The 72089-nt window shown below is 44.1% G+C and overlaps 1 pseudogene across 1 annotated transcript; it reads right to left on the bottom strand.

The window, feature by feature from the left end:
- Positions 1 to 30777: 30777 nt before the first annotated feature.
- LOC146005645 (leukotriene B4 receptor 1-like) lies at positions 30778 to 51902 on the bottom strand (annotated as a pseudogene). The gene is made up of 2 exons (XR_014444042.1): positions 51809 to 51902; positions 30778 to 35751 (listed from the first exon to the last, which is right to left on the bottom strand). The product of XR_014444042.1 is annotated as a leukotriene B4 receptor 1-like (transcript).
- Positions 51903 to 72089: the final 20187 nt, after the last annotated feature.

Below are 72089 nucleotides of genomic sequence, written 5' to 3'. Positions count from 1 at the left end.
TGATTACCAGCCCAGGACAGAACACCCTTTGTAAGCCGGAGCTTACCACACAGATTGAAACAGCCTGCAGTCTATATGCCATAAGACAGGATTCTAGGGGAAAGGTACCTGCCGTCTATGACTTTCCCTGCCACTGTCTTACAATATATATAAAAAATAAACACAACAGCCATCTATGGTGGAGGCACTAATGAGATTTGACAGAATAACCCACCAATAAAAGTACATTCCTGCTGATTAGCATCACTTGTGGTGGGGATTGATTGTGGTGCAGTAAGGATCAGTATAGGGGCTGCAGCTAACAATCCACACTTGTGTTCCCTTTCTTCCCTTTACCAAAAATTATGCCAACTGTCAATAAACTGTCAATAGGCTACAGTGGATACATTGTTGAAATATTAACAACATACAGTGATAAAGATACATTAGTATCTAGCGGTCTCCTTACAACAGAGGAGAACACTGATTAAGGAACCAGAGAGAGTATTTTGTGGTACATATCCGTAATATTGAATCTATAAGCACAAACTATCCCTAATATTAAAACTAGAATTACAAAAACGGATGTCCAGTAATATCATACACACAGCGGACTTGTTTTAAAATAATTTTTATTATCAGTCTATTGCACTTTGTAATGTTTCACTGATATCACCGTCACTTGTGTTTTTCATATTTCGCTCATTTTAAATGTGTAATTAAAAGTTATATTTTATGTCTACTTAATTTTCTTGGGAAACTCATCAATGTAGAAGTTCATATAAGCTAACACAATTGATTAAAATAATCTGGAGTGCCCCAAGCAGGAATACTGTACCTTTTTCTTCTTCCCTTTTTTGAACTGAATACATATTCCTGGGTGCACCCCCCTCGCTAAAAACAAAGAGATTCATATCGGTAAGATATACAAGAATACAGACACATAGAGGGAGTGGACAACTATACAAAATCCAGAAGCTGTGCGGAATCACTATCTTCGTGTGAAATCTGGTGGAACTGCCATGCTATGGAATCCTATCCTTATGTATCCCTCCTATTATCCCTATAGATTGTAAGCTTGCAAGTAGGGCCCTCTTACCTCAATGTCGGTTTGTTACTACCCAGTTTGTTTTATCACTGATTCCAATTGTAAATATAATTCAATGAAATTGTAATTTCGAGGCTGAAAACGATCCCCCATGGATCGAAATGCGTTGGCAGGAGCAGGTGGACGTGGTAACTTATAATATTCCATCTATTTTATTACTTGAACCCAGTCGCACGAAGGTCCAGGACTGTATATCCCACACAGGTGTGTCCGTAGAAAGTGCACAGACTTGTCCCCCACCTGACTGAAAGCCAGGACCACGGCTGCAGCGGCTAGCGGTGAGTCAGACTGCGTTCATTCATTCTACCGCTGGCTACGTCAAGAGCAGTGTGTAAGATGGGAGTGGAGATGTGGATTAAACTTTCCCACCCCGCTAAAACTACAAGGGACTGATTGTCTAACAATTACTCGACTTTTGTTAGTCGCTACCCATTTTTTTACTTATTTTTTAAGTAAAGGACTCTTTGGTTTTGTCAATTTGAGAAGGAATTTGCCTTTGCGAGTGAATGAGAATAAGGACCTAAATGTTTACAGGTTCCCCGTGTTTAAGAAACTAGCACCAGGCTCTTGGAGTGTTCCTGGTTCCAAAAATACAGGGGACATAAAAACTGGGGGCCCCCTGTAATTTGGGACCAGCACCAGGCTCCAACAGCTAGCGGTTTCATGACACAGCTGGGGGACACTTTTTACGTAAAGGTCCCCTGGCCATCACATGTGCACACATGGGGCCTTATTCTGGTTGGTGCGGCCGGCCCGTACGCGTACGTTCCGGGGTTTTTAATGACCTGCGCATGCGTACCATCTCCAATGCGCAGGCGCGAACACGCCACAACGCTTACGGACGGGTCTCTCCATGCGAAAAAACCTGTACGCGAGAGTACGGGCATTGGGGGCGGCATAGGGGCGTGATGAGGGGAGCGGCCGAAATAATGAGGGAAAATGGGCGTAAATATGGGCGTACACGGGGGTGTGCACCAAAAATGAACGGTGCTACTACCGCACGATCGGCTAAAGCACCGTTCAATTCAGACACAAAATAGGCGGCCGCCAACCGCCACCTCAGACCACCCCTACAGATACCGCATGCCAGCGTGCGCCTGGGTTTGCTAATTTACGCTGATTACTACTCAAACACATACACCTGAATGTAATAAGCAATGCTGCAGTCTATTAAGTCCAAACCATGATTTCACTACCTGCAAGCCACACACAGCACTCAAACACATTGGAAGCTTATCTTTCTATACTTCTCGACATTTAAAGGTTTGTTTAATTTAAGGTAAGAATCTTTTTAAGACCTGCTTATATATGCTAAGGTAGGTATTTGTTAAACAGTTATACACATTCACTACGTGCTTTCATAGACTTTACACAGTAGCACACTCAATCTACACAAGTCGACATGTGTCAACGTGTTCACTCTAATACAAACATAGGTTTTGTATTTATGATACAATAACATAAACCACATCTAACACCTACAAAGGATGTTTCAGCAATGTTTTAAGCCCATGCCCACTATTTTGCACACAATCTTTGTATAGTACCCAAAATACAGACATGTACCACTATCTGATCTGCTATGAATTGGATTTTACTACACTCTGGATGTAAGATGCCACCAATCACATTATTGCACTCACATCTCTCTAACAAAGGATTCCTACATCTGCTTATGACACTGTAAAATCATATATATGTACAAAGTTAAACATGTTTGTCCACAAGCAATTTTATCATGTTTGGCCGATTCACACATCTTTTTTTAGGGAGGACACATATGCATTCCTACACAAATGTACCTTTTGACCCTTGTTTGTCTACCTCACCCACTCCATGAGGAAAGCATTGTTCTGGACCTGCTTTTACCTACTAATGTAGGAGCTACCTCACCTGCACACAAACTGCTTTCTCACCTATTAAGTTGCTCTGCACATGTGCTGACACAAACTAATTAGCAGGGAAAAGTTGGATAGGAACATGTGAATGGCCATGGAGAGGGTTACACATGGGAAACTTCTACCACACTTCAACAAATGCTCAAAAATACCCTGGTCAGTAAGTACACATAAATGTAGTATTTTTTTCACACAAGAAATTACACATACAACAATTGGGTTTTAATTGGTAAAATAAATTTATTTGCTGTTCAGCATCACAGCTTATTTGACACTTTAATGTCATAAATCAAATAAACAAATAAAATATACACAAAAATAAAAAAACAGCCAGAACAAGAGGTTGCATATCTCCAAACATGTGTTCCCCTGCAAATGCAATGGTGAAATAAATGGGGACACCAGAATACATACTGCAACAACCAGGGTGAATACTAAGCAAGATACACACCACCAAAAATTTATCCTGCATTTGTAGAGGTCAAAATAAGAACTTTAATGCCCATGGCACGAAAATGGATCGATGGCCAACTCAGGAAGTGGATGTCCAGTGCAATTTAAACATTTGGGGTCCAACCACAGAGGAAGTGAACCAGGTCTCATTATTTGGGCCCTTTTTTCCCCTTTTTAGATGGGGCCTTGGGGACAGGGACCTTTGGCTCAGATGGCTTGCGGCGTCTTCCCCTAGTGGACACAGGAGGGTCAGCAGAGGTGGAAGGTTGGGGAGCAGCTTGGGGTGGGCCAGCAGATGGGGGATTGTCCCTTAGGGACCTGGCGGTGGTCAGCAGCTTCGCAAGAATTTCATTCTGGCGTCTGAGGTGTTGGCCAATGCATTGCATGCCAGCCGCCAGAGTGTCATTCATGCGGTTGAAGGCCTCACACTGCTGCCTGTTTGTGGCCTTCCAATCTGCCAGAATTTCCACAACCTGCTGCTGACGGACCGCAGCATCCACCCCTTGCTTCTCGATCCTCTCCAGCATCACCATCAAGCTGGCATCCCATGTGTCCTGTGCCTGGGGGTGTCGTCTTGGTGGAGGCTGGACCACTTGCTCCACCTGTGGCTCTGCAGAGGTAGATGCTGCCGGTTCATCCTGGGTTTCTGCTTCTTCTAGGATAATAATTGAAAACAATGTCACCATCACATACGCACTAAAAAATATCTTTCAAAATACAATGCATTACTGTGACTTACCATCAAAAGCAGCAGCAAAGACCAGGGGCGGATTGGGATGGAAAACCAGCCCGGGAAATTTCTGGAACCAGCCCTAATGGGGGCGGGGTCTGTTGAGGGGCGGAGTCTGATATGTGCAGTGGTGGAAGTGGAAATAATGAAGTGGGGCTATGTAAAAGTGAAGGCCGTAACTATGCACACGCCAAAGGCGCATGCACTCTGGAAAAGGGGGTGTAGCTACACAAAAGGGTGTGTGTCCTAAAGTGTAGTGTACAACCCGATATACCCCTTATAACACAAAAGTAGGATCCCTTAGAGCAGGCATGTCCAAACTGTGGCCCTCCAGCTGTTATGAAACTACACATCCCAGCATGCCTTGCCATGGTTTTAGCATTCCATAATAGCAAAACTGTGGCAAGGAATGGTGGGACTTGTAGTTTCACAACAGCTGGAGGGCCATAGTTTGGACATGCCTGCCTTAGACTATCTAGTAGTGGGAGAGCACTCAGAGTGAGAGGGGGGTGCAGGGTGGGAGAAGGGCCTTAACTTTCTGTCTGGCGCAGTCCATTTTCTTTCCATTCCCTGGCTGCAATGGCCATGTGCAACAATGCCATAACTAGACATTCTGGTGCTTCGTGCCAGAAGGGGAATTGGAACCCCCTCCACCCACACATACACAAATAGGCATAGTGCACGTCCTAGGTGCACAAAAAGTTAAGGTGCATGGCTTCATAGGAAGGGGCATGGCAACATAATAGTACCAATTCACATTACACCACATAGTAATATCCGTAATTCACATTACACCACACAGCAGTGCCACTTATACACACTGCGCCAGGTAGACCGTAACACCCCAAACATTATGCCACACACTGTAATGTCCATTATACATGTTGTACACCGTAGGGCCCATTACAAATTATGCTGCAGACCATAATGCCCCTCACTGTAATGTCCATCACATTAAACCACACACCATAATGCATATTACACATTATGCCACATAACCTAATGTCCATTACACATTATTTTGTACACTGTAGTGCCCATTACACATTATGCCGCAGACCATAATGCCCCTTACACATTATGCCACTCACTTTAATGCCCATCACATTATGCCACACATCATAATGCATATTATACATTATGTCACACACTGTAATGCTTATAACGCATTATGCCACACAGCATAATGCCCATAAATAGAATTGTACCAGTCCATTGCCACAGTATTAGGCTAGGGGGAGGACAGACTGCATTCATAGGCGTGTGCAGTGCATTACATTAGGGTGTGCACTGCTTGAAAAATATTTCTGCTATTTTAAATATTGAATTATGATCACATATATTTCCCCTAACCCCCTCGCTTTTTGGGTCAGTGTTCCGCCTGCCAGTGTTGAACATGTCCTTCTAAGAGGAAGGCTATATGCTATATAATCCTCTGCCTTCTCACCAATGACATGGAACAGGAGAGAGAGGGCACGTGTGTGCACAGCGTGATGTCATAGAGTCACATTGTGCGGTTACATTCAGGGGCGGGCTGGCTGGCAAACTTTAGCCTGGGGACATTCATACAACACTGGCCCATGAATCTCAGCCCATCCTCAGGAGCCAGGAGGAGACTAAAGGTGGGTTAAAAGAAAGAGGCAGGATGCTGGGTTTTAAAATGTAAGGGAGCCGGGGACAGGAAGAAGTGTGAGCTGTACCTTAGGGAGAGTGAGGGGTGACTCCTAGGGTCAGGGCAGGTGTACTGCAGTGCTGACAGATCCCCACTGACAGCAGGGAAGGCAGACAACGGAGTAGAGCAGCACAGAGGGCAGAGCCATGCGTATGCGTACATCATTGTGCAGGGGCTGGAATGGCTGACGGAGATGCGGGCACATCCAAAGCTGTCTATAAGCCTGTCAGTGTTATTAAAATATCTGAGATAAGGTGTGTACACACGGGTGCGATATGGCTTCCGATGTTGCCGATATAGTGCACATCGGAAGCCATATCGCATACCGATTGTGTACTTTTCAGGGCTTGCGAGCCCGATGCGCTGCCGATGCGTGCTCCCGAGTGAGCACAAATCGGCAGCGACATAGTGAGAGCAGGCAAGACTATATAGTGCAGATCTGCACTATATAGTCTTTATGCTTAATACTCACTATAGCTCCGGCGGCCAGAGGGAGAAGGGCTTCTCCTGGGGCTGCAGGGCTGATGACCCGGAAGTCCGCCTAAAGAGGAGGGCGGGGGGTGTGGCCTGATGTCTGCATGGTGGGGGGGAAGCTGTTTGATGTGCCGCAGCCCCGGGTGTCACAGCACGCTGACATCTGTGCCCCTGACAGGTACTGTCCTCTGCTCTCCTTCATGCTCCCACACGGTCGACATGCTGCCGTGCGATGCGAGTCCCGATGCCATCAGATCGCATCGGGACTCGCATCGCACGGCAGCATGTCGACCGTGTGTACATCCCCCCCCCCCCCCCCGTGCGAATGCATATGGCTACATTAGATATTCATTTTATTCACCTCAGCAGGCTTGTCCCCGGTCCCAGGTCCAGAGCTAGGGTGTTCGGCGCCACCCTGTAAACTATAAATTTGCGCCTTTCCATACTTTACAAAGGGACAGTGCATGCCAGAGGCATGTGCTGAAAAATGCCTGTGGCGTAATTACAAATTGTCCGCAGTGGCAGCACTGATTACACACACACACACGTTGCCCCCAGAAGCATCACCGTGTAGTGCCGCTTACACACAAAATGCCTGCAGTAGCAGCGCTGTTTAAACACAAAATGCCCCCAGTAGTAGCTCCACTTAGTAGAAGCGCTGCTTACATGCATAAAGTGCCCATTAGCAGCGCCCCTTACACACATAGGCCCTAATTCAGATCTGATCGCAGTACAAATTTGTTCTCAAAATGGACAAAACCATGTGCACTGCAGGTGGGGCAGATGTAACAGGTGTAGAGAGAGTTAGATTTGGGTAGGGTGTGTTGAAACTGAAATCTAAATTGCAGTGTAAAAATAAAGCAGCCAATATTTACCATGCACAGAAACAAAATAACTCACACAAATTTAACTCTCTCTGCACCTGTTACATCTGCCCCACCTGCAGTGCACATGGTTTTGCCCATTTTGAGAACAATTTTGTACTGCAATCAGATCTGAATTAGGGCCATAATGCCCAGAGTAGCAGCACTGCTTACATGCATAGTGCCCCCAGTAGAAGCACCAGGCAGCACCTCTTAAACAGATAATACCCCCAGCAGCAGCATCAGTTACAAGCATAACGTCCCCAGTAGGGATACGGTCATTGGGTCAACAGCATGAGGGTCGACATGCAGGAAGGTCGACATGGGTTAGGTCGACAGGGTTATTAGGTCGACAGGGTCATTAGGCCGACATGGGTTAGGTTGACAGTCAAAAAGTCAACATTGGGTTTTTCCACATTTTTTTTTGAGCTGACATGTGCCGACAGGTAGTATTTCATGCCCTACCGTTCACTAGGGCGTGGTGGGAGAATAAAATAGCACGATGAGTGCAGCGAGGCATGCGAGGGGATGTGGTGCTACATTTCAGTGTCCATGTCGACTGTGTTGACATTCGGGACAAAAAAATGTGAAAAACCCCATGTTGACCTTTTGACTGTCGACCTTCCCCATGTCGACATAATGACCCTGTCGACCTAACCCATGTCCACCTAGGCTCATGTCGACCTAATGGTGTCGACCTAATGACTGTCGACCAACATTGTTGTGACCTAATGATCCATGCCCCCCCCAGTAGTAGCGCCGCTTAAATGCATGATAATGCCCACTGTAGCAGCTCCGGTTACATGCATAATGCCCCCAGTGCCACTTACACATATAATGCCCCCAGTAGTGCACCCCCTAGTAGAAGAGCTGCTTACATAGGTCTCCTGTAGAGACGCCACTTACATGCATAATGGGGGATATTCTGGTTGATTCACAAGGCTGCGAATTCGCAGCCTTGCAAATCCACCAAACCCCACCCGGCGAATGAACGCCCACCTGCCCCCCTTCGCAACGCGGGTTTGCCCGCACAGGCTGTGCATGGATGTTTAGCATAAACATCCATTCGTATGCCGCGGGTAACCTCCCACATCTTTCGACAGTCACTGACCATCGAAAGACGTGGAAGGTACACGCATATAAAAGTGACTTTCAAGTCACTTACATATGCGTGCACGCTGGGTCAGATATGGGCGGGCAGCTGACATTCGGTAATGTCAGCTGCCAGCTCCCCGCACCTGCATCACCGCCTCGTTACTATGACAACGCCCAGCATTCTCATGGGAACGCCCATGGAATGCTGGGCGTTCCCATATGGTAATGGGGCAGCCCGGCGCCCTCCTGCCCTTCTCTGCCCCCCACACGCCATTTATGGTGCGTGCACCCAGCGAACCGAAAGTTTGCCGTGGGAACATTTAGCATGTAAGCGGTCCTGCTACTGAGAACATTGGGGGTTATTCTTATTCCTTCGGTCCGACCAATGTTGCGCATCTGCGCAGGCGCGTTTCTGCGCATGTGCAGACGTAGGGTGCCTACGTCTGCACATGCGCATATGCGCAACATTGGTCGGACCGAAGGAATAAGAATAACCCCCAATGTTCTCAGTAGCAGGACCGCTTACATGCTGATTGTTCCCATTACGCGCGATAGTAGTGCCCCTTAAAAGCATAAGCATGCCTGCAGTAGCAGTGCCATTTACATGCATAATGCCCCCCAGTAGCAGCCCCCACCCCACCCCACACACACAGACTGACATTACACACATTGATTGTCTCACCGCTTGCTTGGTTGTCACTCCACTTACTTAAGAGTGCTTGGCAGCCATTGTGATATCCACAGTGTAGCTCCGCCCATTGGTGTCACTTAGCCACGCCCATCCACACGCATAGCTCCACCCCTTTTTGGGACACGCTGCCTGTTGCTTAATGGGACTTGTTCCCGAGGATTTTCAAGTTGCTGTCTCCACTGGCTGGTGCCTCCCATTGCTTTGCATCCTTCACCCTGCTTTGGTCCTTCTCTGCCGCTGCCCATGTCGTTCTGTTGATGATGATCCCCAGCCGATCAGATTCTGAGGTGAAGCTGTGACTGAGCTGTAGCTCTGCCTCTGCTAAGCACCATGGGAGGAGCTGCGGCGGGCGCACATGCGCAGCAGCCCTCCAGCGACCATTTTGCTTTCTGGCAAAATGCCACTCAGGTCGTTTTGAGGTCCGCAGCAGCCCTGTAAGTGAGGGAGAGCGTCAGAGTTCTGGTGGCTTATGGGCCGGCCCGCCGGGAAATGGCCCGGTTTCCCGGCTAGCCAATCCGCCTCTGGCAAAGACCTCCACCAGGAGCTCACTATCCATATTGGATATCCCCCTGACCTCGGCCACATCAATTACATCCAAGGTATCCTGCTCCAGGGGGGTATATTCCAAGGTGTCTGGCATAGGCCCCCTCCCGGTGGACATGCTGTGGTTGTACCGGTCAGTCATCTTCCTCTTCAGTGTCGTTTTGAAGTCTGTCCACCTACAAGTTTAAAAATACAAATATCACCATGAGATATGTGCACCACTGTGCTAGTGAACATCATGACTACGTTACATTTCCTAGTGTGGGTGATCTTATGTTTTTTAGCCATATGTGTCCCACACACACATTAATGTCTCCATTAGGAGGCATTTCAGTGTCTCATCTCATTCATTAGGCCACTAAATGCACATACATAGATCACTATGCAGAAATGACATCATCCATGGCCAAATTATGCACCTCCATCTGTTGTGAAACTACACATTCCATCATAGCTTGACAGTGTGGTTATTATGGAGTAATTTAACTATGGGATGGCATACTGGGATGTGTAGTTTCTCACCAGCTACATGTGCACAGTTTGGTCATTCTTGTTTCAGTAGCATCATATGGAACATGTTACAACAACTCTTTCAAAAACACACTTTCTCTTGTCCCATCACATACTTCACATACTTCACATGAGCAGAACTGTGCCCATAACCTCACATCACACCAATGGTGCATGTTTCATATATAAATGTGGGTTATTAGACATGGTTGTGTTCACATGTGACATTGAAGTGTAGCACTATCTACAAACACACCTTTCTATTATTCTCAAAACATACATGTAACATATGTACACACCTATGACATTATCAGGGGGACAAACACACTTGCCTTTTCTTCACCGCTAGCCAAACACCTGTTTGGAGAGATGCAACCTCTTGTTCTGGCTGGTTGCTTGGCCCTTGTGGAGCTGGTGGAGTTTGAACAGGGCCTGTTAGTGAGGGGCCCGCTTGGTCTTGCAGGCTACTTCTCTCTTGGGCCCTCCTTCTCCGCTCCTGTTCCCTCTTCTGCAAAGCTTCAAGCAGGGATTCTGCTGTAGCTCTCTGTAGAGCGTCCTCAGCTGCGGAATCATCTGAGCTAGACATGTTTGCAGCAATTCTGGCCTGCATCTGACTGAATATTTATATGGTAATCTCCCGCCATGAACAAGGGGGCGTATATTTTTCCCCGCAATGTAGTAGCTAATTTACGCCGATATTTCCCGGCGATAATTCCCGCTTAAATTACGCAGGTCTCAACGCACCTGATCATTCACCTGTATATGCACATACACAGGTTGTGGAGCATTGTGTGCTACATGGTGAAATGTGTGCACCTGTCATTCCAATGAAGAGTGTTGTCAGCTGGTATCTGTTGGAGTTCGTGTATGCTTTCTGAGTCACATTTCAAAACATCACGTTATAATGCTTTCCTTACATATGTAATGAGTATGAAATTGTCATACACCAACATGTTGCATTGTGCCTTTTTTAGCAGCGTATTTATTAGTAGACGGTTGCGTGTTTTATTTTCAGCACACTGTATATACAGTTCGTCTCTCTATACATTGAAAGCATGCTGTTGGTTATGGTGTGTGTATATCGGAACGGTCCGCGTAAGTTTCTATTCGCATCCAGTTTGTTAATGTAAGAAGGATTAATAAAGTTAATACTAAACAAACAATTTTTTAGACCAATCAGCAAGCAGCAAAAGTGATATATGTACCTGCAATTAATAACTGCGCCATTGCCAATATGACTTCAACCAGGGCTAGCGCGTTTTCTACCCAGGAGCTGGTGGCCTTGGTTGAGGTCATGGACCGGCGCCTGGGGCCCAGGGGCCCATATGTGTCCAACATGGACAAGCAGCGGGCATATAATGCTGCCCGCCGCCTAATATACACCCGGACCGGCGTACAGAGAAGCCTGGCCCAAGTCGAGCGGCGCTGGTCTGACCTGCGCCGGCGCCAGCCAGTGATGCTGAGTTCCATTCGCCGCCATATTGCCCGATGTAAGTTTTTATTAACTAGTATGTCTGCGTTTTTTTTCCAATGATTTCTGTAATTTTTATAAATATGTTCATGAGTATGTGGGTGTATAGGGGGTGTATAGGGGGTGTATATGGGGTGTATATGGGGTGTATATGGGGTGTATAGGGGGTGTATAGGGGGTGTATAGGGGGTGTATAGGGGGTGTATATGGGTGTATAGGGGGTGTATAGGGGGTGTATATGGGTGTATAGGGGGTGTATATGGGTGTATAGGGGGGGTATATGGGTGTGTAAGGGGTGTATATGGGGTGTATAGGGGGTGTATATGGGTGTATAGGGGGTGTATAGGGGGTGTATAGGGGGTGTATAGGGGGTGTATAGGGGGTGTATATGGGTGTATAGGGGGTGTATAGGGGGGGTATAAGTAGTCGCTCTGTTTTTGGGTGTAGCATAGCAATTAGTTTGCATGATAAATGTCTGAAATATAACAGCAATGATAATTTGTAAGGTTATGAGCATGACTAATGTGAATTTTTCTTTCCCCCATTTTTATGAAACCCAACCTTCGATTTCTATGCCATCAACATGAAAATTTCAGCACAGGCAAGGGCACGCATGGAAGCCCGGGAGGAGGCAGCCTGGGAGCAGGCAGCCCGGGAGCAGGCAGCCCGGGAGCAGGCAGCCCAGGAGGAGGAAGAGGAGGAGGAAGAGGAGGAGGAAGAGGAGGAGGAAGAGGAGGAGGAGACTATGGGTCCTGCTGGTGACCACCAAATTTCTACATCCCCTTCCACCAGCCACTCCCCTACCCCCACCCCCTCCCCCGCCGCATTTTGCAGGAAATATTTTTAACCCTGCTTTATTTACACATTCTTTTTTTGCGCCTGGAGGGCCTCCTTTAATTTTTTGATTATGTTTGTTTTTATGTTTGTAAAAAATACAAGTTTATATTCAGTTAGAAGTTGCCTGTGTTTTTAATCATAAATATGTGAGAGGGTTTGTAAGGGCAGGTACATACAGATGTGTCATGTAAGTTATATTGGTAATTTGAGGTGAGGGGTAATGAATGATGTGTGAATGTGTGTGTTTTGGGGTGAAATAACACATAGTGAAAAGGCATGATTTTTTATTGTTGTTAGATGAAAACATCACACATACTGTAACATCAGGGTAGGTATACATGTTAAAAAAATCAGATCAAACTAATTAGGGACATAATTTAGTACATACACACAAACACCAACATAAATTTATTTACAAGTAAAAGCAATGTGGGGACACATAGATAGTGATTAAAATGCCACATTAGAACATAACAAATATACATGTAATGAGGGTTAAAATGTTGTGTTATTAGGGTCTTTATTAAGGTAGACAATTGAGTTAATAGAAAACAATAATTGAATAACAATTAGAATAATTAATTAATTGTCTGAATTCTAGTTGAAAGGCAAGATTTGCAGGTCCATATATGTGAAGGGTATGCCAGCGTGCACGGACGTACGCTCACTCTCACGAGCGGTGACATAAGCTGAGTTTTCTATTCAAAACAATAGGGACCCGTCCGTGCAAGCTGGCGTACGCTGAGATAGCCGCAAGAAGTCGGCGGGAAGACGGACGAGAGACGTCCGTAAACGGTGGCGTACGCTCTGTTGTACGCCAGTTGTCGGAGTCTAAGGGGTGAGCCGTCCGTGTACGTTAGCGTACGCTCAATTGTACGCCACTCCCCTTAGACGTTGTTTCTGGCCATACGTATGCGGCTGATTTGTGGGTGGACTTAACCTCAACGCGTACGTTAATATGGAACGTACGCACGTTTGGCCGCACCGATCAGAATAACCTCCGTGGTGTTTATGCTCAGGAAGGAAGACCCCACGCTGTTTTTTTTAAACTAACTAAATTCCACACACTTCCATGTCTATAAAAATCTCATATTATCATTACTAAAAAACGCTCATGTCTAAAAATCACACATTTTCATTAACAAAAACCGCACGTTTTCCTTACTAAAAATCGCATTAAATCACATGCAAATTCTAACTTTCACTAAATATTCGCACCCTATTACATTTGCGATTTTTGGATGAAAATCGCAAATGTGATGTGCCTTTTGGTGCGATTTTTTTAGACACCTAAAAAATTGCAGCCTATTACATCTCGCCCCGTGTGTACTCAACATAAGAAAGATAAAAGCTTACAAATCTTACTAGTTATTTAATTATTTCAGAAATAAGCTAATTTATGGCATGAATGTTGCACATGTCAACATTATTGTGTGGCAAGTTCAAACGGCTGGAGAACCATGTACAACATAGAATTACACTGCGCTTGAGTCAGCTGCATTCCCGCTCATTTGCCTATGTCGTAGGTGGCCGTGTAGGCTTTAATGGCCTTTTGCTGCTCCTCCATCCTCTGTAGCATATAGAGGATGGAGTTCCATGGTGTCACAACCTCTTGTTTGAGGTAAAGGCAGGAGGTTTTGATGGCACTCTAGTTTTCGGCAGGCAATGGCAGAATGGCCACCTCAAGCATCTCCTGCATTCTCCTGTCACTTTTAAGGAAATGCTGCATCACCAAATTTATTGTGTGGGCAAAACATGGCAAATTTTGGAATTTGCCCATATGTAATGCCCACACAATGTTACTGGCATTGTCCGATACCACAAATCCCCTGGAGAGTCTACGCCATTGCGCAATGTTTTCCTCCAGTTTCTCTAAGAAGTTGTTGGTGTTGTGCCTCTTACTGAAACCGGTGATACACAGCATAGCCTGCTTTGAAAGGAGCTGGCGTTTCAGAGATGATGCTGCTGCTGTTGCTGCGGAAGGCAATGCATCTACCCAGTGGGCTGTCACATATAGTCCTTAGTTTACCCTGTACAACTTGTCCAGATGTTCAGGGTTAAGGTACAGTAGTTGCAACCACATTATTCAGGACACTGAGGACACTTTTTTAGACGTCTCTGTACATCCTGGGTATCGCCTACCTAGTGAAGTGGAATCTAGATGGGATTTGGTACAGGGGACACAATACCTCCATCAATTGTCTTAATTCCACTCCACCAATGGCAGACACCGGATGCATGTTTAACACCAACATAGCTGTCAAGGCCAGAGTTATCCGGCTTGCCATAGGATGACTGCTGTTGTACTTTTTCCTCATCGCAAACAACTGTTGGACGGTCAGTTGCTTAGTGAAAGAAGTAGTGGTGTTCCGACTTCCCTTCTGGGATGATGAATGACTCCCAACAGCAACAGCAGCAGTGGCATCAGTAGGTGTAGCACTTTAGGATCCTCCAGAGGAATACTAGATAGAAGAGGAGTCAGTCATGCAGGTGACATGGCCTGCAGGGCTACCTCCGTTCCAGATCGGGGATGACTTGCTCGTGTGGTTTTAAAGAGCTTGGATACAACAGGACCAATGGATTTTACGGTCATACACAGTTTCAGAGCTAAACAGTGACTTATGAACGAGCTTCAGGTGACGTGTAAGTGAGGATGCCCCTAGGTGGCCAACGCCCTTACCCCTGCTTATTGCAGCTTTACATAAGCTACATATGGTGAGACAATTGTTGACCGGATATAGATAAATATAATTCCAGACCAAAGAGGTGGATTTTGTGGTCTTCATCCCAGGCATGGCGATTACCATTTTCATCCCATGGACAATAACTGTCTCGCTTGGTGCCTCATTTAAGCAAACCACATCCCCATCAGCAGCATCCTCCTCATCAACTTCCTCCTCAGCACCAGCTACATTAATATCCTCCACCTGGTGTACTTCAACAGTGACACCTTTAATATCTATATCAGAAACTGCACTGAGGGTACTCCTTCCAGCATATGCAGAGGGCGTTCAAATGGTGGAAGGAGCCACCTCTTCCCATACTGTGATGGGAAGGTCAGACATCGCAACCACCAACACACTTGGACTCTCCTTGGGGATTTGTGATATCATGTTTTTAGAAGACACAATTGTTTGCTGTGTTTTTGATGACAGCTTAACTCTCTTAAAGTTTCTAGCGGGAGGAGGAGGGGGCTTAGATCGTCACATGAAGCTGAACCACTAGTCATGAACATGGGCCAGGATCTAAGCCATTCCTTGCCATTCCATGTCATAAATGACATATAAGCAAGCTTACTTTTCTCCTGAAACGATTAACATTTATATTTTTTCTTCGTGTTACTGAACTTTTTGGATTTTACATGCCCTCTATGATGATATTGGGTATCGGCCTTGGAAGACGACGTTGATGGCATTCCAGCCTCTATGTCATAAATAGTGGCAGCAGCTTCAGCACTAGGTGCTCTTGTTCTTCTTTCACTATTTTATCCTCCAAATCTTTCTGGAGTGGAATTATGCATCAGTATCACTGGACTGGAATTACGCAGCAGTATTATAACTGGATTGGAATTAAGCACCAGTAGCATCACTGGACTGAAAGTACGCAGCTGTGTCACTGAACTGAAATTATGCACTAATAGTATTAATGGACTGGAATTATGCACCAATAGTATTAATGGACTGGAATTATGCACCAGTAGTATTTCTGGACTGGAATTATGCACCAATAGTATTACTGTATTTAAATTATGCATCAGTAGTATAACTGGACTGGAATTATGCAGCTGTATCACTGGACTGGAATTACTGTTGTATTACTGGACTGGATTTATACACCAGTAGTATACCTGTAACTGGACTGGACTTTAATGGAAGAACCAATGGACTTTACACTGGACTTTAATGGCAGGACTTTAATAGCAGAACCAATGGACTTTAATGGCAGAACCAATGGACTTTAACTGCAGTACCACTGGACTTTAATGACAGTATCAATGGACTTTAGTATCACTGGACTTTAATGGCAGTATCACTGGACTTTAATGGCAGTATCACTGGACTTTAACGTCAGTACCACTGGACTGGACTTATGAAGCAGCAGTGGCGGAAGTACCAGAGACAACGGAGTTGGTCGCCTCCAGGTGTTTGAACTCAAGGGGGCACACAACTGTATTCATTGCCTCTGGTGTCCCAGCCACTTACACCAAGAAGCGCTGCTCAGCGACACCAGGGAGCGGAGCAGCAATGGCATGGTGGGAGTTGATCTTGCAGGAGACAGACTGTAGGACTCGGCAGTCAGGAGGCAGGGGCACTGTATGACACTGCTGGCAAACTCCACCTCCTGAAAGAGGAGCGCTACTGCTCTTCTCCAGCTCGAACAATCCCCCTCCATCCACGCTGCTGCTGCTCAGGTTAAAAAAAATGACTGGCGATTAAGGTGAGTGGCTAATGGATGAAATTGCTGGGGCAGTGACAGAGTGCATATAGTAGGGCACACACCAAGATCCCTTTTAGGGAGTTGTGGAGTTGTTGGATCTCCTACATTCTGTCTGCATCCTAGCAAAGCGGGTGGGATGGGGAGATTACCACAGGAATTTTGGTGCCGTATTAAGGGGATATTTTGCTGTTCATATGAGTAATTATCAGATGACATGATTTCTTATGTCGCATCATTTCTGAAACAGATACATTTTAATTCTTTACAATGAATCTGAAAGAACATACCTTGTTTTATTTATTACATTTGTCAGAAACAACTTTGAGTCTATAAATGTTCCACAAACTAAATATAAGTTGAATTTATATTTCTGAGAGAGATAAGCGCTTGTGAATTTGATGACTGATAATAATGTGGTTATACTGTACTACAGGCAGATGAGGGTGGGGATCTATTTGCTGATGACTGATTATGTTGTGTAAGAACTTACACTAGAAGGGAAAGAACCTACTGGAATCACAAATTAATTGGTGAGTGAATTAAAAATCTTCCTTGATAGAGATTGAGCTTTGATGTATATGATCAATAATGAATGAGGTATTTTCTGATTCTGAGAATAATAATTACTATCTTCCATCACTTACCTAAGAACGATAAAAGCTTACAGATCTTACTAAGCATTGAATTATGTCAGAAATTTGGGTACTCTTTACTTAGAAGGGCGCCCACGATTTTGATCGTGGGCATCGTTAGTAAAAAATCTCGGGCATCTCGGGCATTGAATGCACTAAAAAATCGGGTGCGATCAACCGACGAGATGCCCGAGATTTCCCATAGGGAACAATGTTAAATGTCTCAATTGACCCAATTTTCCTGTTCAATGCCTCAATTGACCCGATTTTTCCATAGGAAACAATGTTAAATGGGCCACAGAGGCCAAATAGGCACCCTGAAGTGTATAATGGCCACCCGAATTGTTAACGCCACCCCACGATCAACGTCAACCCGATGCGTGGCGAGCGCAGCGAGCCCGCGAGGGGCGGCGGTACGCGTCCTACGACCTTTTCATACCCCCACTATCCACGTCGGCATGGAGTTGAGAATAGAAAGTGTGGCGAGCGCAGCGAGCCACCGAGCCCGAAGCGTGGCGAGCGCACGCGGACAGCTGTGAAGCCCGCGAGGGGACGCGGATACCTGTGAAGGTATCCGCGTCCCCTCGCGGGGCTCGCTGCGCTCGCCACGCTTCGGGCTCGGTGGCTCGCTGCGCTCGCCACACTTTCTATTCTCAACTCCACGCCGACGTGGATAGTGGGGGTATGAAAAGGTCGTAGGACGCGTACCGCCGCCCCTCGCGGGCTCGCGGCGCTCGCCACGCTTCGGGTTGACGTTGATCGTGGGGTGGCGTTAACAATTCGGGTGGCCATTATTCACTTCAGGGTGCCTATTTGGCCTCTGTGGCCCATTTAACATTGTTTCCTATGGAAAAATTGGGTCAATTGAGGCATTGAACAGGAAAATCGGGTCAATTGAGACATTTAACATTGTTCCCTATGGGAAATCTCGGGCATCTCGTCTGTCGCATCGCACCTGATTTTTTAGTGCATTCAATGCCCGAGATGGCCGAGATGGGCGCCCTTCTAAGTAAAGAGTACCGAAATTTGTTACGGGCACTAGCTGTGAGGTCATGGGTAGCGGCTGTTACTCTTTGCACAGTAATCAGACAGCTTCCTGCAAGCTAGGGTTTCACCAATAACATCCGCCTTTCCTGTGGCCTTGCAAATACAACAGGCACCTACTGGGGTGTATTGTCTAGCAGCTCACACTAGGGGGATGTCAAGTCCCCTATATAGTAGCTAAACAGGAAAAAAAGAATAAGTGGAGCACTATAAAAATCTAGGATGAATTGGGTATTAGAATATTTGTTTATTATAAAATTATAATCATAAAAAATGACACAATACAAATTAGAATATTACTAAAAAACTGAATAAGTCTGTGGGGAATCACCAGCCTATGGGCTTCTTACCGCAGCGCTGTGTGAGGGATCCGATCCGCCCAGAGGGAGCAGCCCCTAACTGCAACAATGCAGAGGATGATATATGTACATGATGGGGACATGATAGAAACTTTGAAATATATCAAGGGCTTAAACAAGGTACAGGTGAGAGACATTCTTCACAGGAAGAGGAGCAACAGAACACGAGGACATGCACTGAAACTAGAGGGAGGAAGATTCAGGGGAAATTTGAGGAAGAATTACTTCACAGAAAAAGAAGTAGATAAGTGGATTAGCCTACCATCAGAGGTGGTAGAGGCAAATGCAAAGAACAATTTAAACATGCTTGGGATAAGCATATTGATATCCTTACAAAAAATTAAGGATCAAATATGGTTTGAGGTAACATGTTTACAAAAGGGGCAGACTAGGGCCAAGTGGTTCTTATCTGCCGTCAAATTCTATGGGTGAGATTTAATAGGATGAGAGATTCAGAAAGTGAGAGATTTTGTGAGAAATCTCCAGTTTTTTTAAAGCGGCAATCATTTACAAAGCAAAATCAAACTGATTTTGCCATCTAAATGATTACCGCTTTAAAAAAACTGAAGATTTCTCACAAAATCTCTCACTTTCTGACTCTCTCATCCTATTAAATCTTATCCTCTATTTCTATGTTATGTATAATAAAAGAAAATCTTAGCTGATGGCTGCAGGACCAGAGATGCTGGTGAAATACTGGAGCAGCTTCCAGAGAGCCAGCAGAGGTGAGCTACAACAGGGAACCAGTCAGCCAGAAGGTACAGGAACCAGGAGTCCACCAGGCTGCACATGACCCGCAGACAGAACTATAACTTGGGCAGGCGCTGGCCATTTAACCTACCCGCTTCCTCCTGAGCAGTCCTGATGCCAGGTGACAGATTCTGACTGCCCCCGGCATCCCAGTTGCCTGGCAATGGGCGGAAGTCCTCCATCGTCACCAGATGATGGACCACAGACTTCTGCCCGGCTGTCTCAAGCATGGCTAGGAGTCCCCCGCCAGGGTGATGCAGACCCTTCCATGGTAGACCTGGGTGGTGGTTCCCGGAGCTGCAGCAGGGAGCATGACAGCATTGAATACAATAGATAATCAACTATGGAAAATTATGTTACGCATCTTTAACCCGGTAAGTGCCAAGTGAATCTGTCAAAATAGGTATGAAAATTCAAACAAACATTTTTAGTCATCATAATGACCTGTAATGTTTACCTTATATAGGAAATATACAGGAAATATAATCTTTTTTAACACACAATTTTATATTTGATTTTATATAACAAATGTGAGTGACGCTGGCATTTTTAGAAGATTTTTTGAACATCTCTCACAGAGATGTTGGCACTCAAAGGGTTAATGTGTTTCCAATGCAAATGATGTACTGGAAACAAGCCCATAAAATAAAAACTACAGTAACAAAGTCCAAACAAGCGAATATACATATATTGATGTCAGTGCCATAACTTACTTCATGTCACTTCACCCTTCTGGTTTGCAGTGTGCATGGAACAGAGGGTGCCCTGCAGCCAGTAGCGTCCTGAACTCCGGGGACTGGTGTAGATTCTGGATGTCGCCGACCCTGCCCTCTATGCGTGACATCAGAAGTAAATCAGGCGGGGCCAGCACAGGGTGCTGAGAGTGCTTGTTACAGTGCTAACTGATATACTAGGATTATTACTATTTAGTTCCTGCTGTTTGGGCGGGGTGGCGTTTACCTTTGCTAGGTATCGAATATATGCAGTCAGGTGTTCCATCCCCTGCAGGTCTTGTTGGACCAAGGTTCTTGGGAAATTGATCGAGGTGACTGTACAGGAAATGTATTCATTTCATCAAAAACTCATAGCTGTCCGCCATTTTGGTACCATGAAAGTTTTGTATAACTTCCACAAAAGATAGCCTTACTGCCTTCTCCTTGTTAGTCATCTTCCTCACAAATTTTAGGTTCATTCAAAACAAACAATCACATATAAACAGGGCAACTGAGAGAACACAAATCTCAAAGTGTTTTTTTGGCAAAAAAAAATTATTCATATTTCATGATACTATAGAATGTACAGGAAAATCAATGCCAGATTTGAAATCATTGTTGAAAAATGTATAGACACAGTTAAAAAAATCATGCAACTTAAAATGAGAAAAATTGGTACTTTGCGGCCACAGCTTACGCCAGTGACGTTAGCCGCTTTCAGAATAGAACTATTGTCCCCTCACACACTCGCTTCTCTCACCACGCTTCGGGCTCGGTGTCTCACTTCGCTCGCCACAACTTTACTAAATAGATGGTGGCGTGGACCCAGGGTAGTGCGGTTTACTCTATGTAAGTTCCGTAGCATGAGCTGTGGCCGCAAAGATGAAGAAGTACCAAAAAATGTGTTCCCCAGGGTCATTTATTAAAATGACAGGGGCGAAACTGCTGCCTCACAGCACTGAGATCATGGGTTCTATTCCCACCATGACACTAAGGGGGAAATTTACCAAGATGAATTCATGAAAAAAAATCGTATTCTCATACGAAAATACGAGTTTTTTGGGCATATTCGTATTTTTGGCATTTACTATGCCAAAAATACGAATTTTTGTATTAGTATTGATGGGACATTCATATTTGGATTTACAAATACAAATGAATACACCATCGATACAATACAACAGAAATCACCATTCAAAAGAATGGTGGGTCCTGATTTACTCAGCGCCGTATTTTCAATACGGCCGCTAATTAGCGTAAAACGCCCGTGAATGGCCAGGCAAATACGACAGGAAAATACACTTTATTTTCCTTTCGTATTTGCAGGCTTCAGTGTAAAAATAAAGAAATAAATAAATGAAAAAAAAAAAAAAAACGGCGTGGGGTCCCCCCCACAGCCGTAACCAGCACCAGGCTGAAAGAGCCGGGGCTGGTAATAAAAAATCAGGAAACCCTGAAATAGGGGTTCCCCGATTTTTTTAAACCAGCCCCAGGTTCCAGGGCCGGGGCTGGTTCCCAAAATACGGGGGACAAAATGAGTAGGCTCCCCCCGTATTTTAAGAACCAGCCCCAGGCCAAACCAGCCAGCAGGGTAATGTCACAGCCGGGGGACACTTTTATATAAGTTCCCGCGGCCAAAACATCACCCTACTGACCAGTCAGCCTGGCCAGGGGCCCTGGGGGAGTGGGGACCCCCCAATAAAGGGGTCCCCCCCCTCCAGGACTTACCTGACCAGGCTGAAGCCTGGTGCTGTCCCCGGTGACTGTGGAGTGGTGGCCACCGGGCTGATGAAGTTGTGTAAAAAAAGAATAAACTATTGTTTAATACTGTGGAACTATGAGTCCCAGCAAGCCTCCCCCGCATGCTGGGACTTGGAGAACCACAAGTCCCAGCATGCTGGGCATTAAAGGGCCCGCTGGCACTTGTAGTTCCACAGTAGTAAAAATAGTCAAATAAACACACTGACACACAAGAAAAATAAAGCTTTATTACATCCAAAGCCCATACATACTGATACTTACCTATCTTGAGCCCTTAGGTAGCCCACGGTCTTGGTCCGGTGTCCTGGTCCATGTCGGCGTCCGTGTCGGCGTCCGGGTCCATGTCGGCATCTTTGTCAGCATCCGGGTCCATGGGGTTGTTTTTAAAAAATCGGGGAACCATTATTTGCCTGGAATTTTAATACAATCTAAAAATATACTGGTAGATTAATTGGCTTACAATTAAATGATCCCTACAATGTCTGTGTGTCGGCTTAAATGTGGTAGGGAATATAGGGTGAAATTTAATAGGATGAGAGAGTCAGAACGTGAGAGATTTGGTGAGAAATCTCCAGGTTTTTTTAAAGCAGCAATCATTTACACTGCAAATGCAGTTTGATTTTTGAATAGATTGTAAGATCCTCCAGGGCAGGGACTGATATGAGCCAGTGGGCAGCCCTGCAGTAAAATAGTTTTTTTTTTTGCAGAGAGCCCCTTTATTGTCCTCCACAGCAGCCCCATATTACAGCCTCCCTTAGTAGTGCCCCCATAATAGTACCCTATACCTAGTAGTTCCCATCACAGTAGTTCCCCCTGGCTAGATGCGCCCTTTCGTTTTCCCCATTGTAGTTGTACCCGTCAGCGCCCCCAAGTCAGGCAGCGCATTAGTTCCCCTGCTAGTTCCACCATTTGTGTTTGTCCCCTTTAGTTTGTGCCCCCCCTGCAGACAGCACGGACACATGTCTGACTTTCACATGCATAATGAAGATGGCGCCGACAGCCAAGACTTATATAGAGTTCCGGTCTTGCGAGAATCCGACGCGGGATGATGATATTTTGGCCTTATTTTTCGGAGTATCGGTAGGATGGACACAATCGGCTTGAGAAAGTATTGGATAAGGTAAGTTCGGGGGCGTTCAGATCTCTAGGATCCGAACACGCTCATCTTTAATATAATCTAATATTTACATTACACATTACAAACACTGTATGCAAATTGTTGTTGTGCATTTAGATTTACATGTGTTTTGCCAAATCCAGGAATGTTCCGGTGTAATTATTTATCTTCATGAATACATATACTCAATATAGCTGAATTACTTCAAAGCAATACAAAATGTAATATAATACAGGGTGAGTTTACCCATGGAGGGGTTTTACCCATACAGAAGTACAGTAGACATGACACTCATATGTGGAACAGAGATCCTAATAAACTTGGAAGTATAGTATAGTCTATATATATGCCTAGTGTCTGTTTGTGTTCCCACGATACACTGCCATCTGCTGTGAGCGAGAGAAACTACATCTCTTTCCCTCTCACACATGCACAAACACAGAGGCAATCACAAGGTAGCAGACTAGCTTTTGAATTATTTTCTTTGAGTGGGGTTACTATTACCAGGCCCGGCGACAGAGGGGGTCAAGGGGGAAAGCTGTCCCGGGCCCCGTCGATCTGAGGGACCCAAAGTATGCCTCTCGCCGCTCAGTAACTGGACTACCATTCTCCTCCCTCCTTGAGTCCCTCAGCCGAACAAACACACTATGCGTGCAGGCCGGGGTGAGCAGGAAGGAGCTGCTGTACACACGGGGCTGCAGGGGGACTGGGGGGCGGAGCTAGAGGTGACAGGCAGCTGCTGCTGACTGTCTGCAAAGGGAGAGGAGAGGCTGCTGCATTTCCCTGCCCACCCACCAGACTGCACTGCTATGTCAAAGGTAGGAGTGATGCGTGTGTTTATGTATGTATGTGTATATATATATATATATATATATATATATATATATATATATATACAGTCTTGGGGGAAGAAGCAGCACTCCAGCCTTTGAAAGAAATCGTGTTTTAATCGGTCACAGCAAAAACAGCAACGTTTCAATACATGGTGTATTTTCCTCAGGCTGTATTGAAACGTTGCTGTTTTTGCTGTGACCAATTAAAACACGATTTCTTTCAAAGGCTGGAGTGCTGCTTCTTCCCCCAAGACTGTCTATATAGCTGGTTCACAGCTGATAGCGGGCACCCGCCGAGGAATTATTTAAGTGGAGCTGAGGGACCCCCCTCTCTACCAGTGTGAGAGCACAGGCCACGGGGCGAGGGGATCAGTGTGATAGAGCGCAGGCCGCGGGTTGAGGGATTGCGTCAGTGTGATCAAGCTCAGGCGACATGGTGAGGGATTTTGTCAATGTTATAGAGTGTAGGCCGTGGGGTGAGGTAGAGCATCAGTGTGTTAAGAGCACAAGGTGAGGGAGCACGGCAGTTTGATAGAGCGCAGGCTGCAGATACAGGGCTGAAACCCAGAAATGTCCGAGGCTAGTTTTCCATCTCAATCTTACCCTCCTCCCTGGTCCACAGCAATCCAGTAATGGGCACAGGGCGCTTCCACTTTTTGTTCCAACATAGGTGGTAGGGGCCCGCAGAGATATAATTGTATGGGGCCCCAAGAATTCTGTTGCCAGCCCTGACTATTACTATATAATCATACATTTCAGGCATATAAACTGTATGTAAAGCTGTGTGATGCAGGGCAATTTCAGAACTTTTCGGCTACATATTTAAAGTGACAAAACAGAATCCTGCTTGTTTTTGACTGTTAAATTATTATCACCTAAAATCTACAGCCGAGATTGCCAAAATGTCACTGCTTCACAGAACTTGAACCCTAATAACAAAACCCCCCAAAGCCTTCAATGGATAGATTTGTTTTTAATGCTAATCTCATGCAGAATAAACACTTATACAGTACTTACAGTCTTAGACATAATGTAGTCCTCTGGTCATAATGTAGTCCTGGTTTGTCAGGGATTTAGTCTTGTGTGTTTTTTGTAATCTGTACGGTGATTATTTGTGTGTATTGGGAAATATATATATATATATATATATATATATATATATATTGTATCTTTTTTTGTGAAAAATTGTGTCATGATTTGTTGAATAAAAATAAAGACTCAACTAAAAAAAAAAAATGTAGTCCTCTGCCAGACAAGGATATCACAAAAAGTACAAATATCCTCATCAACCCACTTTGAAATACTGCAAATCAAACTGGTCACACAGATTTAGAAGCAAATTACAGCAGGCTATTACATACATCCCCCAGTTTCTTACCCAAGAGTATCCTGTCATCACCAGTCATAACGGCCTTTTCAGTTACTATACTGTAACCCTGCTTTTTTGCAGAAGTAAAATGGTCTACTCACAGGGAGATGCCGCTGTGAGCGTTCTGAGCGATGCTCGATGGCTCAGAACGCTCATCATTGTTCAGAACGCTCATTGATTAACTGATAATTATCCAAGGCCCCCTATTTGTATGAATAATAAACTGTAGATGTTGGTACTCTATAGGTGTGTGCTACCACTGACACTAGTAGGGTTAGGTTTTAACACAGAAAGAGAAGATGTGTCCTGGTGTGGTACACCAGAGAGAAATAAAGTGCAACAATAAAATTTAACCTTTATTGGAAATATTATCTAAAAACTGCAAAATATAAAAGCCAGCGTTCCTAACATCTAGCCCTTTTAAGGGCTCTAATTTGCAAAATGCACATTGTTATTCTGTGCCTGTTTGTTTAGTGTTAACAGTACCCACACCAACATCAAGCGGGGTCCACTGTCACACTAATAATTACACCTGACAAGCTAACGTGCTGCACAGTACTTAACACTCCAGTGTGAGCCACATATATTCAGAGGTTAAATACCCCAGCTGTATCATATTGACCACCTAGGTGTATTTATTTAACAGTGTCAGCGTCACAGTATTTCCCCGTCGGCACGACTGTGGGGATTGGATATTTAAGCATAAACATCATAGGTGTATTATTTCAGAATACATGTAAATGTGGTATGCACAGTTTATGATACACGCATACCTCAAATTCCTCTATCAAATGGAATAAGTTCAAGAGTTTGTATGGTTAATATTAAATCGACACATTGGGGAAAATTTAATAACAAAAATTAGTGGAAAAAAATCAAATTTTCGTATTCGTATTGATGGGAAATTCGTATTTGTATTTAAAATACGAATGATTACACCATCGATAGAATACGACAGAAATCACCATTCAAAAGAATGGTGGTTCCTTATTTACTAAGCGGTCGTATTGAAAATATGGCCGCTAATTAGCGTAAAACGCCAGCGAATGGCGGGCCAAATACGGCAGGAAAATACACTTTATATTCCTGTCATATTTGGCTTTAGCCTGCACGGATCAGTCAGATCTGTGAAGGCTTCAGTGTAAAAAAATAGAAAAATAAATAAGTAAATTAAAAAACACAGCGTATGGTCCCCGCCACAGCCGTAACCAGCACCAGGCTTTAAGAGCCGGGGCTGGTAATAAAAAATCAGGAAACCCGGCAAATAGGGCTTCGCTGATTTTTTAAGTCTGGGGCTGGTTCCCAAAATACGGGGGACAAAAAGACTAGCGGTCCCCCGTATTTTAAGAACCAGCCCAGGCCAAAACAGACAGCAGGGTAATGTCACAGCCGGGGGACACTTATTAGATAAGGTCCCGCGGCCAAAACATTAACCCTACTGACCAGTCAGCCTGGCCAGGGGCCCTGGGTAGTGGGGACCCCCCAATAAAGGGGTCCCCCCCCTCCAGGACTTACCTGACCAGGCTGAAGCCTGGTGCTGTCCCCGGTGACCCTGTGCGGTGGTCACTGGGCTGATTAAGTGTAAAAAATAGAATAAACTATTGTTTAATACTGTGGAACTATGAGTCGCAGCAAGCCTCCCCCGCAAGCTGGGACTTGGAGAACCACAAGTCCCAGCATGTGGGGCATTAAAGAGCCCGCTGGCACTTGTAGTTCCACAGTAGTAAAAATAGTCAAATAAATACACTGACACACAAGAAAAATAAAACTTGAATACATCCAAAGCCCATACATACCAGTAGCGCACGCAGGGGGGTTTCTGAGTACCCAGAAACCCCCCTAGGAGTCTAAGGGCCCTAGGCTGAAAGCTGAGGGTCTCCTCTTTCCATGGGTACACAAATTTTAAAAATCGGCCCTTGGGAACCGGAGATATCTGACTTCAAAGCAGTGGTCCCCATCCAAGCCTGTTAATTGCTCTTCTCAGTCAGATATTTCAGGTTCTTTCTGACTTAGAGTTTTTCTGAGGATATATTCCAAAAGCTGAGACTCTTCCCCTTTGATGGACACTAGTAGCTTGTCTTTACTGTTCCCAGAACCAGAGATATCAGCCTTCCAGCAGCTGGTTACTGCTCCAGCTCCACACACCTGGTATGTAGTTTTATATTCTTGTTGGCAGATTGTTTTGCCTCCTGAACTCTGATCCCCTAGTCCCCAACACGATTTGGTAGATGGGATTCTCTAGTTTTTAATTCCATTAAAATCTAAGAAATCTATTTCTGGGAACTGGAGATATCTGCAGTCAAGCAAGCTGTCCTCCCACCAGACAATTATGAATAATAAGCCCATTCCACTATACACCCCTCCTCTGCGTATTAAACATCCTCTACCACCCTGGAAGTAATGTATTAGGGCCCCTTCATTCAGCCCAATGCCCCCTTCTCCCACCCCATCTCCCACCATCTGTGCAGTAAAGGGGCAATTAGTGGAAATTACTGATCCAGGCCCTACATGCTGAGCGGTTGATATAATACCCCCTACCAGTCGCGGGACATCAAAACTTCCCCCACCCCTACTGCTGGAGGATTGGTAGGGGCCCCAATACATTGCTATGCCCAGGGGTCTACACTGCTGTTATGTATGTAAATATATATGTGTGTGTGTGTGTGTATATTATTATTTATATACATTTGGTCTATCTATAATACTTTAACTGACCCGGCATATACTGTGTCACCTAATTGTCCATCTCCGTGCTTTGCTCCGCCCCTCTGGAAACCCCCTTCTGAAAATCCTGCGTTTGCCACTGCATACTGATACTTACCTATCTTGAGCCCGTAGTTAGGTCCCTGGGTCTTGGTCTGGTGTCCTGGTCCGGGTCCATGTCGACGTCCGGGTCCATGTCGTCGGCGTCCGGGTCCGAAGTAATCCATAGGGACCTGTGGAAGGAAATTCTACTTACATGTCTCCTGTGGCAATGATCTGGTCCTCTTCTTTCCTGAAGTAGTCCAGGTCTTCGCAAAATAACAACACGCGAGTGTCCCGGCGATCAGCTGTCACGGACTGAGGAGAGTCGCAGAGATGTTTTATCTTCTGCGCCTCTCCTCTGAATGATTCTATTGGCCGCCTAGTGGCCAATCAGGAGCTGAGAAAGTCGGCTCCTGATTGGCCACTAGGCGGCCAATAGAATCCTTATCCTTACCCTTATCTTTAGAATCCTTATCCTTATTAAGAATACAAATACTATTTTTTAATTCGTATTCTTAGTAAATTTCTCCCATTGTGTCAACTTACTCTACAAATCGTTAGATTGTCATCAAACTCAGATAATAGCACATAATGGCAGCTCATGCACAATCCTGTCTATTACAAACAATTCATGCATGACAAATAACAGTTTCTATATATTTCGGAATGCATAAGTCATATTAATACAATAGAGACTTTCGATACACACAAGCAGTCCCTGCACGTGCTATTTTTAAACACGCACCACCCTCACTTTTTTAGTCATTCGTATATTTTTTTTAATATTTTGCCGTTTTTAGATAATATTTCCAATAAAGGTTACATTTTATTGTTGCAATTTATTTCTCTCTGGTGCACCATACCAGGACACATCTTCCCCGTGGGAACACTGGCGCTGACCGATTAATAACCAATGTGCTGGATATTAATCGCTATCGCTATGACCCCTACAAACACAGCAATGTAAGCCATTTAGTGAGATTGATTAGAAAATGTACAAAAATGGTCTCCAGATGTAACAAAGTTTTACTATTCTGGGGTGTCAGTGTGTTTTTATTGGGCTATTGGTTCTGCTGTGGAACTAAGAGTCGTAGCATGCCAATTAATGCCCTGCACACTGGGTCTTCTGGTTCTCCAACTCCCAGAGATGCGTGTGAGGCTTGCTTTGACTCATAGTTCCACAGCAGAATAATAGTTAATTCTTTTATTTTTTACTCTAGAATCAGCCCAGTACCCACCACCCTGGGGCACCAGGGAAAGACCCGGCTTCAGCCTGGGCAGGGTTAATCTTGGAGGGTGGGGCCCTTTTATTGAGGAGGGTCCCCATGGTCCCTGTCTGGGCTGACAAATCAAGGGGTAAATGCTTTGGCCGTGGGACCTTATATAATAAGTATACCCTGGTTGTGGCATTACCCTGCTGGCTGGTTGGGCCCGGTTCTGGTTCTTAAAGTACGGGGCACCCCTATTAATTTTGTCACCCCCACCCATATTTTGGGAACCAGGACTGGCCCTTGAGCTTGGTTCTATAAATTCCGGGGAACCCCTACTCCATTTGACCCATGAATTTCTAGAACCAGAACTGTCTCTTTGAGGGGGCATTTTTAAAAATTATTTATTTCACTTTTCTATTTTATTACACGGATCTGCATTTTTTTACACAATGCAGCCGTCACTGATCAATTCTTAGTACATTTCTGGGTAATTTTGTGGGATAGAAGGATTATAGTTAGGCACTAGAAGCAGGGTTAGGGTTAGGCACTAGGGGGAGGCAGTGCCACATTAAGCCTTCGGGGGGGCTGGGTCACTTTAGACAGAGGGGCCCCCTTGCACTTGTCACTACTGGCCACAAACTGCATGGGAGAAGATTACACTGCCAAAACACAGAGTAAAGGCAGTGTAAACTTGGTCAATGGGTAACTGCAGAGGGGGAGATTATATAAATAAATATATATATATATGGAAAGTGCACAGGTGTATCAATCCGGCGCTAGTTTGCGGTCCTCACAGCCAGCTAGCAATGGGTTAAGGCCGACCCTTTTCAAAGGTACACTAAGTCCCAATCCGTACTGTAGCTCACTCCGCAAGATTCCAGGACCCCAGGAGTCAAACAACAATCTGCAGAAACATAACAACAGAGAGGAGCGCTTCATAGTGTAAAACATAGTTTTTAATAAGCATAAAATTGCTCCGGTGCAGTCAAGGTGGACTCGTACCAGAAATAAAACAGGTGTGGGCTGGGTACCACAAGGTGTGTAATAACAAAGACCAGGCTTATCTCCTACCACCTCCGGGGCGCTGCGGACACAATCGGTATCCCGTCGGGCTCACACACAGTGGGACACGGCGTTCCGAGAGTCCTAGCAGGAACAGATGAGGCAGGGGAGACCCGGCGTTCAAACAGGCTGACGTCACCAAGCCCCGCCCTAACACGTTTCGTATAGGAACTTCGTCAGAGGGCGTGGCTGGTGACCGGCAGCTCTGTGTTTAAGACAGAAAGTGGCGACCAATAGGAGAGTGTTTAGCACATGTGGGTGTGAATAATTCACATACTGATTGCTATACCACATATGTTTGTTTCATATAAAGTTTTCAACAGAAAATTGAGCGATTAGTTAGAAAGCATATATATACACAGATCCGCATATATTATACGTTTTTTTTTTCAATTCAATACTTTTTATTGAGTTTTTTATTTTTGCAACTTAAACAAACCCCACAAATATAGAACATAGGTAGCATAAGCATGCATATCAGACAGCGTCATATATTAGAAATGAAAGATGCATCATATTTTAACAAATATAGGAGGAGAGTACATACAGCATAAAAGAGATACATGGAGGATTGCCTTAACATAGTACCAATTATTCATATGCTCAAGGGCACCACTCGGGTAAGACTATGTAATCAGTTCAATTATGCAATATGGCAATTGTGTGCTATTATGAGATGCAGTAAACAAAAGAGTTGTTTTGTATAGTATTTAGCTAGCCACCAAAAAGAAAATAACCCCCAAAACAACCCTACCCTATAAACCCCCTACCCTGTATAACCTACCCCCCAATTTAGGCATGCTTGGATCCCAAAACATTTATACTATCCCCCAAACACAAACCATCTAGCTACGCTTAAGCTAAGAAGGAACCATGCGAACTATAGGAGGTGATAAACTAGTGGTCCTCAGCCAAAACTAATCTTTAGACTCACCACAGGATATGACTGCTTCTGTTTTAGCTAAACTATACCACAAAGCTAGTCTATCCCTCCCACCCAGTGGTGCAACTACCGAGGGTGCAGGGGGTGCAGCTGCTATGGGGTCCAGCGGCTGGGGGGGGCCCGTGAACAGCAAGCAGTCACCTGCACGGTCGTTAGTTTCATTATTTTATTATAGAGCCGTCGCGGCCGTCAGCATGCCTCAGTCGTGGGGAAGGAGCCGGGCAAGGGGTAGCACCGTGCAGCAGCGCCGTGCAGTAGGAGCCACTGAGCCAGGCAACGTGTGGCAGCGTGCGTGCGGAAGGAGCCGGACGGGGAAGGGGATATCCCATCACGTGTGGGAAAAGCCGAACAAACAGGGAGAGAAGAAGGAGTAATGAGCACGGAGCCTGCTGGTGCCCGCCCTGCATCCTTGACAGACTGGCCATCCACCCACGCTCAGTGTGCCTGTGACAAAAAGTACAGGAGATGCAAATGCAATTTGATTAAATTGAAATAATAAGTTTAAAATGCTTCATTTACTTTCTTTTAATGTGTTTATCTGCATTTATTTTTTTATTTTATTTATGTGTTTATCAGGCTGTGACTATTGGCATAGTTTGTAATTACGGTGTGCTGTATAATGTGTATGGGGCCTTGCGGTTTGTCGCATAATGTGTAATGGTATTACAGTGTGTTGCATATTAGGTAAGGGGCATTGCGGTGCATTGCATATTGAGTAATGGGCATTGCGGTGTGTATTGCATAATGTGTAGGGTATTACGGTGTTTGGCATAGATTGTAATGGGCATTACGGTGGGCTGCATAATGTGTTTTTGGCCTTGCAGTGTGTCGCATAATGTGCAAGGGTATTACGGTGTGTTGCATATTGTGTAAGGGGCATTACGATGTGTTGCATAATGTGTAAGGGGCATTTTGGTGTGTCGCATAATGTGTATGGGGCCTTGCGGTGTGTCACATAATGTGTATGGGGCCTTGCGGTGTGTCACATATTGTGTAAGGGTATTACGATGTGTCCCATAATGTGTAAGGGGTATTGCAGTGTGTTGCATAATGTGTATGGGGCCTTGCAGTGTGTCACATAGGGCGGGATTCTCTAATAACCCACGCAGCACATCGCCGGCACTCGCAGTGTTAATAATCGCATATGCAGTAACATATGCAATTATTAATGCAAAAGCGATGGCCGGCGATGTGCTGCGGGTCCCCCCTCCCTCCCTGAACCCTTACCCGGCTGTGTGAGGGCTCCTTTTCCTCCTCCCGGCACCCGGAAGCTGTGCAGGGAGGAGATCACTGATCCGGGCTGCACAGAAGGAGGCTGCCCGGACACAGGTGAGCGAGGGCATCATGGATCGGCGGGGGGCATGCGTAGTGGCAGGAGACGCGAAAGGAAGACCATAGGCTTCCATAGGGTTACGCCATATAGAACTGGCATAACCCCCGCAGCGAAGCCCCATCGATGGGGCTTTGCTGCATATGAAAATGCGGTAAAAACCCAATTTTCGTTTGGAGAATCTCCCCCCTTATGTGTAAGGATATTACGGTGTGTTGCATATTGTGTAAGGGGCATTGCGATGTGTCGCATAATGTGTAAGGGGAATTGCGGAGTGTCGCATAATGTTTATGGGGCCTTGTGGTTTGTCGCATACTGTGTAATGGGCATTGCCGGGGGGGGGGGGGGGGGGTATTATAAATTTTGCTATGGGGTCCACAAAGTTCTAGTTACGCCTCTGGAGCAATGAACTTGTCGTAACATAATATATCAAAATGACAAAGAAATAATATTAAAAGAGCAAAGTATATAATGACCTTAGGCCAGGCATGTCAAAACTATGGCCCTCCAGCTGTTGTGAAACTACAAGTCCCATCAGGCCTTGCCACAGTTTTGTAATTAGGGAATGCTAAAGCTACAGTATGGCAAGGCATGTTGGGATGTGTAGTTTCACAACAGCTGGAGGGCCACAGTTTGGACATGCCTGCCTTAGGCCATGGTGAAAGACTCTCTCGCCTCACTCGACCGCATAAACTCTAGTATTGGAACCTCCCAATAACAGAATAACAGCGGATATCATTAGGAAAAAAAAAAAAGGGAAAAGGAAAACAGATATCAGGATATATCTACAAGAGTAAGATTAAAACAGGTCATCCCTTGCAGATGAATAGTGCAGAACATCAATCTGGCCAAATGTCCAAACCTTTCATTTGTATTGACAAGATATAAGTCACAACCCAGTATATATGAGGATAAGGAGGATGGAATTTAACTCCTAAATAAAATGGACGAGTGGACCCCTTGCCCTCATCATGGAGCACAGGAGAAATCTTCAGGAGAGTCTTGTCAATAGTCACTTCCATTGGCACATCTAAACTCCGAAGTACAGTACAGCGTCGCCTCTCTGAGTTTAAAACTTCTGGAGGAGACGGGGTCATTCCACAGATGGCTATAGGATATTTAGGCAGAATGGAAATCAAGGGTGAATCCACCCTAATCTCGTTGACGCGCTGCTCAGAAGCAGAGGGGTGATCCTGAGCAGCGGTGTCTGTTGTATCAAACATAAGCTGCAGCCATTGTGGTGAGGCATGTATTGCCTGAAGAATGCTAGAGATGGGGATAGCCATAATGGAGGAGTTGAGTAGACATTGACCCATCGTAAGGATCACAGAGGTAATAGCCACCCACTGGAGGCCCCCGATATAGGGAGATAACGACAGCTAGCATGCCCTCTCTCCAAATATATTCACAGTCAGCAAGTCGCAGCTGTCTGCATTGAATAATACTAACAGTGATACTGACAGTATGGTACACAAAGTACTTTATGCACAGGGTTCCAGTACGCTATAGGAAGTATAGGCAGCCCCAGACCTGTGGCCCAAGACCTGTGCAGGCACGAGATGAACAATGGCGCCCAATGAGTCAATAGTTTTATTGACCAGAAAGGCAGCGGCAGCCCCCTTTCCCCAGCGATATGCGATTGGGCTGCACTGGATTGTGGCAGGTTCTGTATGAAGCCTGATGGTGCTGAGCGGCAGAGCAGGAGATAGCCAGCGAGGTTGTGTGTGGCAGAGCGGCAGCTCAGTGTTCAGGAGCTCCAGCGCTCGGAGTCCACATGGTGCGGGAGCAGCAGCAATCCAGCCCTTATGTTTTAAACTCATCCAAAACTTGTACAAAATGAGCTTCTGGACCAAATGTTCTAAGCCCTGATTTGCTAGTCCTGGCACAATTCAGACTATATAGCCAATATATTTAAAATGGTAGATTGTTTTTGCCTTAAAACTATCTGGTTTTCACATACACTAGTGGCAATATCACCAAAACTGTGCCAGGGCCAGGGAGCTGGAGCACATTTGGACCAGGATATCTACAGTTGGTTATACTGATCCATATTGTCAAATGTCTATTGTTGATTCTTGTGTGCTTTCTAATTTAGTTTGCTCTACAGACCGATTTCGGCTTCTCTGCTGGAAAGCTTGGGAGACTTTCTGTAAAATTTTGCCTCAAAGCCAGTTGCTTCAAAGAGTTTGGCCATAAATCCCACCCCAGCAGTTCTTATGAAGTTGCCACCAGCAAACACATACAGAATAGGATTAGCGCTGCTACTGAGATACGCTAGAGCTATTGCATTGGGCCTGGCTGTACGAGCTGCCTTTCTTAGAACATCTGATGAGTACAGTTCTCCTGAGACTTGGATCATATTTACTATTTGGTGTGGAATCCAGAAGAGAGCAAATATTATTATGATCATGATGACCAGTCTGTTAGTCCTATGTTTGGTCTGAAATTTTGCAGTACGTAACCTTAGTCCAATGTAGATGTAATTGGACAGTATGACTGTGAAGGGGATAACAAATCCCATAATTGTTTCAAACATATTTTGAAAGACTATATGCTGAAAACCACTTCCTCCTTGGCTTTGGTTGATGACACATTGGTTCTGGCCTTTTTTGGTTACTACTGAGCGGTAAATTGGGACAGGAATGGACAACAGAGATGCTAACACCCATATTGCCAAAACTATGCTCCCGACAATTGACTTTAGTCTGATCTTATGAGACGTGAATGGTATGGCTACAGCTAGAAAGCGGTCTATGCTCATATAAGTAATGAGATAGATGCTGGTGTACATACTTAAGCCGCAAATGTAGTAGCACATCTTACAGATGATATTCCCAAATACCCAGCTGCGTGTGGCCAGGAGATGGAGGAAAAATGGCGCTGTGAGGAGTACCATGATGTCCGCCATGGCCAAATTTAAAATGAGAATGCAGGTGACTGTACGTTTCTTCATTCGGAACAACACTGTCCAGATGGTAAAAGCATTGCCTGGAAATCCAATAATGAACGCGACTGAGAGGATGGCAATTCCAAGATGGGAGGATGAAGAGGTTGTCCCTGGATTCTCCGTGGAATTTCCAAAATATTCATGGGGTGTGGTCATCTGTCCAAGCTCTGTGTTCTGTCAATAGCAAAGAAATGCATTTTATACTTATGCCTTATATCCATTATATAAATTGTTGAATGTAGATTATTTCCATAGTTGCTATAAAATATAATTTTTTATTTATCACCATTCAATATAATACAATACCAAATGAAGAGACACATCTATCTCTTCTCTCTCTCTCTCTCTCTCTCTCTCTCTCTCTCTCTCTCTCTCTCTCTCTCTGGGGGTTATTCTAGTTCACTCTTTCTGACAATATCCTTCTTAGATGGACAAAACCATGTGCACTGCAGGGGGGCAGATGTAACATGTGCAGAGAGAATTAGATTTGGGTGAGTTATTTTTTTTCTGTGCAGGGTAAATACTGGCTGCTTTATTTTTACACTGCAATATAGATTTCACTTTGAAGTAAAACCCCACCCAAATCTAATTCTCTCAGCACAAGTAACATCTGCCCCACCTGCAGTGCACATGGTTTTGTCCATCTAAGAAGGATTTTGTCAGAAAGAGTGAACTAGAATAACCCCCTATGACTCTTGATAAACCATATCTACCTACAAATTCTTGCTAAATCTTTTTCTGGCCATACCTCTAACATATAAACCATTTCATATACATACATAAACCTTCTTTTCTGTAACTGAATAAAATCAATAATATCGATTTGCAACCTCTACAAATGTAACAAATATTTTAACTTCATTTAATTTAATAAGTACCGTTGTCTCCTAATTATTTCTTAAACAAATAATACCACTTTGCCATTTGGCTTTATTCATTTTTATGACTTTCTGTAATTATTTTGATATTACTCTTTTACTTTCTAACTTTATCCAAATTCATTGTTATAACATCTAATACATTTTAACTTTATTAAAATACCTACTTATTTTAATATTGTTTCCTCTTGATCAAATGTTATATCATTAAAAACAAAACAATTATTGTTGTATCTGGCTGACATGGGAGGGACCTCCCTGGCAATATTGTCAAATAACCAATCATTTGTTACCCATAGAAACAAGATCAGTTTGTCTAGTATGATCTTGGCATTTAATAACTGCAACCTGCTATGGTAACTGCATTGCGTCATTCTGTTAGAGTTTGTGAATGTGCATTAGGTGTTCCTGAAGCTATGGGATAACCTCCATCAATCAACACCAAACTCTTGCAGTACTACTTCTTATAATGTTGACTGAGCAATGTGACATTTTCTAATTAATGCTGCTACTGACATCATCATGTGTAGTTAACTCAATAATCTCTCTTCTTCCCATGGCAACAAGCATATAATCCCCCTTGGCAGCCAGACTAGAAGCATGAAACCTCAGACATTGAGCAAGAAACCTCTGGTAACAAGCATGTTACCCCTGACAATGAGCATGTATGAAAGCTGGACTTATGTGGGATAAAGCACAATGGAATTTGCTGCACTATATAAGAAACTGTAAATTAATAAATAATACTGTATGTAATAGGAATTACTGTATGTGGTATAATGTGAAATGGGCATTATGGTGTGTGTTATACTATGTAATGGGAATTATGGTGTGTGGCATAATGTGTAATGGGCATTACAGAGTGTGGCATAATATGTAATGGGCATTAAGGTGTTTGGTATAATGTGTAGTGGACATTGCAAAGTGTGGCCTAATTTTTAATGGGTATTACGTAGTGTGAGCTAATGTGTAATGGGCATGATAGAGTGTAGCATAAAGAGTAATGGACATTACGGTGTAAAATTTTGATGCACACCTGTTTCTTCTGTGTGTGTAAGGGGGGTGGGGGTGGGATGCTTATTTCTGAAGCCCATATACATAAATAAGTCACCATCTATTTAGTTTGTATTGATGCTCAGTAGGCAGTGATAGACATGCCCAGTAGGCAGTGATAGACATGCCCAGTAGGCAGTGATAGATATGGCCAGTAGGCATGATAGACACACCCCACAAATTTTGCACCCCCTAATAAAATTGGCTGCGCATACCTATGATTATGACGTCACTGCGCATATTACAACATGCGCAAACTGTGCTGGGGCAGGGTGGGAGGATGCCTGTCAAACCACATAATGCACACCAAAAACCGGCTGATGACCGGCGGCTGAAGTCGTGGCCCCATACTCCCATGAGTCCCGCGCCGCTCGCCGTCCACAGAAGCTCTATTACCTGCCACATCCCTGTACTGCACGAAGTACTCAATCTATTCTTATTCCTTCCTTGTTTCCTGTTTCCTATAATTCTCTACATGCAATAAATCTGCAATAAATCTGCGTCTAACATTTCCCTTCTTCAGAATCCTCCTCCTGTACTACCGCACTGATATCAAGTTTACCCCCCCCCCCCCAGCAGCACTGGTGTCAGATTTAACCACTGCAACATGGGCATCAGGATCGGCTGGGGAAGTGGGGTGGGTGCACTGGCCAAATGCACCCTCCCTACAGCTTGGCTTGTATTGGAGAGCCAGCATGAGCCATGCCAGCTAGAAAGTAAGCCATTTGCAGATCATCATGCCATTGCTCAGGTGTTGCATTGGTAATGCAAGAAATAAAGGACACTACTCTGGAGGTTTTGGCACACATTGCAGCAATTCAGGGTACCGGGATCTGACATCACTGCACACTGGATATTGCGCTACGTAAACAATTTAAGTGTAATTCTCTTGTGTCTGTCAAAATATCAGTTCCTTCAAAATCTTCTGCTTGACCAGATCCAAGCAGGATAAATCATATGTCCCACACCATAGGAAATCCTTTTCTTCTATAGTAATTTCATAATCTATATTTTCCATTATTTTGAATGCACATTTAGCATTCAATCTGCTTGTGATCCCATATGAAGAGATATTGACTCCCATTGTGGTCTGTAACCATATGTCTTCAAAGCACATCTACTGGTACTTGTTTCCTAGAACGGCCACAATCGTGAGTGATCGTGGCTCTTAATTAAGGGACACGATCCTCACGATGTGGCCGATTTTTTACAATTTTTTCCGTTTGATTGACAGAAATCGGGTCAATCGGTCGGTCGCGACCAATTAAAATCGGCCGCGATGCGACCGACCGATTGACCCGATTTTTCCATAGACTTCAATGTTAAAAAATCTTTTAACATTGAAATCGGTCGGTCTTGTGCCATTATAATGGCACAAGATGAGATGGGCTTGATTAAGTCCATCTCACATAGGGAAAAATGATAAAAAAGGTGAAATGGGCCAATATGACCCATTTCACATTTTTTATGTGCCCGCCATGACCCCACGATAGACGTCAACCCGAAGCGTGGCGAGCGCAGCGAGCCCGCGAGGGGCGGCGGTGCGCGTCCTCCGACCTTTTCATTCCCCTACTATCCACTAGGGCGTGGAGTGAGAATAGAATAGTGTGGCGAGCGCAGCGAGCCACCGAGCCCGAAGCGTGGCGAGCGCAGCGAGCCCTGCGAGGGGACGCGTATACCTGTGAAGTTATACGCGTCCCCTCGCGGGGCTCGCTGCGCTCGCCACGCTTCGGGCTCGGTGGCTCGCTGCGCTCGCCACACTATTCTATTCTCACTCCACGCCCTAGTGGATAGTAGGGGAATGAAAAGGTCGGAGGACGCGCACCGCCGCCCCTCGCGGGCTCGCTGCGCTCGCCACGCTTCGGGTTGACGTCTATCGTGGGGTCTAGCCCACTTAGTAACATTTGGGGGGGCCATTGAAAATAATCATGTGAAAAAAAAAAAAAATCGGGTGAAAAATCGGTCGGTCGGATCGGTCGCATCGCATGCGACCAAATCGCATGCGATGCGATCGATCCGATTTTTTATCTTACGACCACAACGATCTAAATCGTTGTGGCCGTTCTAGGAAACAAGTACCCATCTACTTACTGGGGCAATATGCAAGCGTAATCAATAGTATACTTGATCACTTATACACTAGCACTCACTTTTCTAGGTCACTTTAAAAAACTCTGTCCTCCCACAGAGATCAAACCAAAACAACACAAAATCTCCTCCTGAGATATAATATCCACACAGCTGTAGTCTGTGTAGTCAGACACAAAGAGATCACATGGGCAATGTCAGAAATGCAGACTATTTTTTCACACATTGTGGGACACTCTAGAATTCATTCTAAACAGGGCTGCCATAACAAATTGTGGGGTCCAGGACAGCCCAAACGGACAGGGCCCCCATAAGGGAAAAACAGGGTGTTTAGCTATGCAATTAAGAATATAGGTTAAAAAGAGGGAGTGGGAAGAAGGAGAAGAGGAGAAACAGAAGTGCCACACTGATCCAGTGTGTACCTTCTTGTTCAAGAAGTCTGTCTGCCCGTGTCGCTGTGTGTGTGGTTGTGGACTTGGAGCTTCGGCTGGTATGGTCTCTCCCAGGTTCTTTCTCCTCTAGTCCTCCACCTCAGTGCTGTACAAGGAAAGCCCACTGAAGGGGAGAGAGACGCGCGGGTGGGCGCTATGATGTAGGTGCGGCATTACATCATCCTGCCATGCTTCATGCACCCTCTTGTATGGTCAATAGAAGTGAGGATGGGCGGGAGCAGCTGGGTGGACAAGCAGCAATCTAATGTGAAATATGAGCGAAATAGTGCTGTTTTGAATCTGGTAAATTGATAAGAAAGGTGTTTCACCACAGGTGATGCAATTATTAATGAAGAGGGAAAGCAATACGAAGACATGGAAATTGAAACACTCAGACCCCATAAAAGACTGGCCAACATACATACACACACTCAAACAAAGTATATACTGTACATAAGGTGAAGACAACAGGTTCTTCAATTTCCAAGAAAAAAGAGAAAGAGAATGATTTTTCTCTAGTTGGTGCACCATATTGAATGGGAGATACTCCTAAAATTTTACTTTTATTAGTTAAAAATGTAAAATTGTGAAACTATAAACACACGTACATACAGTACATGAAACAAATCCAGTACATAAATTAATAAAATGCTAGTGTGGGTGTTTCATTGCACCAATTTTTGTTCTATTAAATATTCCAGTTAGAAACTTCCGGTGGGCAGAGCATCACAATGGCCACCCTCTATCTCCCCTTGCTATAATCCTCGTTCATCCACCCTAACTGTCCTGCCTCTGGTATCATATCATCCTCAAGGGATAGAGGATAGATTGCCCATTAAAAATATCCTAATATCAGAGGACAGATTGTGGTTTACACAACGCTTTTGGATCAGACCATAAAACAAATTCACTCCTTTTTCTTAAACAAGTTTAGACATTTATTCACATAAAAATCAAAACCACCGGCTGGCAGAAACATAAATCATTTAAATTTACAATTAATAAAACATGGACTAACAGTGGAAAAAGTACTATGAATAAGTAGTTATTGTCAATAATCTAATAGTACTTTAAAAATACTGATTCTCAGAGAACAATTTGCTGAATATCCAATAGATCAGCTATATATAAAAAACATTTGCAATATTGGTTTGTTAATAAAGCATATCTGGGTTCAACAAGCATATATCAATTAGTTGTTAATAATCTTATTCTGTTAGTAGACATGCAGAACCAAAAAGTTTTTGTATGCAGTTGTAACACAGTACAAGCTCTCCAAAATACCACAGACCCATTAACCACAGCTTTGTAGGAAATGGCACTCAAAATTGATGATTTAGAGAATAGCAACATGAGATGCAACCTAAGATTTTCTGCGTATCCGCGAGTAAATTAAGGGGTCCGACCCACAAGATCTGTTTAGTGTCTATTTGGTGAATGCTCTTGAGGTCCCTACAACTAATGGGACAATTCAGATAGAACATTATCATTGTATCGGCCCAGAACGAGCTCAGCAAAGTTGAGAGTAATGATAGATGGTAAACCAATATACATTTCACTTCACCACAGGATGCTAGAGATAGAAACATAGAAACATAGAATTTGACAGCAGATAAGAACCATTTGGCCCATATAGTCTGCCCTTTTTTTACCCTTCAGGTAATCTCAACCCTTTTTGATCCTTATTTCTTTGTAAGGATATTCATATGCCTATCCCAAGCATGTTTAAATTGTTCTACTGTCTTAGCCTCTACCACCTCTGATGGGAGGCTATTCCACTTATCCACTACCCTTTCTGTGAAGTAATTATCTCTAACATTTCAGCTGAACCTACCTCCCTCCAGTTTCAGTGCATGTCCTCGTGTTTTATTACTTCTTTTCCTTTGAAGAAAATTTCCCTCCTGTACTATGTTAAAACCCTTGATATATTTGAAGATTTCTATCATGTTCCCCTTTCCCTTCTCCGCTCCAAACTATACATGTTAAGATCTTTTAGTCTATCCAGGTAAGTTTTGTGATGTAGGCCATGCACCATTTTAGTTGCCCTTCTTTGTACACTCTCCAATGTATTTATATCCTTCTGAAGATATGGTCTCCAGAACAGATCATCTTGGTTTGCCCTGTTCCTCCCCTAAAAGCCCATGATGCCTCCTTCCAAATGATTGACATACTACCTACATATCAGTGGTTTCACACTCTATACCCAGGGATAATTGGGGTTAATTAAACCCTTGGAAGGTATATCACTAAGCTAATGTATTACTAAGAACAAATGGTCAGTAACAAATGTTTTAAGTGGTTTATGCATTTTGCATTGTTAATTTTACACATGCTCAATGTACTTTTTCTATATTACTACTTTTTTTTCCCCTCCTCCTTTTTCATTTTCTTGCGCTGGGTTTCTGGAGGTGACTAACACCATCATTTAATCGAAGCATTCGGCTTGTTGGGACTGGACGTTACTTTCAACTCATGTATCAAATCTACTCGGAAAACAATTCAAAGCAGGTATTGGATAACACTACCCCTATATGTACCTCGCATAGTACAGAACACTTTCGTATTCTTTCATGGAATGTAGCTGGACTGAATTCAGCTGGTAAAAGAAAAAAGGTATTGTCTCACATGAAATACCTTAACGCAGACATTATAATACTACAGGAAACTCATTGGATATCTGGCCCATTTGCCAAATTGACAGGACCCTGGATAAGCGACTTCAAATCTGCCTCATTCACTAGCAAAAAATGTGGGGTTGCTAGTGAATGCAACTTTTACAGTAAAATATACTCAACTCAGAACTTGACCCTGAAGGGCACTATATACTACTCACTTTAAACATACATGGAGAAATATTCACTATCTTACATATATCTAACATATACACTTCAAATACACATAATCTTAACTTTTACACCAAAATCTCGAATTTTTCTGATGTCAAGAGATACCCCAAACCTTATTGTAGGAGGCGATTACAACTTAGTATTCGACCTCATCCTTAGATAGATCCCCCTCTCTTCCAATGCGTTCATCCAGAGGCTGAGATGGACTAAGCATAATGTAGAGAACACTATAATCCACCACAATAGTAGAGAATTCACATTCTTTCTCACGTTCATCAAATATTTACTAGAATTGAGTATATCCTAACAAGTGACTCACTCCTCCCAAGAATCCAAAGTGTGGTACTTGTGTAGTTTCACGGCACCACCGCGCGCACAGTGAAACTTTGAAACTTGGCAGTCTGCCATACTCTGTGTTTACTGTGCGCGTGCCGCTCTAGCTGTTCTCAGCGCATCGTGTGGCTGCTTTCCTTATGTAAGCTACGTTATCAGCATAGCGCTGGGCAGCAGCAGTGCACCCAGCGCTGACAGGTCACTGTGGAACTTGTAGTTCCACAGAAATAGGCAGTCCTGCGCACTGCTGACAACCCGGCAATTTAGACGCTAAAGCGTCTAAATCCAGAGACTCCCTGAACCGGACACCCCGGCAATTTAGAAGTCTAGATTTAGACGTCTAAATCCAGACTCCCTGCAAACCGATAAGATGGGGGCATCTAAATTTAGACGCTAAAGCCTCTAAATTTAGTAGGGTCTAAGGGTACACTATTAAACCTGTTCACAATGACACTAGTCGACGTAACAGCTGTCGACCTTGTTAATTCCACTATCCACGCCAACCCGAAGCGTGGCGAGCGCAGCGAGTCCACGAGGGGCGGTGTTACGCATCCTACGACCTTTTTCATACACCCACTATCCACGTCGGCGTGGAGTTGATTTTATAAAGTGTGGCGAGCGCAGCGATCCACCGAGCCCGAAGCGTGGCGAGCACAGCAAGCCCCGCGAGGGGACGCGGATACCTTCACAGATATCCGCGTCCCCTCGCGGGCTTCACAGGTATCCGCATCCCCTCGCGGGGCTCGCTGCGCTCGCCACGCTTCGGGTTCGGTGGCTCGCTGCGCTCGCCACACTTTATAAAATCAACTCCATGCCGACGTGGATAGTGGGGGTATGAAAAGGTCATAGGACGCGTACCGCCGCCCCTCGCGGGCTCGCTGCGCTTGCCGCGCTTCGGGTTGGCGTGGATAGTGGAATTAACAAGGTCAACAGCTGTTACGTTGACTAGTGTCATTGTGAACACGTTTAATAGTGTACCCCTAGACCCTACTAAATTTAGAGGCTTTAGCCTCTAAATTTAGATGCCCCCATCTTAGCGGTTTGCAGGGAGTCTGGATTTAGACGTCTAAATCTAGACTTCTAAATTGCCGGGGTGTCCAGTTCAGGAGTCTCTGGATTTAGACTCTTTAGCGTCTAAATTGCCGGGTTGTCAGCGGTGCGCAGGAGTCTAAATTGCCGGGTTGTCAGCGGTGCGCAGGACTGCCTATTTCACTGTGGAACTACAAGTACCACAGTGACCTGTCAGCGCTGGGCAACGTGCGCTGCTGCTGCCCAGTGCTATGCTGATAACGTAGCTTACATAAGGAAAGCAGCCACGCGCTGTGCTAAGAACAGCTAGTGCGGCACGCGCACAGTTAAACAGAGCGTCTGGCAGGCTGCCAAGTTTCAAAGTTTCACTGTGTGCGCGGTGGCGCTGTGAAACTACACAAGTACCCAAAGTGCTAACGTTGAAAGTATCCTAATTTCAGATCACGCCCCTATACATCTATATATATTGTTCTTCAAACACCCATTAATTCTAACCTCACCTGAAGATTTCCATATTACCTCTATTTACAAGATGATCTCCGCTTATTTCTAAAAACTAAATGGAAAGAGAATTCAGACACAAATTCATGCCATAGATCTAACCCTATTCTCTTCTGGTCAGCATCCAAAGCAGTCATGCAAGGGCATATCATTGCCTTTATAACTCGCAGATGTAAAAATCAAAGAGACAAAATTAAAAGTTTTTCTAAAAATCTTAATCAAGCATATAATAAATATATTGTTGACCCGAATGATAGCACCAAATCGGAATACGCTCACCATAGGGCCCTTATGGAAACGTTCCTCAATCATGAAGCTCAATTAAAAGTAGACTTTACCAAGCAAAAATTCTTTAGATGAGGGGGCAAGTCTGGCAAAATGTTAGCACACATGATCCGGCAGCAAAATAATAAAAAATTTATTTCCCAACTAAAATACGCAAATGGTTTCTTTAAGTCCCACTCAGATATTGCAAAACAGTTCTGATTCACAGAGAGAAGTCCTGAAGGCTAACATTTTGGAGACTGAAATCTGCTTAGCTATTAAAGCTTTGAAACTTAATAGGACCAGACAGTTTCAGCGGAGAGTTGCTCTCCGATTTGTCAGCACTTTTCCAGCTCCTTCTAACAGGTAACTCCAATGATCCAGATTTTAATGATGCACACACAATTTTACTTCCTAAACCCAACAAAGATGCAGAAAAGGTGGACTCTTACTGACCTACCACCTTATTGAACAAAGATTCTAAATTACGAGCAAAAATAATGGCCAGTGAGAACTGCGGCAGCATCCAAACAAAGTCAAAATATGTTATTTAGCCTAGACACAGAAAAAGCGTTTGACAGGATTACATGGGAGCATTTATATGAGGTTTTAGAATACAGAGAATTTGGTTCATGGTTTATTAATATCCTATGCTTTTTCTACACCAAACCAACTACAAAACTGATAGTCAGCAAATTTCCTTGGTGACACAGTCAATCTTTACACGCGCCAAGGTTGCCCCATGTCACCCTTCTTATTTAATTTATCTTTAGACCCATTAATTCCTATTCTTGAAAACGTTACAATTTTTCAAGGTATAAAATTTGCTTAAAATTTTGGCCTTCGCTGACGACCTCTTGCTCTTCTGAAGACAGTCAACAAGCGGTGTTTTCAAAGATAGAGCAATTTGGCAGTATTTCTGTGTTCTCCATAAATATTCAAAAATCAACAGCCTTATCTCTCTCAACACAAACATGCCCGTCTTGGGCACAATTCCTTAAATTAACTTGGGCGACCACTAGTATTCCCTATCTGGGAATTCAGTTACCTAAAAACTAATCATTATTATACACACTTAATGTTTCCAAAATGATATCTACGATAGTTTCAGACTTGAGGGAATGGCATGATTTACAACATTCCTTTCTAGGCCATGCCCACCTTATAAAAATGTTCTAATTTCACAAATTATTATACCCTCTTCAACTCCTACTTGTATTATTAACTGTCAAAGATAAAAATCAACTTAATAGTGCATACCGCAGATTTATATGGTTAGGCAAAAAAAACAAAATGAGTCTCAAAATCCTTCAAAAGAACAAAAAAGAAGGAGGCATTAACTTTCCGCAACTAGCACTTTATGATCAATCAATTGGCTATTCTTAGGGGGGTATATGTCAGGCTATCCACATAGAATTATAATAGAGAAGCAGGATATGTCATGACTTCTAGAGTCTAGAACTAAACAACAATAATATTTTCTAGGTCAACTCTTAAATAATTGTTATTTAAAAATAACAGGTAGATTCATTAAAAGTCTTTAGAATCTATCGTAGAGCAGTTAGAACTGTTGTGGAGGGAATATAACCCTCTTAGAATGACTGAGATGTAACAATTTTATAAACTATCTCTTTTACATTGAAGTCAAACACAGTACTGCTACAAATGTTGCAGTTATATTGTAACATTAGACCGTAAAGAATTCTGTCAGAATTGTAAAAATCATTCAAAATACAGTGCGTAGTCAGTAAGCCACCGATTTTAAATACACCTCATTCCTTCCCTGTCTTCACTTGTCATTGTTATATGTGTGCTTGTTATATTTCGCTTGTTTTTTTAACACATTAACCACATTAATAAAAGTTACATTTTATTTTATTGCAATTAGACTCTAGGTGCACCACACCAGTGGCAAATCTTTTTCTTCTCTGTTCATGACATACAGCTAGATGGGCACTTCCTGGTGCCACTAGCCGGGAGTTGAAGCAGACAAGTGCACTGAGACTTGGAGTCACCAGGGGAGAGGACAGTGGTCGGCAGTGGGCTTAGCCTCCACTCCTGTGTGAATCTGTGACTGTTGTGTGTCAGTCACTGTGTGTGAGGTAGTGGTGTGTAAGAAGGTGGAAGAGGTGTCCTGTTTGGGTTTGGTTGCTTTTGTAAGAAGAAGGGGTTGTCAGTGTCATGCTGGAGGAATGGAAGATGTGTTCTGTCAGCTGTCAGTGTCAGTAGGGAATACATACAGCGTTCCGGGTGTCGACAGTCAAAAGGCTGGCATCCCGATACGGAATATCCGCCTGAGGCTCCATAGGTACACTAAGCCACAATTGACTTGCTGAAGCTGATACAAACATCAGGGTGAGTTTGAAGCTATTAATAAACAAGTAGCTTGACACAAGTACAAAGGATTTTTTCCACACTTTATTATATGTAACTGTGACCTGGCTTGAAAGCACAGAAACATCACTAATGATACATATACAATGAGACACAAATAACTGGAATATTTAATACAACAAAAATCGGTGCAATGAAACACCCACAATAGCATTTTATTACTTTATGTACTGTATTTGTTTCATGTATATACGTGTGTTTTTATATTTTCGCATTTTATACTAACTAATAAAAGTTACATTTTAGGAGTATCTCCCATTCAATCTGGTGCACCACATAGTGACAAATGTTTCTCTTTCTCTTTTTTCTTGGTTATTGTTACATCTTGCCCTGTGGCAGCACACCCCTACAGCCCACAGTATTGTGATTAATAGAGTAAGGGCAACAAGAGGGCCTACGGATTTTATGAATAACGAACCTATGAACCATCTGGTCCTGTGCGACTAACCCTCCACCCCACAAAAAAGGTTCTTAAATTTAACCCCTTCCCGACATTTGACGTACATTTACGTCATGGTCGGGAAGGACTTCCCGACACATGGCGTAAATGTACGTCATGAGTTCTAACTGTCTATAGACGCGGTGACAGTTTGGAGATGTCTGCTGTCCCTGACAGCAGACATCCCCCCTCGCCGCCCAGGGGGGGCAGGGATGCCCCCCCCGGTCGGCGATCGCTGTGATTGGCTGTTCAAATCTGAACAGCCATTCACAGCGTTTCCTGTGTTACCGGCGGCTAAGCCGCTCGGTAACACAGAAAACGGTGGTGATCGGTGCTGTTAAATACAGCACCGATCACCACCGATGAGCAGGAGCCCCCCCACCCACTCACCCGGCAGCCCGGCAGGTCCTCACTAGGGGAAGCGCTGAGCGCACGCAGCGCTCCCCCCTCCCGCCCCCCCCGCCAGGCTCAGCAGCAGCAGCAGCAGCATGAGCTGCTGAAAAAGTAAAAAAATAAATAAAAGACACACTGAATTATATATATATATATATATATAGACATATATATGTGTGTATATAGACATATATATATGTGTATATATATATATATATATATATATGTGTGTATATATATATATATATGTGTATATATATATATATATATATAGACACATATATATATATGTCTATATATATATATATATATATATACACACACACATATATATATATATACACACATCTATCTATCTATCTATCTATCTATCTATCTATCTATCTATCTATATATATATATATATATATATATATATATATATATATATATATATATATAGAGACAGATAGATAGAAAGATATTCCCGACATATGACGTATATATACGTCATGGTCGGGAGGTACTTCCCGACCGGAGACGTATATATACGTCATGGTTTTAACTGTCACCGCGTCTATAGACGCGGTGACAGTTTGGAGATGTCTGCTGTCCCTGATTCCCAATCAGCGATCGCTGTTATTGGCTGTTCAAATGTGAACAGCCAATCACAGCGTTTTCTGTGTTACCGGCGGCTAAGCCGCTCGGTAACACAGTGATCGGTGGTGATCGGAGCTGTTAAGTACAGCACCGATCACCACCGATCGCCAGCCCCCCCCACCCTCCCACCCGGCAGCCCCCCCTCCCACCCACCCGGCTGCCGCAGTGCCAGCACCCCTCCCACCCCCCAACCAGCCGCAGCGCCAGCCCCCCTCCCAAAGCTGGTGAGCAAAATGGGGTCACATGTGGGGGGGTTCCACTGTATTGGTGCTTCGGGGGTCTTGCTAATGCGACATAGCACCCACCATTCATTCCACCACCAAATATCACTCCTTCCCTTCTGAGTCCTGCCATGCACCCAAATGGTATTTTTTGGTCACATGTGAGGCATTGCCGTACTCGGGAGAAATTGGGGCACAGATTTTGGGGTGCTTTGTCTCCTTCATTCCTTGTGAAAATGAAAAATTTTGAGCCAGAAATGCATTTTTGTGTAAAAAATTACATTTTTTTACACAAAAATGCAGTTCTGGCTCAAAATTTTTCATTTTCACAAGGAATGAAGGAGACAAAGCACCCCAAAATCTGTGCCCCAATTTCTCCCGAGTACGGCAATGCCTCACATGTGACCAAAAAATACCATTTGGGTGCATGGCAGGACTCAGAAGGGAAGGAGTGATTTTTGTATTTTGCAGCTCAGATTCTGGTGGAATGACCCCTGAAGCACCCATACAGTGGAACCCCCCCACAAGTGACCCCATTTTGCAAACTACACCCTTTAGGGAATTCATCTAGGGGTATAGTGTACATTTCAAACCCCCAGGGGTTTCACCAATTTTGATACAACTGAGCTGTGAAAATGAAAAATTAAATTTTTTACACAAAAATGCAGTTCTGGCTCCAAATTTTTCATTTTCACAAGGAATGAAGGAGACAAAGCACCCCAAAATCTGTGCCCCAATTTCTCCCGAGTACGGCAATGCCTCACATGTGACCAAAAAATACCATTTGGGTGCATGGCAGGACTCAGAAGGGAAGGAGTGATTTTTGTATTTTGCAGCTCAGATTCTGGTGGAATTTTGGTGGGTGCTATGTCGCATTAGCAAGACCCCCAAAGCACCAATACAGTGGAAGCCCCCCACAAGTGACCCCATTTTGCAAACTACACCCCTCAGGGAATTCATCTAGGGGTATAGTGTACATTTCAAACCCCCAGGGGTTTTACCAATTTTGATACAACTGAGCTGTGAAAATGAAAAATTAAATTTTTTACACAAAAATGCAGTTCTGGCTCCAAATTTTTCATTTTCACAAGGAATGAAGGAGACAAAGCACCCCAAAATCTGTGCCCCAATTTCTCCCGAGTACGGCAATGCCTCACATGTGACCAAAAAATACCATTTGGGTGCATGGCAGGACTCAGAAGGGAAGGAGTGATTTTTGGATTTTGCAGCACAGATTCTGGTTGAATGACCCCTGAAGCACCCATACAGTGGAACCCCCCCACAAGTGACCCCATTTTGCAAACTACACCCTTTAGGGAATTCATCTAGGGGTATAGTGTACATTTCAAACCCCCAGGGGTTTCACCAATTTTGATACAACTGAGCTGTGAAAATAAAAAATTAAATTTTTTCATTTTCACAGCCCAGTTGTATCAAAATTGGTGAAACCCCTGGGGGTTTGAAATGTACACTATACCCCTAGATGAATTCCCTGAAGGGTGTAGTTTGCAAAATGGGGTCACTTGTGGGGGAGGTTCCTAACTTTTAGCATCTTATGGTGCCTAGAAACCGACATGGTGCCTAAAAAATAATCTCATAAAAAGGAGGCTCCAAAATCAAGTAGGTGCTCCTTCTATTATGAAGCCTGTGGTTTGGTCAACGTGCACACTAGGGCCACATATAGGATATTTATGAAAACAAAAGAATTGGGGGAATCAATTTTTAGTCACATTTCTCTAGTAAAATGTACTGTGTTCCTTAGAAAAATGTATTAAAATTGCAAATCTGCAAAAAAAATGAAATTTTGAAATTTCACCTACACTTTGTTTTAATTCCTGTGAAACACCTAAAGGGTTAACAAACTTCCAAAATGCTGTTTTGAATACTGTGAGGGGTGCAGTTTTTGAAATGGCATCATTTATGGGGGTGTCTCACATACAAGTCCCTCAAAGTCACATCAGAACTGAACTGGTCCCTAAAAAAATCAGTGTTTGAAATTTTCTTGAAAATTTGAGAATTTGCTAGTCATATTTGAAGCCTCCTAGTGTCCAAAAAAATGAAAAGGAGGTTGAAATAATGATTGCAACATAAAGTAGACATATGGTCTTTGTTAGTTATTAACTATTTTGAGTGGTATGATTATTTGTCTCACAAGCAGAAAATGTGACATTTTGCATATTGCTAAATTTTCCATTTTTTCACGATATTTTGGTATTTTTCACAAAAAAACACAGACTGTATCGACCAAAATTTACCACTAACTTGAAGTACAATGTGTCACGAGAAAACAATCTCAAAATCACTGGGATAAGTAAAAGCAAAAAAAAGTTATCCCCACTTAAGTGAGACATGTCAGATTTGAAAAAAAGGGCTCTGTCAGGAACGCAAAAACTGGCTCTGTCAGGAAGGGGTTAAACATTTTTTTTTCTTGCATGGGCAGTGAATAGCAACTTTTGCCCCCGGGTTCCTTTTGGCATCACCTGAATTCTCATAAATCAATCTTCAAATTATTATTACAATATTACTATCGCAGCTGTTAATTCCCCTTTTGAAGATTAATTTATTAGAACTACAGATCACAAAAATTGGACAATAGCCCCACCTGTGGAATGTAGATTATTTCCATAGTTGCCATTGCTATGCCGGTGCAAGAAGCACACTACTGAGAACCATTCTATAAAACATTATTTTTTATTTATCACCATTCAATATAATACAATACCAAATGAAGAGACACGTCTCTCTCTGCTCTCTCTCTGCTGATGGTAATTCCCTCTCTCATGTTGAATGGCAAAAGAGACGACCCCTCTGCTTTCTCTTCTAGTTCAGCTCTTTGGTTGTGGTTGTTTCATTCATTATAAATTATACTATTATTGGTAGACACTCCTACAGTTACATCATGACATGTCATTTAAGGACATACCCATGAATATGTAGTCATTTCTATCTGCTTTGTGTTTTTGCCCCAAATCATTGGTATCTGGCAATATGACACATGTCTTGTGATTTAGCAATGTGTGCAAGGAAGGAACTGAAGGATCTGAAGATTGAGCAACATTACATCCTGTTATTGTCATAATCTCAGAACATCTGGATATAAATTTAGTCTGGGGATGTAATCAAAACCGGAACAGTCTGGGCACAATTGGAGGCTGTAATCTCCCCTTCCCCATGTCCCTGGTGAAAGCCATCACAGGCATCCCCCTGAACAAGACACCCCCTGTAAGGGTCATCCTACAAGTTCCAGAATGCAGAGTTTAATGTCCGGTCCGGCGTTCCATGGTTCTTGTCTGTGTCCGGTTTTTTTGCCCACGGGCTCTACATCCTAACCGACTAAACTCCTACCAACAAACAGTCAAAGAACAGTACTAACAGCGACTAACAATCTGTCAAAGGAGTTCATGTGAAAAAATTGAAGTGTCTACGTATAACCAAAACTGTTTACTCTTGTAATACACATATATGTGTCTTTTATGTCATGTTTTAAAGTATTTTTATGTTTTCTAAATTTGACATTGCGTATTGTCAAAATAAAAACCTTTTCTTTTCATACCTATTTCCGGATTCTTCCTAACAGAGGATCCTTCAGAGGTGCTGCTCCTTTCATGTTTGTGCGCAGGTTGGGGAACCCCTATATATATATATATATATATATATATATATATATATATATATATATAGCTTCAAAAAAATGTGTTAAACATTGAAACGTTGCATCGCACTTTGAAGTCAGCCGTTTGATCTTAAGGAGCCCAAGCGTGCAGTCGGATGGATTGATATTTATTCCATGTGCTCTACGGAGGATATGCACCGGGCGTTAGTACAGCTTACCTGCATAGAGTGCCGGTTACTACTTGCCTATATATATATATATATATATATATATATATATATATATACAAATCTGTGTGGGCGGCACTCCACTGTGGCTGTAGTCGATGTAATATTGCAGGTAATCTGGTGCCCTCCGTGTCAGGGATACTGACCATATGCAGGGTGTGGGGGGGACGGTGGCACTCAGCAGGAAAAAAATACACTGCCTGGTGTATTTTTTTCCTGCTGAGTGCCACCGTCCCCCCCACACCCTATATGTATATATATATATATATATATATATATATATATATATATATATATATATATATATATATAGCGAACAACTGGAACAGAGGTGGCACTCAGCGGGCTTGATAAAGAAAATATTTTATTCACAGCAAACTGTGTATCTCCAACGTTTCGGAGCAAACGTGCTCCTTTTTCAAGGTGTACAAATATAAACAGTAAACTCATACCTTATATACCTCACCCGAGTGTGTCTGGAAATCTCGTCCCCGGGGCCGGAGTCGGCGTCTGACGTCACTTCCGGTATGCGCGGCGTACGTTCGCGCATCCGTGTGCTCTGTTGCTAGGAAACTGATGCGGCCAGGCTGGCATTTTCCGTTGCCTGGGTTACCGCTGTCAGATGTCACGCCGGTCCCGTGGACGGGAGAAACTGTGTAAAAAATGGGAAAACACGTAAAAATACAGTAGTGTATACGGTAAAAACATACAGTAAGATGACTGCCCAAATGAGCCGATTAATAAAGTGCCTGTGCCTGTGAAAGAAATAACATTTCTGCAGATAATTCCCAAGACTGGCTGGCTAGGCTCAAACAACAGTGCGACAGCTATCGCAACGACTTAATTAAATTTAAGCGTAACAAATTGCAGACAGTGAAGGAAGACTACGAACGCAATCAGGTGTACCGCTGGTTGAACGGGGGAGGTGAAAGATCCCGTCCACCTCAAGCCAAATCGGGACAGGGATGGCAGAGGCGCAGAGAAGCGCGCACAGGGCCCCAAGCATCCTCTAACAGTGACACGGATCCAGCACACATGGATTCTGAGGGAGCAGCCATAGCAAATGACATCCCTTTAGGGTCCAGCTCCCGTTCCAGAAAAGCAAAAAACGCAGGTCGGCCACCCGTCGGGGAGGCTAGAACCAGAGGGTTCACAAAAAGGAATCCCCCCAGGATCCTTAGTATATAACCTGTCCCAGCGCTACCTCACTGATTCCGAAACCGGCGTGCTTGAAAAAGGACTTTCTTTCGTCCCCACGACGGACTTCAATGAACTCAATTGGAAAATTGAACTACACCGCTTCTCCAGGAAATTACGCCTGGGGGAGTTCTTCCAAAATAAGCCCGACCTTCGACCCCCCGTTGAGCACCAGAGCTTTATTAATAAACGATCTGCATCACAATTTGACCCCCCATCCCAAAACGCGTCCATTAAGTCATTCACCCGACTAGTGGACGAATCAGTCGACAAGTACACCAAGGCGGCGAATTCAAAGCACTACAACCTTACCAAGACAGAGTGGTCAGCCCTTAAGAAACTGAGTGGATACCAGGACATAGTCATATGCCCCGCCGACAAAGGCGGGGGCATCGTGGTCCTGGACCTTGACTACTATAGAACCGAGATCTTACAGCAGTTGGCAGACAATAGCACATATGTGAAACTTGACAACAACCCGACGGCAGCGTATAAGCTTGAGCTGGATGGGATCTTAGAAGTGGCGGTCAATAAAGGCACCATCACGGATCAACTCAGGAAGGCGCTTTCACAGCAGCATCCGAGGGTACCGCTGTTCTTCACGGTACCCAAAATACACAAGAATTTGACAACACCGCCGGGTAGACCGATAATTTCGGCCCAGGATGGCATCTTTCAGCCAGTCTCCCAGTTCTTGGACTCCATCCTGCAGCCCCTGATTCTCAAACAAGAGGGCTTTATCAAGGACACTACCAGCTTGTTGAAACTCAATGAGATAAAGTCAGTACCTCAGGGCACCATTCTGTGTGTCATTGATATATAGACAGGGTTGTTTGTCACTCGCACAGGACTGTCCTCTAATATTAAAGGGACATTACTAGGACCCCCGTACGTAATTGGTAAGGTACTGTGTCTATAGTATAGACTTCGGAGGTGTGCTACCACTGGACAACAACATATATATGGATACAATGTTTCAGAAGAAACAAGAAGAAAAGATTGTCCCTGGTGTGGTGCACCTGTTACAAAAATGATACAATAATATTTAACTTTTAATTCATTTTTTAAAAACTTGCGAAATATAAAACACAGATAACATTAAATAAGAGTGATAGACAAAAAGATAGAATAGGTGTGTTAAAACAAGGTGGCTGGATGGCGACGCACTGTCAACTGTTCTATTTCAATTCATATAAGGATATGTCCTCACAGGTTTATAGTGTTGTGACCCATCAGAATAGAGAGATGCCCGTATCTGGCTCTCTGAATAGTGAGTCAAACTGTATGTCCCGTGTATCCTATTTGTCAGGATAGATGCTATATTGCTTGTTGCTATCCTAAAATAGGGGTCTCACGGAACCAGTGTCAAATTGTGACAGATTATGACAGTTTCAGGTTTAAAGGAGCTAGAGTCACCAATTCTGCAAGTAAAACGCAGAGTGTTCTAAATGTACAGATATAGTGGGTTGCAAATATATTTTGGAGCAACCACCTGCTATTCCCAACACTGTGCCCGTATGTCTGTACCGCGTCCAAAAGCTGTATATGTATATCTCCTAAATAACTGTATCAGCGCGACCCCTAGTTCATAAGGTCACTCCGGCATTAACAGTGTATAAATATCACTGTATCGAGGGGTGGTTATAATTCCACATAAAAAGGGACCTGGTTCGTAGGGTCACTCCGGCATTTTCAGTGTATGAATATCGCTATATCAAGGGGTGGTTATAATTCCACATGTAAGGGGCGATTATTGAAGTAATACACAGGCTGGGATGTTGATGAAGAAATTGGTCATAATTACCCTTAAGGGAAAAAACTGACATGGGGCATGGTCACAGATGTTTATAGTGATCCCATGTGGGGTGACCACGTTGTACCAGGTTCCGTTGTATTTATAGGTGGTTATAATTCCACATTCAGTTATATTAGAGAGTGGTCTTAATTCCACAATGGCAGCGTGGTGTTCAGAGATGTGCAAAACAGTTTAGAATAATGATGAAATTAGTGGATATAATTCCACTTCATAGAGAACCAGAAATAGGGCACAGTTTGGAATGTTGGCGCGGTCACATGTATGTTTAATATTCAAGTGTGGGCAGGTGGACGTAATGTCCCTCAGGTGTAAACAATGATTCACAAAAAGTTTCACAAAAAGTTCGCAGTTATGTGTCTGCTTTACAGATCTGAATAGGGCTAGCTAGGACTCGCAAAAGGCTGTAAATTTCAGCACCGTGGCTGCGCCTGCAGAGTCCTCAGAGTAATTGTTATACTGTTTATTTGTACAAGACACATAGTATAGTACCAGTATCAATTATATATTTGCAGCACTGTATACATTCAGAGGTATAGTAACCCAAAATGCATGTCGGATCTGCTGTCTGGATGAATAAAAAGAATTCAAATAACCCCCTAGGGATATACCAGCAGTCGACCATGCAGTGTCGGCACTTGACTTGGTAATGACTCAAAGTTGCTATCAATATTGGCACCGTGGCTATGAGTCAGTGCCACAGTGTAACATATTCTAGAGGTGACTATAGTACATGCCCGAGCTGAAGTCACTCAATCAGAGAGTGCATGTCAACACTGCCGCCTGGGTAGACTTAGAAATCAGTCTGATACCAGGATTGTATATTGCAGTTGGGCAGTGCACCTTGTAAGTCTAAGGTGTGGCAGGCAGAACCCTGTGATCAGATTTTTATCTCATAACCTGTGGGAAAAGATTACAGATCAAAATGCATTTCTAACAAAGTGCGTCGCCAAACAGCACACCGCTAGCCGGCACACGCTTCGCAAATTAGCTTTTTCAAGGCCAACCAGACCCGATACCCGGAAGCTCCTTTTAAACCTGCCGTTAGGCAGGGTTCACCAATCACGGCTCTTGCCGCATGTAGCTTATTGGTTACTTGATAATGGTACTCCCCCTGGCCACTGACGGCTATGATATGTGACCAATCCCGGCTCTCATTATTTATTCATGAGTGCCGCGATCTAATAGGACTCTGCACATATCTCCCAGCCCCGTGTCTCGCGTGTGACCAATCGCGGTTCTCACCGCATTCAAATCTCGCCGGGATATGATCCTCCCATCCTCTGTGTTGTACGGAACATTAAATACTGTATCCACCTTTGTATCGTTTCTTATATATGTCCTAAAATCCCTAGTACTACTCTCACTGACCCTATTGGTTCTATGGCATTATGGTACTATGCCTTCTATAGGTCCAATTGGACCCGATACCTGGGAGCATTCCTATAAATTAGCTAGTCAGAGTGGAGTCAGTATGAAGAATAAATGGTATGTCGTAATATAGAGTGTATCATTGCATAATAGTGATGATACCACCTCTGACAGCTGTAGACAAGAGGTGGTTAATAGATATCCGTTGTCCCGGATTGCGCCTATGGAGCCAGTTATGTTGTGTAATTACTAGATGTGTCCAGGAGGGAATAAATATGTAAAGATATAATATATGATGGGGAGCCAGTTATATTGTGTAATTACTAAATGTGTCCTAAAATAAATAAATATGTGAAAATATAAAATATCTGATAAGGAACAGTCTGATATACATCTGACAGTACAAATCTAACTGTTAGAGAAGTGCAGGTAGGATGCCTATTCTACACTTAGTAGTGAACCAAATTAGTAGTACACCAAAATGTGACAGGTGTGAAAAGAAGTGATCAGAAACGCAGCGAAATATTGTATGTTCTTGATCTTCTATGTATTAGTGTCAAGTGTAAACACGTGTGAAATAAAATGAATTGTTGATCTGTATCAACTCATGATACGTATGGTGATGTTGGAGTGTGAAGAGTACAGTATAAAATAAATTATGAGAGATAAAGTATGAGAGACAAAGTGTGGGGAAAAGGTGTGTTGAGTTCAAACAAGTGAGACATACAGCAAACCAAGCAAAACAAGAACTCGTGTGAATAGAAACTTTCTCTGAAACTGTCTGCTGTACGGGGGCGGCCATTTTGTGGTGGTCCTCAGCAGATGAACGGACGGAGCCACCGGGACCAGCGCGATAGGTAAGACTGCGGGGGAGGGGGTTAGCATAGGCGACGGGGGGGGTGCTCGACGGGGCGACGGGGGGGGGGGGGTGCTTGACGGGGCGGCGGCGGGGGGTGGGTATGGGCGCCCCCCCCTGACGGCGGGGGGGGGCGCCCAAAACGTAGCTACGCCACTGCCGCTGAGTGCCACCTCTGTTCCAGTTGTTCGCTACAGATTCTTCCGGGAAGGCACCATCGGCAGTTGCTTTCATTTGGATAAGAGTGCCGGGCTGACACCGTTGACTATATATATATATATATATATATATATATATATATATATATATATATGTAATAGACCAAGAAAAAACTTGGGCCAAAAGATCTGGGTAAATCCCTTTTGTTTGCCCTTAAAAGAATAATGCACACCTTTGTCTTCTAATGTCCAACAAACTCTTTACTGAATGCTACAGTAAGTTCAGTAAACAATGCATTACACTCTGTTCTTTAGGTGCAGGCTCAGGATGAGCTTTCACTCTGTCAGCGAGATGATCATGCTGAGCCTGCTGCCAGCACAGTGTAGAAATACCACCCGGTGCAGGGACGGTTCCCCCTGCACCGGAACGGAAAAATCAGTGCCCCCGCTGGATGGCGCCACCCCCTGCAGCCTGGCGGGTGCCTGCCTCCTTACCTGGGGTCGCCTGGCGCCCACCCCAGATGAAGGCAGGCATGGAGGCAACGGAGAATCCTCACCGCTGCTCCACGCGAACAATGGTGGCGGGCCTGCGTCCTCCAGGATGCAGGCCCCACCAATCATGGCACAGCAATTTGTAACTGGCACCCAAGGGGAGCCAGTCACGGCTCCCGCTCTGGTGGCCAATGGGAAGTGGCGGTGGTGAGCCAATCCCGGCTCGCCATGTCATAGCTCTGCCCCTGGCGCTGGTTTGAACTAACCAGCGCCGGGAACGAGAAGGAGAGTTCAGCGGCCGGGTCGAGAGCAGCAGGAGCTGCCGCCAGAGAGGAAGACTGCAGAAGCCCCGGAAGGTGGCAGGCATGTGCGGAGTACTGCTACACGCTGCCGCCCGCCGGGTGAAGTGGAGAGCAGCGGACACCGGAAGCCCAGGCGCTGCGGGGTTCAATGCAAAGGAGACTGCCCCGGCCCCTGCTGCCCTGGTGAAGACTGCAGGAAGCCCGGAGGTGGTGGAAGACATCCCACCTCCGGTGAAGATGGCCCAGCACGTGGAGCTGGACCATGCTTGGTCTAGCAGCTGCTCCAGGACGGGTAAGTCCACACATGTGGCCCTCCCTAGACCACCAGGTGTTCGGGCAGCAGGCCCGTGGGCCCAATCCAGGCCTGTGGCACGGTAGTCGGGCAGTAGGCCCGTGGCATTAAGGGTTGATATAGTTGGGCACTAGGCCCCCTTTGTGTTTTGGGCATTAGGTCCATTTGTTGCTCTGGCATCAGGCCCTGTTGTGTACTAGGCCCAGATACTCCTAAGTCTGAGGCCTCTCAATAGGGGTAATAGGTCTGCGGCAGCAGGCCGCTAATTCAGGAATCGCCCCAGTGGCTACTGTAGTATGGCTGGGAGCAGCCAGAGGGAGGTAAGCCCTCACTAGTGTGCTGGTGCAGTGTTGTCCTTGTTTGCATTGTACTGTTTTATTTTGCACTGTGTATTGTATGCTGTACGTTGGTTCAGGCAACTGAGTCACTGTGCAAGTCGGGTTCTGCGCAGGTTGCGCGGGCGTTAGGCACCAGGTTGTGTGACGCTAGACTGTGGCATCGGAAGATCCAGTGCTAGGTCACAGGTTGCGCGGGCGTTAGGCGCCAGGTTGCGCGATGCTAGGCTGTGGCATCACAAGATCCAGCGCTAGGTCGCAAGTTGCGCAGGCGTTAGGCGCCAGGTTGCGCGACGCTAGGCTGTGGCATCTAAGGATCCAGGCTAGGTCGCAGGTTGCATAAGATGGCTTCAGGCCGCAGGTTTTGCGGGCGTTAAGCCGCAGGTACGTATTGCCCAGCCCTAGGGAGCAGGAGGTTGCGTGTGTTCATTTTCAGGTTCCGGTATCAGCATCCTAAACGAGTCGGAAGACCAGTAGGCGGCTGGTGAGTATCACCTGTGTTGTATCTGCTGTTGTGTTGTTTTTGCTCCTTCCCCTCCCCGGAGCGTTTCCTCACCCGAGTTACACCCGCCGTGTTCCAAAAGTGGGTGTAACCAGTCTGAGGCCATTAGCGCCTGTGATGAGCATCCCCTTCTTCTCCCCCATTTCCCCTACAGGTGCTGTCGCATTGGAAGCCAGTGGAGCAAGAGGGAAGTACCGGGACCATCATCGGACCGAAGGTGAGAGACGGAGTGCAGCGAGGTGAGTATGCGCAACGAGTGGCCCAGGACACGCCCCCGTGCCTCTTACAACAGCAAATGCTGTATTTGTGTGCTGCTGCTACCTGAGAGGGATGGAGGGGGTAGGGGGGGAGGTCAGAATAGGGCCTCCGCTGGGCCCCTCCAGAAAGCACAGGCCCAGGCAATTAGTACTCGCTCCCCCCCCCCCCCCTCTCGGCAGCCCTGGTAATATCTATCTATGTCAATATATTTAAGGATTAAATGTTCTCAGGCGTCCTAACCTATAGTACTGTACCTACTAGCCTCTTGTTGTGTCCTTTTAATTATTAATAGTAATAATAGGTACTTTATGTGATTTTAATACATAATGCAGCAGTACCAATGGACTTTAACGTCAGTGCCACTGGACTGGACCTGTGGAGCAATATCACTGGACTGGGCTTATTGAGCAGTACCAATGGACTTTAATGGCAGTGCCACTGGACTGGACTTTTACAGCAGTATCACTGGACTGGACTTACGTAGCAGTACCAATGGATTTTAACGGTAGTGCCACTGGACTAGACTTATGCAGCAGTATCACTGGACTGGACTCATGCAGCAGAACCAATGGACTTTAACGGCAGTATCAATGGACTTTAATGGCAGTGCCACTGGACTGGACTAATGCAGCAGTTCCAATGGACTTTAACATCAGTGCCACTGGACTGGACTTATGCAGCAATATCACTGGACTGGTCTTATGCAGCAGTACCAATGGAATTTAACAGCAGTGCCACTAAACTGGACTGGACTAATGCAGAAGTATCACTGGACTGGACTAATGCAGCAGTATCACTGGACTGGACTTATACAGCAGTACTATTGGACTTTATCGGCAGTACCAATAGACTTTAATGGCAGTACCACTGGACTGGACTTATGCAGCAGTATCACTATACTTATGCAGCAGTACCAATGGACTTTAATGGCAGTACCACTGGACTGGACTTAAGCAGCAGTATCACTGGACTAGACTTATGCAGCACTACCGCTGTATTTTATCGGCATTACCAATAGACTTTAACGGCAGTATCACTGGACTGGACTTATGCCAGAGCACTATCATTGGACTGGACTTATGCCACAGCACTATCACTGGACTGGACTATACAGCACTATCACTGGGCTAGACTATATACAGCACTATCACTGGACTGGACTATATACAGCACTATCACTGGACTGGACTACTGTATATACAGCACTATCACTGTACTGGACTATGGCCCTTATTCAGATCTGATCGCAGTACAAATTTGTTCTCAAAATGGACAAAACCATGTGCACTGCAGGTGGGGCAGATGTAACGTGCAGAGAGAGTTCAATTTGGGTGGGTTGTGTTGAAACTGAAATCTAAATTGCAGTGTAAAAATAATGCAGCCAGTATTTATCCTGCACAGAAACAAAATAACTCACACAAATTTAACTCTCTCTGCGCATGTTACATCTGCCCCACCTGCAGTGCACATGGTTTAGTCCATTTTGAGAAAAATTTGTACTGTGTTCAGATCTGAATAAGGGCCTATATACAGCATTATCACTGGACTGGACTATACAGCACTCTCACTGGACTGGACTATACAGCACTCACACTGGACCGTCAGGTGGCCAGGCGGCCGGGATGCACTGCCTCTTCACTCTCCGTGTCTGGAGTGAAGATATTGTCAGCCACCCACCACTTTAAAGGGTCTGGATCTCGTGAGGTCCAACGGCGGGAGCTTGCAAGGTCTGGAGACCTCCGTGTCTCGGAAAGCGGTTCGGATTGGGGGGGTGTGCGGAGCTGTCTGGATCCCGGCAATCCAAACTCGCACATCCCTATATACTGTATTAGAAATATTGATATTTTGGTCCTGTTATTTTGGATATTGCTGTTCACTGCTAGACAAGTGCTCATTCTACATTGATTACTGATTATTTTTGGAAGCATGTGAAGAAAAACCACTGAGAGATAGTGACAGGACATATATAAAGGAGAAATAATTATAGGGATGGTATACAAAGTATACAATTACATATAAAATATATCTAAATAAATGCAAAAATGCCAATCCATTTGGGGATCCTGAACATTTAACTTGATAAAAATGCCCTCCCCGTCCAAAAATGGTAAAAATGTTGATATTGATGTTGGAATGTCATGTTCAATAATATCAGAAAATGGCCTCAGAACAAGAGGAGAGAGAGAGAACCCCCTCAGTGGGTAAGGGGTTAAAGAAGGTCACTTCAAGGTGTTTTCGCCAAGCTCAGTGTAGTTTCATATACAGTATAAGGTACATTCATCCTCTCAGGATGTAACACACTGTCCCCCTTCCTACTGTACTATATGTGTGCTTCTGTCCCCATTCACAAACTGTGCCTCTGCATTTCCCCATTTGTACCTCTGTCTCCCTCCTTATCTGTATATTGTGCCCCTGACTTCCTCCTCATATGTTCCTCTGCCCTTCTTTCCTCTCCTTCAGCACTTATAATGCTTCCAATCTGCTATATGACATGGGGCAAAAAAAAGAGGCTTTGGGTCCAACATAGGGAGCTGGGTGGATATTGGTATTCATTGCTTACTGCAGACTAGATGGACATTAAATATTATGCCATGGGATGAATTTACTAAACAGCATTTATTTTGTTTACCCAAGAATTAAAGCGTCCATTAAATCATGAAACCACTGATAAAAATATACAGCATACTTTTCTGACTTTTTAAGTAATCTCCTGCATGCCTGGTGCAGTTTTTGGATCTCTTACATCCTGGACCTAATTCTGGTCCGTTTCCAGGCCTGAGTATGTTTGCATGGGGCTGATGTTTTTGCATTGTACATGTGCATGCACTTGGTGCGTGCGTCCACGGCGACCAAACTGGTCGCTGGGTGCACGCACTCATGCTTGCAAACGGAGGGCTGGATCATTAGTATATGGGAACGCCAGCGTTTCTTGGACATTCCTATGAGAACGCTGTGCGTTCTAATGCTAATGGAGCCGTGACGGACATGCAAGGTGTGGCAGCTGACATCACCGGATGTCAGGTGCCCGCCCACTTCCCCCCGAGCGTACATGCATATGTAAGGTTGCTCAGAGCAATCTTACATATGCATGCACCTTCCCCATCTTTTGATGGTCGCTGACCATCGAAAGATGTGGGAGGCTCCCAGTGGCATGTGAATGGATGTTTATGTAAAACACCCATTCGCAGCCAGTGCGAACGTATACACCCTGTGAATGGTGGGCCAGCGTACCACCATTTGCAAGGCAGGGTCTTGGTCACTCGCATCCGAGCGAATGAACCAGATTACCCCCCCCCCCCCCCCACCCACCCACACACACCCACACACACATCTTGTCTGCATCCTAGCAAAGCGGGTGGGATGGGGAGATTACCACAGGAATTTTGGTGCCGTATTAAGGGGATATTTTGCTGTTCATATGAGAAATTATCAGATTACATGATTTCTTCTGTCGCATCATTTCTGAAACAGATACATGTCTAAGAAATAGGTCTTAAATCTTTACAATGAATCTGAAAGAACATACAGTACCTTATTTTATTTATTACATTTGTCAGAAACAACCTTGAGTCTATAAATGTTACACAAATTAAATATAAGTTGTTTTTTTCTTTCTCTGAGAGACAGACAGAGAGAGAGAGAGAGAGAGAGAGAGAGAGAGAGAGAGAGAAAGAGATAACCGCTTGTGAATGTGATGGATGATAATAATGTGGTTATACTGTACTGTACTACAGGCAGATGAGGGTGGGGATCTATTTGCTGATGAAGTGATTATGTTGTGTAAGAACTTACACTAGAAGGGAAAGTACTTACTGGAATCACAAATTAATTTGTGAGTGAAATTGAAATCTTCCTTGATAGAGATTGAGCTTTGATGTATATGATCAATAATGAATGAGGTATTTTCTGATTCTGAGAACAATAATTACTACAGTATCTTCCTTCACTTACCTAAGAACGATAAAAGCTTACAGATCTTACTAGGCGTTGAGATATGTCAGAAATAAGCTTGTTTATGGCATGACTGCTTGCACATGTCAATATTGTTCTTAAAAATGTAATTACTTTGGAATCTGCTAAGAGATAAGGTGCCCATACACGGTCTGATGCGGCGGGTCCGTTTTGTACTTTGAGGTGCGTGCTCCCGCGGCATCTCATGGTACAGTACTAAAAGTATGTGCTGCACATTATACTATATTTTACTTTAAGAAATCCTATAGGTGCCCCACACTATTGACAACCTTTCTCCTCTTCTTTTGAAATACAGTATGTCAAGATATAAACAAACAGCAGTTAGTGAGTTGTGAACAGTAGAGAGAACAGGGCAGTCAACCAACGATGATGATTTTGGTGGGATGACTGTCCATTTCCATCAGGAACATTCACCAGCAGGAAAAATAAATGGCGGTGCGCTATGGGTCCACAATGTGATGAATTAAGAGTTTTCAGTTATGGCCTCTATTTAAGCAGCAGTCAAATGTAATAAGGAGGAATGTACTTTTGCCCTTGGATAACATCCTTGATGTAGAGTTTAATGATGGGGGGCCCTTTTCAGGCATGTACATGAACATTTAAGGGGATTCCATGCAAAAAAATGAAGTGGTTTGCTGTTCTTTCAGGCATGCACTTACATTAGCACTATAATCATGTATTAATTATTATTTGTAACCATCATTTTTGGAAAAATATTTAACAAAGTACAGTAAAAAAAACATAAAAGGTAAACAATGATCTTAACCCCTTCCTGACAGAGCCAGTTTTTGCGTTCCTGACAGAGCCCTTTTTTTCAAATCTGACATGTCTCACTTAAGTGGGGATAACTTTTTTTTGCTTTTACTTATCCCAGTGATTTTGAGATTGTTTTTTCGTGACACATTGTACTTCAAGTTAGTGGTAAATTTTCGTCGATACGGTCTGTGTTTTTTTGTGAAAAATACCAAAATATCGTGAAAAAATGGAAAATTTAGCGATTTGCAAAATGTTAAATTTTCTGCTTGTGAGACAAATAATCTTACCACTCAAAATAGTGAATAACTAACATAGACCATATGTCTACTTTATGTTGACATCATTATTTCAACTTCCTTTTAATTTTTTTGGACACTAGGAGGCTTACAATATGAATAGCAAATTCTCAATTTTTCAAGAAAATTTCAAACACTGATTTTTTTAGGGACCAGTTCAGTTCTGATGTGACTTTGAGGGACTTGTATGTGAGACACCCCCATAAATGATGCCATTTCAAAAACTGCACCCCTCACAGTATTCAAAACAGCATTTTGGAAGTTTGTTAACCCTTTAGGTGTTTCACAGGAATTAAAACAAAGTGTAGGTGAAATTTCAAAATTTCTTTTTTTTTGCAGATTTGCAATTTTAATACATTTTTCTAAGGAACACAGTACATTTTACTAGAGAAATGTGACTAAAAATTGATTCCCCCAATTCTTTTGTTTTCATAAATATCCTATATGTGGCCCTAGTGTGCACGGTGACCAAACCACAGGCTTCATAATAGAAGGAGCACCTACTTGATTTTGGAGCCTCCTTTTTATGAGATTATTTTTTAGGCACCATGTAGGTTTCTAGGCACCATAACATGCTAAAAGTTAGGAACCCCCCCACAAGTGACCCCATTTTGCAAACTACACCCCTCAGGGAATTCATCTAGGGGTATAGTGTACATTTCAAACCCGCAGGGGTTTCACCAATTGTGGTACAACTGGGCAGTGAAAATGAAAAATTATTTTTTTTACACAAAAATGCAGTTCTGGCTCCAAATTTGTCATTTTCAGAAGGTATGAAGGAGACAAAGCACCCCAAAATCTGTGCCCCAATTTCTCCCGAGTACGGCAATGCCTCACATGTGACCAAAAAATACCAGTTGGGTGCATGGCAGGACTCAAAAGGGAAGGAGTGATTTTTGGATTTTGCAGCTCAGATTCTGGTGGAATTTTGGTGGGTGCTATGTCGCATTAGCAAGACCCCCCAAGCACCAATACAGTGGAACCCCCCCACAAGTCACCCCATTTTGCAAACTACACCCCTCAGGGAATTCATCTAGGGGTATAGTGTACATTTCAAACCCCCAGGGGTTTCACCAATTTTGATACAAGTGGGCAGTGAAAATGAAAAATTACATTTTTTTACACAAAAATGCAGTTCTGGCTCAAAATTTTTCATTTTCAGAAGGTATGAAGGAGAAAAAGCACCCCAAAATCTGTGCCCCAATTTCTCCCGAGTACGGCAATGCCTCACATGTGACCAAAAAATACCAGTTGGGTGCATGGCAGGACTCAGAAGGGAAGGAGTGATTTTTGGATTTTGCAGCACAGATTCTGGTGGAATGAATGGTGGGTGCTATGTTGCACCAATACAGTGGAACCCCCCCACAAGTCACCCCATTTTGCAAAGTACACCCCTCAGGGAATTCATCTAGGGGTATAGTGTACATTTCAAACCCCCAGGGGTTTCACCAATTTTGATACAAGTGGGCAGTGAAAATGAAAAATTACATTTTTTTACACAAAAATGCAGTTCTGGCTCACAATTTTTCATTTTCAGAAGGTATGAAGGAGAAAAAGCACCCCAAAATATGTGCCCCAATTTCTTCCGAGTACGGCAATGCCTCACATGTGACCAAAAAATACCAGTTGGGTGCATGGCAGGACTCAGAACGGAAGGAGTGATTTTTGGATTTTGCGGCTCAGATTCTGGTGGAATTTTGGTGGGTGCTATGTCGCATTAGCAAGACCCCCCAAGCACCAATACAGTGGAAACCCCCCACAAGTCACCCCATTTTGAAAACTACACCCTCAGGGAATTCATCTAGGGGTATAGTGTACATTTAAAACCCCCAGGGGTTTCACCAATTTTGATACAAGTGGGCAGTGAAAAAGAAAAATTACATTTTTTACACAAAAATGCAGTTCTGGCTCAAAATTTTTCATTTTCAGAAGGTATGAAGGAGAAAAAGCACCCCAAAATCTGTGCCCCAATTTCTCCCGAGTACGGCAATGCCTCACATGTGACCAAAAAATACCAGTTGGGTGCATGGCAGGACTCAGAAGGGAAGGAGTGATTTTTGGATTTTGCAGCTCAGATTCTGGTGGAATTTTGGTGGGTGCTATGTCGCATTAGCAAGACCCCCCAAGCACCAATACAGTGGAACCCCCCCACAAGTCACCCCATTTTGCAAACTACACCCCTCAGGGAATTCATCTAGGGGTATAGTGTACATTTCAAACCCCCAGGGGTTTCACCAATTTTGATACAAGTGGGCAGTGAAAATGAAAAATTACATTTTTTTACACAAAAATGCAGTTCTGGCTCAAAATTTTTCATTTTCAGAAGGTATGAAGGAGAAAAAGCACCCCAAAATCTGTGCCCCAATTTCTCCCGAGTACGGCAATGCCTCACATGTGACCAAAAAATACCAGTTGGGTGCATGGCAGGACTCAGAACGGAAGGAGTGATTTTTGGATTTTGCAGCACACATTCTGGTGGAATGAATGGTGGGTGCTATGTTGCACCAATACAGTGGAACCCCCCCACAAGTCACCCCATTTTGCAAAGTACACCCCTCAGGGAATTCATCTAGGGGTATAGTGTACATTTCAAACCCCCAGGGGTTTCACCAATTTTGATACAAGTGGGCAGTGAAAATGAAAAATTACATTTTTTTACACAAAAATGCAGTTCTGGCTCACAATTTTTCATTTTCAGAAGGTATGAAGGAGAAAAAGCACCCCAAAATATGTGCCCCAATTTCTTCCGAGTACGGCAATGCCTCACATGTGACCAAAAAATACCAGTTGGGTGCATGGCAGGACTCAGAACGGAAGGAGTGATTTTTGGATTTTGCGGCTCAGATTCTGGTGGAATTTTGGTGGGTGCTATGTCGCATTAGCAAGACCCCCCAAGCACCAATACAGTGGAACCCCCCCACAAGTCACCCCATTTTGCAAACTACACCCCTCAGGGAATTCATCTAGGGGTATAGTGTACATTTAAAACCCCCAGGGGTTTCACCAATTTTGATACAAGTGGGCAGTGAACATGAAAAATTACATTTTTTACACAAAAATGCAGTTCTGGCTCAAAATTTTTCATTTTCAGAAGATATGAAGGAGAAAAAGCACCCCAAAATCTGTGCCCCAATTTCTCCCGAGTACGGCAATGCCTCACATGTGACCAAAAAATACCAGTTGGGTGCATGGCAGGACTCAAAAGGGAAGGAGTGATTTTTGGATTTTGCAGCTCAGATTCTGGTGGAATTTTGGTGGGTGCTATGTCGCATTAGCAAGACCCCCCAAGCACCAATACAGTAGAACCCCCCCACAAGTGACCCCATTTTGCAAACTACACCCCTCAGGGAATTCATCTAGGGGTATAGTGTACATTTAAAACCCCCAGGGGTTTCACCAATTTTGATACAAGTGGGCAGTGAAAAAGAAAAATTACATTTTTTACACAAAAATGCAGTTCTGGCTCAAAATTTTTCATTTTCAGAAGGTATGAAGGAGAAAAAGCACCCCAAAATCTGTGCCCCAATTTCTCCCGAGTACGGCAATGCCTCACATGTGACCAAAAAATACCAGTTGGGTGCATGGCAGGACTCAAAAGGGAAGGAGTGATTTTTGGATTTTGCAGCTCAGATTCTGGTGGAATTTTGGTGGGTGCTATGTCGCATTAGCAAGACCCCCCAAGCACCAATACAGTAGAACCCCCCCACAAGTGACCCCATTTTGCAAACTACACCCCTCAGGGAATTCATCTAGGGGTATAGTGTACATTTAAAACCCCCAGGGGTTTCACCAATTTTGATACAAGTGGGCAGTGAAAAAGAAAAATTACATTTTTTACACAAAAATGCAGTTCTGGCTCAAAATTTTTCATTTTCAGAAGGTATGAAGGAGAAAAAGCACCCCAAAATCTGTGCCCCAATTTCTCCCGAGTACGGCAATGCCTCACATGTGACCAAAAAATACCAGTTGGGTGCATGGCAGGACTCAGAAGGGAAGGAGTGATTTTTGGATTTTGCAGCACAGATTCTGGTGGAATGAATGGTGGGTGCTATGTTGCACCAATACAGTGGAACCCCCCCACAAGTCACCCCATTTTGCAAACTACACCCCTCAGGGAATTCATCTAGGGGTATAGTGTACATTTCAAACCCCCAGGGGTTTCACCAATTTTGATACAAGTGGGCAGTGAAAATGAAAAATTACATTTTTTTACACAAAAATGCAGTTCTGGCTCAAAATATTTCATTTTCAGAAGGTATGAAGGAGAAAAAGCACCCCAAAATCTGTGCCCCAATTTCTCCCGAGTACGGCAATGCCTCATGTGTGACCAAAAAGTGGCAGGACTCAGAAGGGAAGGAGTGATATTTGGAGTTTGCAGCACAAATTCTGGTGGAATGATGGTGGGTGCTATGTCGCATTAGCAAGACCCCCCAAGCACCAATACAGTGGACCCCCCCCACAAGTGACCCCATTTTGCAAACTACACCCCTCAGGGAATTCATCTAGGGGTATAGTGTACATTTCAAACCCCCAGGGGTTTCACCAATTTTGATAAAACTGGGCAGTGAACATGAAAAATTACATTTTTTTACACAAAAATGCAGTTCTGGCTCAAAATTTTTCATTTTCACAAGGAATGAAGGAGAAAAAGCACCCCAAAATCTGTGCCCCAATATCTCCCGAGTACGGCAATGCCTCACATGTGACCAAAAAATACCAGTTGGGTGCATGGCAGGACTCAGAAGGGAAGGAGTGATTTTTGGATTTTGCGGCTCAGATTCTGGTGGAATGAATGGTGGGTGCTATGTGGCATTAGCAAGACCCCCGAAGCACGGTGAAATGATGAACCTAATATTCCATAGATGTGTGGTATATTTTAAAACACTCCTTTATACATAGGCCGGGTTTGTCGGGGCAAGTGTCACACTGGAAAATAGTTTGCTTTCTTATTCCCTTTTTATAGCAAACTTTGCACCTTTTTTGTGTCCTGCCCTTTTTTCCAGTGGAGGGGATTTCATCAGGAAAATGCTGCCCTGGTACAATACGGGGGCCAGTACTAGAAGTACTGGGGCCCTCTGCCTGCTGGTTCCCAAATATTAGGCCCTTTATGACTTCCTCTTGAAAGTGCATAAATGTCCCCCTCTGGCCGGTAGAACGGAATAGCACGTAAGCGTTATACAGTGCCATCTGGATGATATACACGGCCACCTTCTTGTACCAGATTTTTGTTTTCCGCAGGGCACTGTACGGCTTCAGTACCTGATCTGAAAGATCCACTCCGCCCATGTACCTATTGTAATCCAGGATACAATTAGGTTTGGAGGTGTGGGTACTGGTACCTCGTACAGGGACGGAGGTGGTACTGTCTCCGTGAATTGTTGTCAGTATAAGGACATCCCTCTTGTCCTTATATTTGACCAACAACATATTTTCGGTGCATATTCCCCTGCTTTCACCCCTTCTCATTACTTGGGCAATGTGCGTTTTTGGGAGGCCTCTTTGGTTCTTGCGCACAGTACCGCAAGCTGCTGTACCTCTTGAACCAAGGGCCTTAAACAGGGGGATGCTAGTGTAAAAGTTATCCACATAGAGGTGATAACCTTTATCCAGGAAGGGGTGCACTAAATCCCAGACAATTTTCCCACTAACACCTAAGAGGGAGGGGGGGCATTCTGGCGGTTGAATTCTTGAATCCTTCCCTTCATAAACCCTAAACCTGTGGGTGTACCCTGAGGTGCTTTCACACAGTTTATACATTTTTATGCCATACCTTGCCCTCTTACTGGGAAGGTACTGGCGGAATTTAACCCTTCCTTTAAAATGTATAAGGGACTCGTCGATACAAATAAATTTTTCAGGGATGTACACCTCTTCAAATTTGGCACTGAAATGATCAATGACCGGCCTGACTTTGAATAGCCGGTCAAAGGTGGGATCATCTCTGGGTGGGCACTGTGCATTATCGGTGTAATGTATAAATTTAAGAATTGTCTCAAATCGAGTCCGGGGCATGGCCATACGGTAAAATGGAGTACTGTACAGAACATCTGTACTCCAATATTGCCTAATTTCTGGCTTTTTTACTATGCCCATATGAAACACCAGACCCCAAAACGTCATCATCTCTACTGCATCTACAGGGGTCCACCTAGCAAATGATGACGTGGGGTTTTGAGCAATAAACTGCTGGGCATATAAATTAGTTTGGTCCACCATTACATTTATAAAATCATCAGAGAAAAATAATTTGAAAAAGTCAATTTCTCTGAGACCTGTGGAATCAAATTGGATTCCTGGCATGCCCAAAAACTCAGGAACCTGGGGCTCAAAATTGTCTGGTGGTGGGGTCCATACTAGATCAATTATTGGGGGGGGAATCTCAGCTGATCTACGGGGGCGTCTTTGAGGGGGTCCCTCATCAGCAGAGGAGGAAGAGGAGCTTAAGGCAAATCCTTCAAATTCCCCGCTTGCATCACTGCCTGTGTCAGAGTCAGAAGCAAGCATGGCATATGCCTCCTCCACTGAATACATTCTCCTGGATGATTGGGAGGACATTTGGGAGG

This window comes from Crinia signifera, chromosome 1, assembly GCF_055691185.1.
Source record: "Crinia signifera chromosome 1, ASM5569118v1, whole genome shotgun sequence".
In the NCBI taxonomy this organism is placed as follows: Eukaryota; Metazoa; Chordata; class Amphibia; order Anura; family Myobatrachidae; genus Crinia; species Crinia signifera.
Note: the sequence above shows the minus strand (reverse complement) of the source record. Positions and strands in the feature narration are given on the sequence as shown.